This window comes from Lactuca virosa, chromosome 7 (assembly GCF_052849685.1).
Source record: "Lactuca virosa cultivar CGN04683 chromosome 7, Lactuca_virosa_CGN04683_v6, whole genome shotgun sequence".
Taxonomy (NCBI): domain Eukaryota; kingdom Viridiplantae; phylum Streptophyta; class Magnoliopsida; order Asterales; family Asteraceae; genus Lactuca; species Lactuca virosa.
In genome coordinates this window covers 85714708-85786796 of record NC_136432.1, presented here as the reverse complement: position 1 = coordinate 85786796, position 72089 = coordinate 85714708, and the positions used below count along the sequence as shown (strand labels likewise).

Genomic DNA, 72089 nt, shown 5'->3' with positions numbered 1-72089 from the left:
CTCGAGCTTGGTCAGGCTCGGGCTCGGCTCGGCTCGTTTACACCCCTAAAAGCTACAGATGAATGGAAAGGTTGGAATACGAGTCAAATAGTTACATCTAATACATTTTTAACACTTCATCTCACTTAAACAAAGCAACAACATAACATGAAGCCATCAATTTGCTTTGTCCAACATCCAACAGTCCGAGAAAAAGTATACACTCAAGCCATACCCATGCAAGTACTGAAACCATAAGTCAAACCAATCATGAACGCGTTTAAGTGTGTATGGTTAAGTTAGATACCATGTTTCTAATAAAGAATAAGACATCATCTTGGTGGTCCTTAGACTCCCTAATGAAATGTCAAAATTTAGATATATCAAAACATTATAAACAAATGAAATCATCTATATATATATATATATATATATATATATATATATATATATATATATATATATATATATATATATATAGGGAAGGGTTATTTGGAAAACAAAAAAACCCTAAAAAAACCTTAAAAATCATAAAAATGCATAAAAAAATACCTAGAGATCACAAAACTTTTTTTTGACTTTTTTTATGAAAAAATCGCAGGTTTGTAAAGAAATTCGCTGAAAAAATTTGAAATTTTTTTTTATATATAAAAAACAAACTTTATTTTTTATTTTTTTTCAGCGATTTTTAATAAAAAGCTGCGATTTTTTATAAAAAAATTCAAAAAAAAAGTTTTGTGATCTCTAAATATTTTTTTATGCATTTTTTTGATTTTTAGGGTTTTTTGTTTTCCATAGAACCTAAACTTATATATATATATATATATATATATATATATATATATATATATATATATATATATATATATATATATACACACACATGATTCTTTCTTATAATACAAAGGAGAATATTCTTGCAATTCTATTACCAAAATCAAATATAATAAAATATAAACTCATTTAACACATGCCAATTTAAAAAAGAATTTATCAAAAGGGAACTCACCAGTAACAATATTTAACATTTGTACCACTCTAACAGACAATGTTACTTACAGGATGAAAAATAAAGAACATCCCATCCCTTTATCTTACTTTGGATAACATGTTGGACTTGTGATCTGGGTCATCTCTTTCAAGGATTGAGAAGGGAAATATTGAAGCTTCCACCGAACTTAAAGAATATAAATAGATTGATGTAAGTATGACATAGATCTGAAGACCTTAAGACCTCTTTTGTGACACAAGGCATGACTGTGACTCTGAAAGAATGGGTAATTTATTTGTGCGACCAAAAAATTAGAAACAATTACCTAAAATTAATCAGAAGATCAAGTCTACCTGGGGTGAAATTGGTTCCATGTCTAGTAATTTCTCATTACGTGTAAAGAGTTGGTCATTTTACATATACACATACACATTAATGTTCATTAACGGTATCACAAGTAGATTTTCATTTCAAACAAACTGATATACTACTTATCTGAATTAATCACTATATTTTGTAAGAAACTAATAGAATTTAATATATATATATATATATATATATATATATATATATATATATATATATATTAGGGGTGTATATGCAAAAAGAACCCACCCAAAGGCAAGTTGTCGTCCGACATATAAGAAAAATCTCATTTTTTAAAGAACATAAATACTAATTCATTAAATTAATTATCATCGTACAACGAGTGTGTGACAACCGGCAAGCTTCTGGTCAAGTCAAAGTCAAGTCAAGGTCAACTAGTCAATCTGGTCAACTCAACTAGTGTTTATATGTTAGGGATTACTTTATGTTTACTAATGTATGACTCTAAATCTTAATGCGAAGTATCACTTGAAAGTTAAAATGTTCAAATATTCTAGATCCTAATCAGGATAAGGGAAGTAACAACTCTATAAAACATTATTGCGTGCCCTTCGGGGGTGTATGACACTCAAAATAGGGTGTAACTAAGTCTAAGGTCCTTGCTCTACAAAGAAAAACGTTAATAAAGGCCCCCGACAAAGTCTCTCTCAATCTCTCCCACTGTATTTCACTCTCTCCCAAATCTCTCCAAGTATGTGAAATATCTCCCAAATCTCTCCAAGTATGTGAAATCTCTCCCAAATATCTCCAAGTGTGTGAAATCTCTCCCAAATCTCTCTATGTACCTTCCTCAATCAAAAACAACTCAAAACCGAAGGAGAAAACCCAAAAAGGACCCACTTGGTCCGGAACCCTCTTGGACCGGAACCCTCTTCGTCCTGAACCCTCTTGGTCCTGAACCCTCTTGGTCCGAAACCCTCTTGATCTTGAACCCCTTGGTCCGGAACCCCTCTCTACTTCGGAGCTTCTAATGGATTTCGGAATGCCTTAGTTTGCTTCGGACAATCTCGCATGCTCCGGAAGGTTTAAGCTCCGGAAAGATCTCGCTTCAGGCTTGCTTCGGAAACTCCTAGCCTGCTTCGCACCTCGGTCCGGATCTGCTGGCCTCGCATCCGAAGGAAGTACTCCGGAATTTAGTAGACAACTTCAGAACTCGCATGCTGGCTCCGGAACTTAGGAAATTGACTTCGGACCCTCGCAAGCTCCAGACTCCACTCCGGATTTTTGTCTATTTCGGACTTTTTCTTCATTTTAACGCATTTTGACATCAGGAATTCCTCCAAACTCGTATTTTTCATATCTTAGACCCCTTAAACCCCTATTTTATGCCAAAATTGATTATTTTAAACCTATTTATATGAAATAATACCCAAGATTTTTAAGGAGATTCTTAGTAGATAAAGGGTTTGACTTTCTGATGTGATGTAAATCCTTCATTCCCCATGCAAATCTCAGTAAAACACACATTATCTATAGATAATAAGGTTTATCCACCATCCCTCCAAGCAAATGTCAAGTCACCCCTTATCCCCTCCTCTTGATACGTGAACTCCTCTTTTTCTCCCCATATTCCACTTCTCACTTTCACATCCAGTAAACTTCTAAGAGTACTCTCAACTCATTCAAACTTCAAGCCTCATTTCTTCAAGGAAAATTCCCAGAATTTTGTAAGTACTTCATCTTCTTTGACTAGTGATTCTCCACATTATTCCTAAGAATTTATTATATTTACACATAAAATTGTTATTAGGATATTTCTAAAGTTCAAAGAACCTTTCAAGTGTGGAACTTGGAAACTCCTTACACCTCTTCAAATCACCCAGCAAGCCAACCAAGGTGAGCTTCATACCCACCTTCTTCTAAATTTTTATTGTTTTTGGGGGAGAATACAAGTCAAATCTTGTCTAAATCCTTGAATATTTGCATGTATTTGTATGTTTAGTGTGTGTGTTGAAATATTATTATTTTATTATAACTTTTCATGAACGTGAGATTTCACAAATCTCATGAAAATCAGAAAATATTTTAAGCACCACATAAAGAATACATTGTTTACAAAAGAGCCTCCCAAGGTTTTTGGGTGCGTCCAGTATACTCCCTTATTCCATGTCTCCATGTCTAGAAATAAAAGTTGCTGAAACAGACCTTTATAAGTTGACACTATTTCTATAATCTTCAAAGTTTGAAACTTTATGCCCTGTTAATGACTTTTTGCGAACTATCAGGGAGTATTTTATAAATATTTGATATAAATAATTCCATCAAGAAAATGTACAAATAGAACCTCTATGACATAAATATTTGCATGTCATAAAGTCGTTGTCATAAATTCACACCAGTCAAAATTGCATACAAATCATAACTTGGCACTTTCCGACAAATTGAGTCTCACTTAGTATTTTATAAAGGAAAAGGGTTGTTTGCCGGCTTCGATAATATTGGGTCATTTTGATAAATATTCAAAGTGGATTGATTCCAACAAACGAAACGAAATATCTAGTTAACGAATACAACTATTATTATTTATTTAGTAAACAATGGACTTCAACGATTTGCTCAGAAAACTGTTAGTATTCTAGTCAGACAAATCTTCACAGTACATATATTTCTATATAATAGTGTACGCCTAAAGTTCTGTAGGAGTTATAACCAGAGTCTCCTGGAGGGGGAGCGGGAATTTGTGTATAGATCTATACGGGGTTGACACCCCACACCTTCGTTGTTCGCTACAGCTAGACCGGCCAGTCTAGGGTGATTTCCTCAATGAGACCTTTTCCACACAAATGTTATGTTTTTATTAAAGCTACTATTTTTATGCATCAGAAAATATAGGATTTTCTAGGGGAAACGATTTTATACGACGAACTAAGACACACATGCAACTATACTCGATTTGAAACAAGACTTACAATTATGTTGAATTTATACACACACTTGTTCAAATAGGTGATTCTGCCGAAATAGGTGGTGCCAATTAGAAATGTCACAAAATCCCTCGCGCTTTGTTATAGTAATTTTCTGTGAAACTAAGCTTCTAATAGTAACAGGAGATGTGAGGGCAAATTGGTCCATGTATCCTTCATATGCGCTTCTCCTCCTAACCCGCCCAATTTTGGACGGATAAAATTATAGCTTCTTACCCAACCCTTCCCAAAAAATCTAAAGAACCCGTTTTTTATCTAAATTACATCCCTCCCCTTCCATTCCATCCCAAAATTAAACTCAAGAACAATGTGGTAAAAAACAATAACGATATATATAAAAAGGGGAATAGGAAGAAAACATACCGCAATCCATGTTGATGAAGCGGAAGAATGACTTGCGGAAGAAGGACTTGAAGGAGAAGGAGTTGATCGGTGCAATAAATCGAAGGACTTGGATTGATTTTGACTTTGAATTTGAATTTGAGCCACCGTATAGACTTGGATTGATTTTGATTTGAATTTGAACCGCCGTAGAAATAATATTTTTTGCTTGGATCCTTAAATTATTTATCGATGAGTCATTGAAGGTTAGGATAAACACTATTAGAAGCTTAGTTTCACAGAAAATTACTATGAAGATGGTGTTGTTGCTCTTTTTTTAAATTGTTACTTGTGATTCTGCCGAAATAGGTGGTGCCAATTAGAAATGTCACAAAATCCCCCGCGCTTTTTTATAGTAATTTTCTGTGAAACTAAGCTTCTAATAGTAATTTAAAAAAAGAGCAACAACACCATCTTCATAGTAATTATCGTTGTGTTAGGAGGAGGCCAGACCGATGATTCGAGTTCGAGATTATCCGAGTTCCTACGAGGTGAGTCTTCTCACTATACTTACCTTGAGTGGTAACCTATGTGTGACTGGAGGGTCTTATATACATATATTGAGTGTTGAGATATCCTGCTTATTGTTTTTGTGACATGTATATTGTGATTATTTGAGTTACTGAGTTGAGGGACCGGAGGGTCCCACTGAGACACATTGACCAGAGGGTCTTATCTGAGTACAGCCATGAGAGGCTGATGAGATATGAGATCAGGAGTTTTCTAGGATTGGACGGGTACTATCGGAGATTTATCAGAGTTTTCTCTAAGATTGACGTCCCCCTCACCAGGTTGACCCGGAAGGGCGTTACTTTTACTTGGGGTCCCGAGCAGCAACCTTCATTTGATACTCTTCGCCAGAGATTTGTTGGATTAGTGTCTAAGTCCGTAACTATATTTGGTATGTACTTGACCCGATTGTGCATGGTCCTTTTGGGTTGCCTTCACCAAAGCAACTTGATAAGGTAATTTAAGGAGAAAGAGAGAGAGAGAGAGGATATTATGGTTTATTAATATATTATAAGAATAATATATTAAAGGGGAAATCATATTTGTTTAATTAGTATTAGTCATAAATTAATTAAGAATTAATTTGGTCACTAAAAGAGATTAATTAAATAAAGGGGCTTAAACTGTCAAATGTGTGATAGTTGAGTTTTGGGCTGAGAAACCTAATGGGCTAAGGGGGAACGAAATTATGATGAAGGATCATCATATTTTCGTCCAAGGGCCTTATTCCAGAAGGTTCCTTGGGCTGCTTGGTGGCTAAGTTGTCCATTAGGGTTTAAGATGAAACCCTAGCAGCTTGCACTATAAATAAAGCCTCTAGCCTTCAATTTTCGACCACTTGCTTCTAAGAGAAACCCTAGGGCCGAAAATTAGCATCCTCCCTCCTCTCTCATAATTGCCTTCTTGCTTCTTGGTGTTTGTGAGCCATTAGAGGTACTACATTTGTGGTACTTGCTTTCAAGAGTCTAAGAGATCAAGGAAATTAGTTGTTATTGCAATATAACAACAAAGGTATGTGTTCTACTCTTCTATATGATTTTCGAAAATAGTAGAAGCATGCTAGGGTTCCTTGTGTGTTCATAAAGTTGTATGTCTTATAGTGAAAACATAGATCCAATTAGGGTTGCATGCACACATAAGATTGTTTGTATAAAACCTATCAGTGGTATCAGAGCCTTTGGTTTTGTTTTCAATTGGATTTGATACATAATATGAACTTGAAAAATTAGGGTTTATATCTAGTAAACCCTAAGGCTTGGTAATTTTTGCAATTAGGGTTGCAAAACCCTAGTTGGCGATTTTTTGATAGGGTTCTTAAACCCTTTTTCCTTTGCCTCTATATTTTCGAAATTAGGGTTGAGTAACCCTAGGGTTTTCGAAAATCACATGTCCCCAAGATAAGATCCCAAAATTTTAGGGATTTGGATAATGCCATCTTTGTAATTATCAATTTAATTGTTTAAACTAGATAATTAAAGATTTTGAATTATCCATTTCCATAATTTTCGAAATCTAGGGGATAAAGGGATTAGGATAAATTAATTGTTTAATTTAAAGATAATCCTTCAAGATTTAATAGTTTAAATTAATTGTTTAATTTTGGATAATTATTAAATCAAAGTTTTGGTGTTTAAAATTTTAAAATTAAATAGTTTTAATTTTCGAAAATTTTAAATATGATTAAAACACTAGTATTTTGAAATGTTTAAAATACACCCTTATACAATTATGATATTATAAGATTAATTATTATATATGTATAAGAATAAGCTAGTCTTATCGCTAGTAGGCCTTATTCACGAAGCCGGTCTATAAGGTGGGTATAAGGTTGCTGCCTATAAAATGGCGCTTAATGGGTGTACACTCACACCCACCGCTTGCTTGACTGGTGGAGAGTCGTTAGCCGAACGGATTGGATAGGGCACTTAATTCCTCATTATAAGTATAATGGAAATAATAAAGTAACTACAATGTTTTATAAATTCCCAATCTTAGTTACTTTAGGGTAAAATGTGAAAAATGATGCTATTCCATGGAATTACACTTTGTACTCTTGTCAAACGTTAGTGGAGCGTGCGTGGCTAACCGGCACACTAATTTGGGATTGACATTGGTGGCGAAGGGTGACTCGATGTTTATCATAGATCAATGGAGCGTGCGTGGCTAACCGGCACATTGATTAGGTGATAGAGACATTGAGTGCACCATGTTGATTCGCATGGTTATTCACAACTTGTTTGCGATCCTCGGCATCCCAGTCGCAAATTTGAAGTGTATATCGAGATTTAAACATGCCATTGAAATGTTCAATGAATCTCAAAAGAAATCTAGGAATTTTCAAATACATTTAAAACTTAATCTCTTTTCGTTTTTCATGGTGAAAATTAGTGAATCGTCATTCACTTACCTTCAAATTATTTACTTTTAGATTACGGCATCCCTTTTCTAAGTTGTAAATAATGTTGTTGGATCCTAGCCCTAATTTCTCATTTGGGTGTTTAATTGGGGATTCATTTCTAATCAAACTTTGTTCCTTTCTATTTCAGATGTCTAACGCAGACGCAAACAACAACGCTTCTGGGTCATTCTCGCTGATGAACCTATGTCAAAAGGTGACATTTGATGGGTCGAATTTCAACGAGTGGATGAGGTACATTCGCATGATAACTCGCTACGAGGACAAAGAATATGTCCTCGATGAGAAACTAGAAAATATCAACCCAGAAGTTGCTACTCCTGAAGAAATGTCCGCCTTTGAGGCCCACGAGCATGATGCTACGAAAGTTCATTGCATCATGCTGGCCACCATGAACCTCGAACTCCAAAAGTCCTATGAGGACATGTATCCATATGAGATGCATCAAGATTTGTTGGACAGGTACCACCAAAGCGCGAGGCAAAAGCGCTATGAGATCATTACCAACATGATCACCGCTAGGATGGGGAGTGGAGAATCCCTAACCGCTCATTTACAGAGGATGCAAAGGTATGTTGATCGTCTTCTCAAACTTAATGTTAAGTTTGATGAGGATTTGGCTATCGACATCATCCTCCACTCCTTGCCTTCCTGCTACAACCAGTTCAGAATGACCTACCACATGAACAAGGAAGAGGTCACCCTGAGTAAACTTCAAGGGCTTCTGAGGACTGCTAAGAGCAACCTCGAGGACAAATCTATTGCATCATCCTCTACTGTGGCTGCTCCTGTGTTGACAATTGGTCAAGGAAAAGGTAAAAAGAGGAAGGCTCCTTCTAAGAGCCACCAAAAGGGTAAGACCCATGATGGTTCCTCTTCTAGTGGGACCAAAGCAGGTTCTGTTAAGCCATCTTCTGACCCCAAGGAAGCAGAGTGCTTCTACTGCCACCAGAAGGGCCACTGGAAACGAAGCTACCCTAAATATTTGCAAGATATTAAGGACGGGAAGATAAAGCCCACCTTTGCAGGTATGTATTTAATTAAATCTAATAACTCATCACTTGCTACTTCATGGGTCCTTGATACTGGATGTGGTTACCACATTTGTTCCAATTTGCAGGGGCTAAGAGAAAGTAGGGAAGTGGAGCATGGAAGAATAAACTTGATCATGGGAAACAAGAGGTCCTCACCAGTCACCAAGATCAAAGTTTATTCCTTAGTGTTGAGTAATGGGTTAGGGCTAGATTTAAATAATTGTTGCTATTCGCCAGATATGGCAAGGAACATCATTTCTTTTCATGGATTATTTAGACAAGGTTTCAGATATTCATTTGATAATAGCAATGGTTCTATTAATGCTTATTTGAATGGTGTTTTTTATTTCAATGCATTACCTTGTAATGGGATTTATGAATCTGTGTTAATTGTAGATAATTTAGGAAATGATGTCTTGAATATTGATTCGTCCACAAGTTTGGACAAAGCATGCTTGTGGCATTGTCGCCTTGGCCATGTTAACAAGAAACACATAGCCCAACTCCAAAAGGATGGAGTCTTGGAGTCATTCGACCTTAGGGACGATGACGTGTGTGAGTCTTGTTTACTTAGGAAGATGACCAAGTCACCCTTTACTGGCACATGTGAAAAGGGTGAGGGTGTATTGGATCTCATACATACTGATGTATGTGGACCCTTTAGATCCACCAGAAGGGATGCTTGTCGCTTCTACGTGACTTTTACATATGATTATAGCAGATATGGATATATCTACTTAATCAAGCAGAAGTCAGAAACCTTTGAAAAGTTCAAAGAGTTCAAGAATGAAGTAAAGAATCAGTTGTGCAGAAAAATCAAGATGCTTCGATCTGATCGAGGAGGAGAGTACCTAAGTCTTGAGTTTCACGACTATCTAAAAGAATGCGGAATAGTTTCGCAATTGACGCCTCCTAGAACGCCACAATTGAATGGTGTGGCTGAGATACGTAATCGAACCTTGTTGGACATGGTTCGTTCTATGATGAGTCGTGCTTCGTTACCAATCTCATTCTGGGGGTATGCCTTAGAGACTGCCGCCCGTATCCTTAACTTAGTTCCCACCAAGAAGGTTGCCAAAACACCTCACGAGATGTGGACATGGAAAGCTCCCTCGTTAGCACATATCAAGGTTTGGGGTTGTGAAGCTTTCGTAAGACGAAAGACTCACGACAAGCTAGAACCTCGTAGTGAGAAGTGTTATTTCATCGGCTATCCACAGAAGTATTTTGGCTATCTCTTCTATAGACCAAGTGACAATGTTGTCTTTGTTGCTAGGAGAGGGGTTTTCAGAGAGAGAGAACTCATAAGTCAAGGAGACAGTGGGAGTCAGATTGACCTTGAAGAGCTTCAAGAGTCAGGAGATGAAGGAACCTCTGACACTGGCGTTCAACCTGAGGAAGAAACTCCTGTTGAACCAATTGACCAGTCCTTACCTCTTAGACGTTCAAGTAGAGTTATTGTTCCACCCCAGTTTTATGGTTTCCATATTACTACTGACGGGGATACGTTTATTAGTGATAGTACACTAATAAATCTGGATGAACCTAATAGCTACAAGGAAGCCATGGCAGGCCCAGAGTCTGCAAAATGGAAAGAGGCGATGGACAGCGAGATTCAGTCCATGTATGACAATCAAGTTTGGAATTTGGTTGATAATGTACCAGGTCGCAAGACAGTCGGGTGCAAGTGGATCTTCAGGAAGAAGACAGACATGGATGGGAAAGTGCACACTTATAAAGCGCGATTGGTCGTGAAGGGCTTTACTCAAACTCCTGGAGTTGACTATGATGAGACCTTCTCGCAAGTTGCTAAGATAAAGTTGCTAAGATAAAGTCTATTAGGATAATGCTCGCAATAGCTGCGTTTCATGACTATGAAATATGGCAGATGGACGTTAAAACCGCTTTCCTTAATGGGAAGTTGGCTGAGGATGTTTACATGAATCAGCCAGAGGGTTTTGTCGATGCGAAGCATCCCAATAGAGTGTGCAAGCTTGAAAAATCCATTTATGGATTAAAGCAAGCATCTCGCAGATGGAATCTTTGTTTTGACGAGAAGGTCAAAGAGTTTGGTTTTCTGCGAAGCGAAGATGAGTCATGTGTGTATGTCAAGGCTAGTGGGAGTATAGTGAGCTTCCTCGTATTGTATGTCGATGACATACTACTCATAGGAAACGACATCCCAACCTTGCAGGAGGTCAAGTCCTGGCTTGGGAAATGTTTCGCTATGAAGGACCTCAGAGAGGCTGCGTATATTCTGGGAATAAGGATAGTGAGAGACTGATAGGACTCAGTCAGGATACATACTTGGAAAAGGTACTAAAGTGTTTTAGTATGGAAAATTCCAAGAAAGGGGAGTTGCCAATTCAATGCAATACCAAAATGAGTAAGACTCAGAGCCCGAGTACAGAGGCAGAGATAGCTGATATGAGCCGAGTACCTTACGCTTCCGCAGTTGGCTCGATTATGTACGCTATGACCTGTACTCGCCCTGATGTGGCCTTCGCTTTGAGCATGGTCAACAGATATCAAGGGAACCCTGGTAGAGCACATTGGATTGCTGTCAAGAATATTCTTAAGTACCTACGAAGGACCAAGGAATGGTTTCTAGTCCTCGGTGGGAGTGATGACTTAAGGGTACGAGGGTACAGTGATACTAGTTTTCAGACGGATCGGGATAATTACCGATCGCAGTCGGGCCGGGTCTTTACCCTGAACGGAGGAGCAGTAACTTGGAAAAGTTCCAAGCAGTAGACCATAGCTAATTCAACTTGCAAATCAGAGTACATTGCGGCTAGCGAGGCGTCAAAGGAGGCCATATGGTTGAAGAACTTCATAGGAGACCTTGGAGTTGTGCCATCCATAAAGGAGCCCATGGAAATTTTCTGTGATAATGAAGGAGCGGTTGCCTTGACCAAGGAACCAAGGGATCTGGGCAGATCTCGACATATCGACAGGAAATACCATTTTATTAGACATCGGGTAGAAGAGGGACTCCTCATTGTGAAGAGGGTATCGTCAGAAGATAACCCAGCAGATCCCCTTACGAAGGGACTGAGTAGGGTCAAGCATTTGCAGCACGCTAGGAGCGTTGGGCTAAAGGACGATATTAGTTTAGATTAGATAGATAGGAAACTTGTAATGGATAATTTTGTATTCAACATTTGATGATTAAATAAAGGTGTGTTATTTATAAGAAAGGTTACTATCTTGTGTTGATTATTTATCTATTGTTTCGATTTTGCATGTTTTGACTTCCTGAATAATAAGATTATTCGAACGGTCCACAATCGCTCATATGTTGGAAGTAGATATGAAAGAAGATTGTCATAAATTTGTTTGTAGATTGTCTAAAAGGTTTTAGACATAGCAAAGGTTTGCTACAAAGTCTATGAGTGCTTATGAAATATGTTTTGAGCATTGGAATAAACCCACACTTGCTAGTATCACTTCATGAAAGTTATCACGAGTGATCGCAAGATGATAATATCATATAATCTTTAAACCTAGAGATATGGTTATTGTTTGCTCGTTGATTATGCATAGATAATACGAAAACGCATCAGTAACTTGATGTTATAAAACGTATTATTATGTGTAACTTAGCTAGTAGATAATAAAAGCATATAAGTCGAAGTTTATTTGTTCCTTTTATTCTACGAGGATAAAAGCGATATCTTGGCCACTCGATGATTTGGTTTGACTTATGTGCCGGTCCCGGTCAGGATGAAGTTGATGTGTTCAACTGAGTTCTATGTCGAACAAATCAGAGATCGAGGAACAAATGCTGAACAACTAGTATTGTCAACATGATATCTAGAACAGAGGATTGTACGATCCCTTATCTGAAGGACAGATTACTGATCAGAGTTGACAGCGGCTATTAAAAGCTACGATTGCTAATCGGATCCTGAAGTCATATGTGAGATATAGTTACTAGACTTATCCAAGTGGGAGACTGTTGGATTAGTGTCTAAGTCCGTAACTATATTTGGTATGTACTTGACCCGATTGTGCATGGTCCTTTTGGGTTGCCTTTACCAAAGCAACTTGATAAGGTAATTTAAGGAGAGAGAGAGAGAGAGAGAGGATATTATGGTTTATTAATATATTATAAGAATAATATATTAAAGGAGAAATCATATTTGTTTAATTAGTATTAGTCATAAATTAATTAAGAATTAATTTGGTCACTAAAAGAGATTAATTAAATAAAGGGGCTTAAACTGTCAAATGTGTGATAGTTGAGTTTTGGGCTGAGAAACCTAATGGGCTAAGGGGGAACGAAATTATGATGAAGGATCATCATATTTTCGTCCAAGGGCCTTATTCCAGAAGGTTCCTTGGGCTGCTTGGTGGCTAAGTTGTCCATTAGGGTTTAAGATGAAACCCTAGCAGCTTGCACTATAAATAAAGCCTCTAGCCTTCAATTTTCGACCACTTGCTTCTAAGAGAAACCCTAGGGCCGAAAATTAGCATCCTCCCTCCTCTCTCATAATTGCCTTCTTGCTTCTTGGTGTTTGTGAGCCATTAGAGGTACTACATTTGTGGTACTTGCTTTCAAGAGTCTAAGAGATCAAGGAAATTAGTTGTTATTGCAATATAACAACAAAGGTATGTGTTCTACTCTTCTATATGATTTTCGAAAATAGTAGAAGCATGCTAGGGTTCCTTGTGTGTTCATAAAGTTGTATGTCTTATAGTGAAAACATAGATCCAATTAGGGTTGCATGCACACATAGGATTGTTTGTATAAAACTTATCAAGATTGTGCGAAGCCCCGGTGTTAGCCCTTATTGATAACCGGTAGCTGAACAAGTTAACGGTCAAAAACTGTTACCCACTTCCGAGGATCGATGATATGTTCGATCAGTTGCAGGGGGCATCTTGGTTCTCCAAGATTGATCTGAGGTTCGGATATCATCAGATGAGAGTTTATGAGGAGGATACTCCGAAGACGGCCTTTAGAACTCGTTATGGGCACTATAAGTTTGTGGTGATGCCCTTCGGGCTCACCAACGCACCGGCGGCGTTCAAGGACCTCATGAACCGGGTGTGCAGGCCCATGTTGGATCGATCGGTGATCGTGTTCATCGACGATATTCTTGTGTACTCGAGGTCCAGGGAACAACATAAGGAGCATCTTAGAGAGGTTTTGGGAGTTTTGAGATCGGAGAGGCTATATGCCAAATTCTCCGGAGATGAGGCGTGTGGCTGCGTATATTTACAAGAAGGCTGGCAGATGGAAGCAGTTGATTGTATTGTCTAAGAAAGACAAGGTTTACATGAAGATCTTTTGTCCCTCTTTATCATCATACTTTAGATTAATGTTGTTGCATGAACAATTCAAACAATGTAACACGTTTAATGTGGTTGTATGATGAATGATTGATTACTATGTTCATTTTTAGTGGCGAATGTTGAGCTCTATTGTAACTCCCCGATTCCAGGTATGGATTTAAATAAAAGGTTAATTGGTTTAATGACCTACTCGACGAGTTACGGGCTAAGGGAGACTCGTACGGTGGGCTCGGGAGCATTCCAGTTACGGGCTAAAGGAGACTCGTACTGTGGGCTCGGGAGCATTCCAGTTACGGGCTAAGGGAGACTCGTACTGCGGGCTCGTGGGTATTTCTGTATGTAGGGCTGTGGACCCGTTATGTGCTGTTCTGTTCAGTTTGTTATGATATGTTATTGCTGACATGGTTATGTGGACTGTATGTGTATCGGTATTTTGGGGGTAACTCACTAAGCTTTCGGGCTTACAGTTTCAGTTTATTGTTTCAGGTACATCAGGGGATCGCGGCAAGGCGAAGGCATGATCGTACAGCTCCTCCTGTTATGTTTATGTTTCTGGGAATACTCTGATAGAATGTATTTTGAAAACAAAGTTGTAATGTTTTGATGAACTTGACATGTTTTGAAAGTTTAAATTTGTTCGAAATTTTTTGGGTGTTACAAGTTGGTATCAGAGCCTTGGTTTGAGTGAATTGGAGGAACATGCGTGTAACTCCAGTCTCAAATCAAGGAAAGGATTTTCAAAACGATTTTTCAAAAAGGTTTTGAAAATAAGTAAAGGAGAATGTAGGGTGTACGATCAGCCAAAGCCAGTAAGTAGACCCCAAAATACCATACAAGTTATTTGATTATGAGATATGTTAGAACAGCATGCTAGTAATAAGATAGGGATCCTCAGGACTCGTATGATAGAATTGCCTGATCTTTGATGCCTTATCTTATGTAGAGTACCTCAATTGATTATTTGTGACTCTTTAGCGTGTGAACTAACTATTGGGTGAATACTCTAAGTCACATGCTACATGGGTTAAATGGTCTTAGGGTAAGGGATTTGGTCCTGCTGCGTAGCTCTTGTCTGAGTCCAACCGTTGTGGGGTTAAATCTTTTAGTCTAAGATTGTTTAAGTCATGTGGTATGTGATTGTATTCATGCAATAGTTAACTGGCACCAATGGAGGGTCGTGTGGCAGTTGGTGGATGGGTGGATAGTGAGAGGCCGGGAGGCCAGTTATGAGATATTTAGCATTCCTCTAGGGGTGAGAATTGAGCGCTCGCCATGTTGTGTAGGGCATTGTGATGATGCTTGAGACAAATATGGGTAGGTGTGGAAGGTAGTATGGGCCCGTACTACTGAAAGCACAAGACCCATACGCGTGTCAAGTAAGTCACAATCCCTAGGGTTAGTAGGGAGTTGGCTCCCAGTTATTTATATGGATTATCTGATATCTTGTGGTATGTTTCAGAATGGTGATGACGAGGTGCTTTGTGGCTGGATCCGGTTCGGGATCAGGATCAGGGGACAGAGGCCGGGAGGGGCCGAAAGCACCCGAGCCGGTGGTGCAGATGGGTACAGAGGAGTTGGATGCCAGGATTCGAGGGATCCTGCATGATGAGGTTGCTGCTGCATTCCGGGCTCAGTTACCGGAGATGTTCGGGTTGATTAAGACCGCCATGGTGGAGTATTTTGATGAGCGCTATGCAGCCCTTGCAGAGACAGCCGCCGCAGCAGCTGCATCAGCTGTATCAGCGGCAGGAGGAGGAGTTGGTAGAGGTTTTCAGTACAGGGACTTCGATAACACGAAGCCCCCTACTTTTGATGGGACGCAGGATCCCATCAAGGCTATGAGATGGATTTCAGATGTGGAGGGGTGTTTCTTCACCTGCTCGTGTCCTGCTGACCAGAAGGTCAGGTGTGCTCTGAACCTGCTTAGGTCTGGGGCCAAGGACTGGTGGAGACTTGCAACTGGGTCGTACACTGATGATCAGAGAGCTGCTGTTACTTGGGAGCAGTTCAGGGATATGTTCAGCACCCGTTACATTCCACGGGTTGAGCGGGAGCGATTGGCACAGGAGTTTTTGAGTTTGAGACAAGATGGGGAGTCGGTGATGGAGATCACCCGGATATTCACTGAGAGGGCGATGTTTTGCCCGGAGTTTGCTTCAGAGCAGGCTCAAATGACCCGTTATCTGAGCATGCTCAAGACGGATATCCGCCAGTTTGTGTCTACCCAGCGATGTGATACTCTTCTAGAGTTGCAAGAGGCCGCCAGACGGCGTGAGTTGGAGATTGAGCAGCAGTTGAGAGAACAGCGGCAGGCCCCGACACATTCTCAGCCGGCGCCGAAGCGGTCTAAGAGCGCTGATACTAGGACTGGGGGTCAGTAGAGCCGCACTTGTGGGAAGTGTGGCAAGGGTCATTCTGGTGTTTGTCGAGCCAGCAGTGGGTGCCACAGGTGTGGCAAGGAGGGGCACTATGCGAAGGATTGTCGCCAGGCCGTTCCGATACCGAGTATGAAGTTATGTTACCATTGTGATCAGGTTGGCCATTTGAAGGCCAACTGCCCTTTACTCGCCGCCAAACCGGCGCAGGCTCCAGCGCCGGCTACTTTGAGGATCACGGATGGGAGACCAGTCAGGGCAGAGCCTCGAAGGCTCAGGGTCGTGCCTTCCAGCTTACAGCGGAGGAGGCCAGAGCAGCACCAGATGTGGTTGCTGGTATGTTTCTATCCTTTATCTTGTTTCCTATATCTGATGTATGCTTATCTGTTGTACCTGTGGTTAGGTACGTTTTTAGTGAACTCCTTGCCTGCTTTGGTCTTATTTGACTCGGGGGCGAGTCGGTCCTTCGTATCTCAGTTGTTTAGTAGGGAGTTCAGTGCGCCTGTGGGCGAGCTAGAGTGTCCGTTGCGAGTGTCTATCGCCAACGAGCACGGGGTTTCTGCTTCTTCAGTTTATAGAGGGTGTGACTTGAAGATTTTCGGGGTATCCTTTCCAATAGATTTGATTCCGATCCCCATGGGGGAGGTGTGGGTGATTGTGGGCATGGATTGGCTCAGTCGGTTCGGTGCTATGATTGATTGCGAGGGCCAGCGAGTGGTAGTTCGAACCCCAAGAGGGGAGAACTGATTGTATATGGCGAGGGCACCAGAGTAGGATCAGGGTTTTGTTCAGCTGCCAGGACTCGACAGTACATTCAGCATGGGTGTGCGGGTTATCTAGCGTATGTGGTAGATACGCGAGTCAGGGATCAGATTTCGGTTTCCGATGTACCGGTAGTCAGGGAGTTCGCAGATGTGTTTCCAGAGGAGTTGCCAGGGATACCTCCGGAGAGGCAGGTCGAGTTCAGGATCGACCTGGTGCCAGGTGCGGCCCCTATCGCTAAGGTGTCGTACCGATTGGCACCACCAGAGATGCAGGAACTGTCGTCACAGTTACAGGAACTGTTGGGCAAGCAGTTCATTCGACCTAGCAGTTCTCCATGGGGAGCACCGATACTTTTTGTCCGGAAGAAGGACGGTTCGCACCGGATGTGTATTAATTACCGGGAGTTGAATAAGTTGACGGTGAAGAACCGTTACCCACTCCCGAGGATAGACGATCTCTTCGATCAGTTACAGGGCGCATCTTGGTTTTCCAAGATAGATTTGAGGTCTGGGTATCATCAGGTCAGGGTCAGAGAGGAGGACGTGGAGAATACCGCGTTCCGAACTCGTTATGGACATTACGAGTTCGTGGTGATGCCGTGTGGGCTCACCAACGCGCCAGCGGTGTTCATGGACCTGATGAATCGGGTCTGCAGACCGATGCTTGATCGCTCGGTCATAGTGTTTATAGATGATATCTTGGTGTATTCCAAGACCCGAGAGCAGCACGAGGAGCATCTGCGAGAGCTGTTGGGAGTTCTGAGATGAGAACGGATGTACGCCAAGTTCTTGAAGTGTGAGTTTTGGTTACGAGAGGTCCAGTTCCTCGGACATCTCGTTAACCAGGAGGGGATTTTGGTCGATCCGGCCAAAATCGAGGCGGTTATGCAGTGGGAGATTCTGAAATCTCCCTCAGATATTAGGAGCTTTCTGGGATTGGCAAGGTACTACCGGAGATTCATACGGAATTTCTCCAAGATTGCAGTGCCCCTCACTCGTCTGACGAGGAAGGGGGTGGATTTCCGGTGGGGTCCCGAGCAGCAGAGGGCGTTTGAGACCCTCCGTCAGCGTTTATGTGAGGCACCAGTATTGACACTCCCGGAGGGAGTTGAGGATTTTGTGGTGTTCTGTGATGCATCCATCACAGGTTTAGGGGCGGTCCTCATGCAGAGAGGACGAGTGATAGCCTACGTATCGCGGCAGCTGAAGCCGCATGAGACGAGATACCCTACGCATGACTTGGAGCTGGGGGCGGTAGTGTTCGCCCTCAAGATATGGAGACATTACCTCTATGGGGTCCGCTGTACCATTTACACGGATCACAAGAGCTTGAGACATATCATGGATCAGCCGAACCTGAACATGATGCAGCGCAGGTGGCTGGATGTAGTCAAGGACTAGATTGTGAGATCCTTTACCACCCCGGAAAAGCGAATGTGGTTGCGGATGCTTTGAGCCGCAAGTCAGCTGGGTCTTCCACCCCCGCGGTATGTATGAGGATAGCGGTGGATACTCGCCATGGGGTTCCTGTTTCCATTGTCTCTGATCAGGATGTCAGGTTTACCTCCCGCTTCTGGCAAAAGTTTCACGAGGAGCTGGGCACGCGGTTGCACTTCAGCACAACATTCCACCCGCAAACAGACGGCCAGAGCGAACGGACTATTCAGACCCTCGAGGACATGTTGAGGGTGTGTGTCATTGATTTCGGTGGGAGTTGGGATTCTCACCTACCGCTTGCGGAGTTCGCCTACAACAACAGCTATCATTCTAGCCTTGGCGCCCCGCCATTCGAGCTGTTGTACGGGCGGAGATGTCGCACCCCGGTCTGTTGGGGTGAAGTTGGACATAGAGTGATGGGTAGTACGGAGGTAGTCTTGCAGACTACCGAAAAGATCCAGCAGGTTAGACAGCGTTTGCAGACCGCTCAAAGTCGGCAGAAGAATTATGCCGACAGACGCCGATCTGAGTTGGAATTTCAGGTGGGTGACATGGTACTCCTAAAGGTCTCGCCCTGGAAAGGCGTGATTCGCATCAGGAAGAGGGGAAAATTGGGCCCCCAATATATTGGGCCGTTCAGGATCATTGTCAGGGTTGGCAAGGTGCCTTACAGGCTAGAGCTGCCGGAGGAGCTTAGTCGGATACACAGCACTTTCCACGTTTCGCAGCTGCGAAAGTGCATCATGGACCAGGAGGCAGTAGTATCGCTGGATGATATTCAGGTCGATGAGCGCCTAAACTATGTGGAGAGACCTGTGGCCATTTTGGAGAAGAAGATGAAGATTCTGAGGAATAAGGAGATATCTTTGGTGAAAGTACAGTGGGAGCATCGAAGGGGGTCCGAGTGGACGTGGGAGACGGAGGCCGAAATGCGGGAGCATTACCCGGAGTTATTCGCTGCAGCAGACTTCGAGGACGAAATCTAGTTCAAGTGGGGGAGAATTGTAACTCCCCGATTCCAGGTATGGATTTAAATAAAAGGTTAATTGGTTTAATGACCTACTCGACGAGTTGGTTGCCCTACTCGTCGAGTAGCAGCGAGGTTGGAACGCGTGTTTAGTGACCTACTCGACGAGTCCACTAAGGGACTCGACGAGTAGGAGCTGGCAGATGAAACCTTATTTAAGGAATGATAAGCCTCCTATGGCCTCCTTGCAGTCTTTGAGAGCCCCTTAAAACCCTAATACGTGTGTGTGTGTGTGCCCATTGTGTGTTTGAAGCTTGAAGAGAGGATCCTTGGAGGGAGAAGGCTTATAGGAGAAGGAGATTGGAGCAAGTAGAGTGTGGGAATCAACTCTTATCTCAGTTATCATCTTCTGGAGGTAACCAAATCGCCTTTTCTTTGTGAACAGATATTGGTTGAGTTTTAGGGTTTTTAGTGAGATATTAAGTTGGAAAGATGAGCTATGGGCTAGATCTGAGGTTGTAACTTCATATTTGGACCCTCCTTGGATTCTATAAGCATAAAGTTTCAGTTTTGGTCATGATTAAGGTCCCTCTTGAGCATGAAGTTCCATTAAGAACTTAAAATAGGCATTTAGAGCCTTTATAGACATGCATGCACGTAAAGTTTGCAACTTTACGTGATAAGCATGCCCTAGAAGCTTGGATCTGTGATTTGGAGCCGTTGCATGGCTCAAAACAAGTCTGTATGGAAAAAGGACTGAATGGACTCGGCGAGTCGCAAGGTTGACTCGGCGAGTCACATGAAGATGGCCGTGAACTCGACGAGTTGGATGAACAACTCGGCGAGTCGGATGAGTTTTCCCCAAGTTATGAATGTGTGTGTGTCCGTCGTGTGCAAAAAGGAAAACTCGACAGGTGGCCTTAGAGTTGGTCGAGAATCGGAGAAACTCGACGAGTCACCTCGATGACTCGGCGAGTGGGATAGTGCTTCAAGGAACTCGACGAGTAGTTGAGGGTACTCGGCGAGTAAGGTCAACATGGACTGTTGACCTTGACTGAGGACTTTGACTTTGACCAGGGGTTGACTAGTGGGTTATGGAGTACCTTATAAGGTTAAGGACTTATGAGTATATTGTGCTATGGTATTAGGTGGTGGAGCCTGTGCCAAGTGATTCGAGAGTTGGGTTTTATCTTCTGGGTCGACATTTGCGAGGTGAGTTATCCTCACTATACTAAGGGGTCTAAGGCACCAAGGTCGGCCCATTGGATATGTTATCCTAGCAGTGTTAGATGTTGAGTATGAGTTAGTTTTGCATGATAGTGGTTATGCCAGTTAGGTAGACCTGTAGGACTACCTGTGATGTTATGTGATTATTGCATGCTCAGTGGTTATGATATGTGTTTGTTATATGGGATGGGTTGAGGTTGTACTGCTTCGTGCGGTAGCCAACAAACCCTAGGAGCAATCCAGTTACGGGCTAAGGGAGACTCGTACGGTGGGCTCGGCAGCATTCCAGTTACGGGCTAAAGGAGACTCGTACTGTGGGCTCGGGAGCATTCCAGTTACGGGCTAAAGGAGACTCGTACTGCGGGCTCGTGGGTATTTCAGTCTGTAGGGCTGTGGACCCGTTATGTGCTGTTCTGTTCAGTTTGTTATGATATGTTATTGCTGACATGGTTATGTGGACTGTATGTGTATCGGTATTTTGGGGGTAACTCACTAAGCTTTCGGGCTTACAGTTTCAGTTTATTGTTTCAGGTACATCAGGGGATCGCAGCCAGGCGAAGGCATGATCGTACAGCTCCTCCTGTTATGTTTATGTTTATGGGAATACTCTAATAGAATGTATTTTGAAAACAAAGTTGTAATGTTTTGATGAACTTGACATGTTTTGAAAGTTTAAATTTGTCCGAAATTTTTGGGTGTTACATTTATTACAAATCTGTTCATTTATCCGGATCTTATCAACGATGTTCTTAATGTACTTGCTCTTCGTGTTGACCATACCCATGTCGTCGACATCATGCGAAAGGACTTGACTTCATTTTTCAAAAACAAATTATGCAATCAAACTCACCTTCTGTGCAAGGCCAATCTCGTCAAAGTTATCGTGCAAGTCAATAGACTCGCGCAGCCTGTCATAGTCTTCCTCCTCCACAAATTGTTGCTCTGAATTGCAACCATATACAGTTTCACAAGTGGAAGGTACCCTGCCTGTACATATGTAATTAGTATTTGGTAGTTACCACAAAAATCAATACAAGTATAAAAAACACGTTTTTATATAAATAAAAGGAGCAAACCTTTCGCATGATGTCGACGACACGGGTATGGTCAACGCGAAGAGCAAGTACATTAAGAAAATCGTTGATAAAATCTGGTTGCTCTTGCAAGTAAAAATGAATAGCTTTGTAATAAAGCTCAACATTCGCCACTTTAACTACAATATCCTTAAACTGCATGTGATCCCACGCGTCTGGAGAATGATTCATCACAGTCGATGCAGCGTTATCAAACTCATCATACTGAATATACAAATAAGTAAGCTCCTTCCAGTGTTGTTGCTCATCACAAGCCCTAATCAGCTTCGGAATATTAAGCCGTGTTGAAAACAGATTAATATGCTCCATAAGCTTTTCACGACGGTATCTCGCGTAAAGAACACCAGCTCGGTGAAAATCCACATGTGGGCCCGTTCCAACCCTAGACCGCTTTCCATCAGAGAGATCAGCTCGTTGAAGAATCCTCTGTTTTGGTAAAACTCGCTCACTTCTTCTAAGCTTAGCAGGGGTGGCAATGCTTAGTATTTCTTTATTATTAGTTAACTACTGAAAGATTACAACCAAAGTGGAAAAATTCTTCGACTTCGTCAATCCTGGAGATCTGTGTTTCAAATTGTTGGAAAAGATGTTGAAGTCTGTTGGATTTTCCAAAACTTAGTTGTTTTTCCAAAAGTAATTATTTATTTAATCAACTTTCATTAAGGGCATTTAGGTCTTTTCAATTATTATTATAATTTAAACTTTTCTTTTAAATTATAATACCCTTTTCATTAAGGGTAGTAATGTCTTTTCAAATATAATTATAATTTAAACATTTCTTTTCATTATAATACCCTTAAATTATAATTTAAACATTTCTTTTCATTAAGGGTAGTAAGGCATTTAGGTCTTTTCATTATAATACCCTTAAATTATGGAACATTTCTTTTAAATTATAATACCCTTCATTAAGGGCAACTTAGTCATTTCAAAACAAGTTAAGACATTTAATATTGTAAGATAAAATAGAATGTTCCATCATGGGTTTCTTTCCAACTATTTTTCTCCAAACAATGTTCATCGTGTGATATCTCCATAACCCACACACATCTCATCATAACTAAACATGATCTTATCTTTCAAAGTTTACAACTATCATTGGATGTATAACATGATCTTATCTTTCAAAGTTTACAACTATCATTGGATGTATAACATGATCTTATCTTTCAAAGTTTTCAACTATCATTGGATGTATATGAGCATCAAATGACATTTTCTTGTTAAATGTTCTATCTTTATTTAATACTCAACCACTTGATTGTATCTACATGTTAGGAATGACATGTTTAGTGTCATACCCCCAAACCAAGGATGGCAGAAACGTCCGGGGGTGGAGGACTTCATGTATAGTATCACAACAACGAGTATAATAGTGCTCAAAGTAAATACAACCATCATAAATATAATTGAAAAGGTTACACCATAGTATATGTTTACATGTTTCAAAATCAATTAAATTATGATGACAAAATGAACTGTTTGACGATTTACGTCCCATCCTCAAAATGTTGTTGGTTTCCTGTTTCACTGATTTCCTGGGAATACAAGTAGTTTTGAAAGAGTGTCAACGATTAAGTTGGTGAGTTCATAAGAGTTTTGTTTGAGGAAAAAGTTGTTTTCCTTGTAAAAGCGATAGAGTATGATTCCAGAAAATCCAATATTTTCTTTGTTAAGTGTGAAATATATGCTCCTATGTTATGCGATAATGAACCCTAGAAAGACCCATAGATTCCTTTTATAATCACCCAGTGTATATAAGTTATATAAAATTTAAGTTAAATAAACCGTCGAATATAATGGGTCTGCCCTAGGTCCACAACCAAACAAGGAACAGGAAGTAAGGTGGGCCCACCAATTCTAAGTCAACTGTGACTCGATTCTTATATAACTCTAGCATATACACTTAGCAATTATAGCCGAAGTCTAACAATTCTAGATGAAATGTAGTTTTAATAGAAATATGTTTCCCAGGAAAATCCAATATTTTCCTTATAAAAGTCATGTAGTCTTAAATGTGAAGACCGAAATGTACAAGTATTTTTCCATACTTAAAGTAATTCATGCAAGTTTAAATCGACATAAACTCGTTTAATTTAGAAGTAATACCTCTTTTCAAAGTAGAATTTTCCCTGTAAACTTGAAAGATTGTTAACTCCCTATGTGAGTCACTATAACCATACTATGATGAGAAATAACCTACAACAACGTTTTTCAGACGTTAAGATCCTATGACTCTTGTCACCCGCAGACCTGCCGGTCCGGCTGTAGCTAGCAGCGAGGTGTGGGGTGTCAATCCCAATATAGATCTATACACAATTATCACGCTCTCCCTACAAGAGACTCTGGTTATAACTTACATGAATTGGAATCTCGTACTCGAACCTACGGGGAGAGAATTGTCTCACAACTTACGTTAACTAGTTTACACATAGTTTGATTATAAAACATCTTCCATGGTGGAAGTAAAATCACCTTTTATGAATAAATTAGTGATATAAAATCCTTACACTATTACTATTATAGTTTATCATGTAGTATATGAAAAACCCATTTGTCTTGAGAGTAAAACCTTTTTCATGTAGTAAAAATCCATAAACTATGCTTATTGTAGTTTATTATATGTGTTCGAAATGAATGAAGAAACCTTATCATGAATGACTAAATTTCAGTTTATGATGATAAACTAACAAGAAAATACATTCAATATTTAGAACTTATTGTTATACACTTTGCTCAACATACTATAAAGTGTTATGAAAGTTGTAAGTTGTTAACTAGTTTTAACCTTTCTACACTGTTTTAGAAAAATCATACGAAGTCGGAAACTGAATCCGTAAATTCTGAGAGTTCATAAAATGTGTCTAGTTTATTCATAATTTTTATTATGATTTTTAGAAGTCTTTAAATTGTGTTAAAATGTTCATATTCACAGACTGGTTCGAATTCGTTTCTGAAATGATAGGCAGTTTTGTAAAAATTACCATAAATCGTAGAAAAATCGTATGGAGATGTGCAAGTAGTCATTTTAAAGGTATGAACCTGAACTATTTTCATATTAAACAGTTTTGAAGGATATTAATTTTAAGATAGTCAAAACAGTCTGTGAATAAGACTCAACGTTTCTGATGAAAGTTGTTGTTTGAGTTTAATTAAGTTTTTGGTGTTTTAACTTGTATCCCCCCCCCCTAAAACTTGAAGAAAACATGAAAATGTAGGGGTATGAACTCAACTTGAGTGATTTCAGAAGATGGATGATGAAGAAGAGAAGTGTTCAACTCAAGAACACTTAGAAGATGTTTGATGATTCGAAGATCTAACAACAAATATGACGATATTTGTGTAAGGAACTCATGATTTGAGTGAAGAAGTGTAAGGAAATCAAGCGTGGGAAGAGATTTACTTACCAAGGTGTATGAGAAGCCTTAGAACTCCTGGAGAATTCGAGAATTTGGAGAGGAGAGTGAGAGAGAAAAGTGTTTGCTCTTTGGTGAGAGAGTGAGTAAAGTGGAAGGAGAAGGGAGATTTTCAGCTTTTGATGAACCTTTACAGCTGGAGGAGGGGTGTCAAAGGACCAATAGTTGACTAGGTAGGGGTGAATAGTGACTGGGAATAGTCAAGGAGTGGGTATGGGAGGTAACTTGTGTCCTTGCCCAAAGGATAAGTCAACACTCCACCTAAATATCTCACCAACTAGATTTTATTCTTAGGAAATGATTTTCCTCAAAATATGATTAAAATATGAATATTTAGGGTTTTATATGTCAAAATATAAGTTTGGGTGAAAATCCCACGTTAAAATCACGAAAAACGAGCTTAAAATGAAGATTGGGTCAAAAACCGGGAAGAAAATGGTAATCAGCGAGCCTTCTCGGATTTGGGCCGAAGGTTCGGTCCCAGCAGCCAGAGCCGAAGGTGATGGTTCGGTCCGAAGGGACCTTCGGTCTTCCGAGGTTCGGTTTCGGTTCTTCATCAGTTTCGGTTCAGCAGAGTTTGGTTCTAGGAGGCTTCTTAGGGTTTCGCTTCTTAGGGTTTCGCCTCTAAGAGGTTCGGCTCTAAGAGGTTTCGGTTCATTAAGGGAGATTCGGTTCCTAAGAAGGTTCGACTCCTTAAGAGGGTTCGACTCCTTAAGAGGTTTCGGCTCCTTAAGAGGGTTCGGCTCCTTAAAGCTGTTTTTCGCGTAAACTTCCGTTTTCGAGCGGTTTTCGACTAAATTAAGGGTCGGGATGCTCCGAGTGATTATAAAAAGTTGAGAGAGATTTTGAGAGAGATTTGGGAGAGATTTCACACACTTTGAGAGATTTCCCATACAGAGAGAGATTTGGGAGAGATTTCACATACTTTGAGAGATTTCTCATACAGAGAGAGATTTGAGAGAGATTTCACACATTTGGAGAGATTTCTCATATAGAGAGAGATTTGGGAGAGATTTCACACACTTGGAGAGATTTCTCATACAGAGAGAGATTTGGGAGAGATTTCACATACTTGGAGAGATTTCTCATACAGAGAGAGATTTGGGAGAGATTTCACATACTTGGAGAGATTTATCATACAGAGAGAGATTTGGGAGAGATTTCACACACTTGGAGAGATTTCTCATACAGAGAGAGATTTGGGAGAGATTTCACACACTTGGAGAGATTTCTCATACAGAGAGAGATTTGGGAGAGATTTCAAATAGAGAGAGATAGAGTGAAAGAGATTGAGAGGGACTTCGGTTGCGACCTTGTTAAGTGTTTGGCTTCGTAACGCAAGGTTTGTACATCCCGTTAAGTCTCGTTATGATTGTTATATGCCCCCGAGGGTTAGGGAATAATGTTTTATCGAATAGTTTCATCACTTGCCCTGATTAGGGTTTAGAATTTCCGAACACGTGAAAACCCTAAGTGATACTTTGTATTAAGATTGCGAGTTGTACAATAAGAAACGTAATGGAAACCCTAACATACAAGGGTTAGATGAGTTGACCGGTTTGACTTGTTGACTTTGACTTGACCAAAAATTGACGGTTGTCACATTTAGCCATACATAGTTGTATGGTTATCTTATTTGATACATACTAGGCATATAGAGTTAACCTAGGAAGGGTTAAGAAATGGGATAATTCAAAGTGGGAAATCAAGGAAAAAGGACTCATCAGGTTTAAGTTGGGACACAGATCGTTACTATGGATTGATTCAATTAGATCTGTTGTCAGGATTCGGCAACCCTCACCAAGCGTTGTTAGCTCCAACCTTGACCGACGGGTCTCGTGGTGTAAAATTGTCTTCAACTTAAAGTTAAGCCATGGCTAATTAAAAATGAACACCCTTAGGGTTAATTATTCCTTAAAGAGTCCGATCTTAGTACATTAAACACCCTTAAGTGAGTGATATTAAGAAATCTTAGGATCATATCATGGTTTTCAAATGGTGTAACTTCTCAAGTAATTGGGGATCATATCTCATTGGAGCTAAAACTTGCTATATCTTCCATACAAAGGAATTTTCAAAGGATTGGATTTCAATTAATGCGTTTTTTACAAATGATATGGTTTTCAAACATCGTATGATTCACTGTTTGGAATGAGTAGTTTGGGGAAGGGTAAAACCGTAAAAGTAGTTTGTTTGAAATTGCAGACATGGCATTGACTTGAGACATGAAGAAGAAATGTTTTTTGCTGCTAGACAACTTTTTACAGTTAGAAATGCTCTTCAGAAAAGCAGACACAACACGGACAAAGACAAAGGTTCTATTACTTTTTTGTTGTTATGATTAATGTTTGAGTATATTACATGTTTGGTCCCTGAGTAACACTAATTTATTATCAGTTATGGTCACTAAAAGTTTTCTTTTACATTTTTGGTTCTTGTTTGAGGGTTTACAATAAATGTGGTCCCTATTGCAAGTAAAATAACTATGTTTCGGGGAAAAATTGCCAAAGTTAGCTATTACTTGGGACTAAATTAGTCATTTTACTTAAAAAAAAAGGATCAAAATTATTACAATAATCTCATCAAAGGACCAATCTTGAAAAAGAACTTTTTGGAACCAAAATTGCATAAGTTAGCTATACATAGGGACCACTAATTCAGTCTAATATTATAAAGAGTTTAGAGTAGTTTATACTTTTGGTCCTTGAGCTTAGTTGATTTTTGTTGTTTTAGTCCCAAAAGTTTCTCTTGCACGTTTATTTTTTAATTTTTTTTTAAATTTTGTAATGGTTTTGGTCCTTAGATTGTTAAAGTTGTTAGTTTATTCAAAGTGACCATTTTGCCCCTGGACCAAAATTGCGAAAGCAATATAAATTGTATTAAGCGTTATTTAAAAATAAGTGGAAAGTTACCAATTTGGTCCTTGTGGGTATGCTATTTTTTTATATTTTAGTCCAAGGGCAAAATGGTCATTTTGAAAAAAAATCAAAATCTCAGAGTTAGATTTAACAGCTCAAGGACCAAAGTTGTTAGCAAACATCATAATAAAGACCAAAATTGCAAAAACCAACTAACTTTTTGGATAAAAAATATAATTTACATCAGAAATGTTATGATTATTATTGTTGTTATTTTTTCAGAAACAAGCAGTGCAAGAGTCGTGGATGATTGCTCTGAATCTAAAAAAGATGTATTTATGTCATAGTGGTGGTAAAAGACGATATTGTCCTTAAAGATTCAGTTGCCATAGAATTGTTGTCAAGGTACTTACTTTTAATCAACATGTTTATATTTTGGTATTTCCATATATACCCGTTTGATCACATAGTATTTAATTACAATAAGTTCTTATAATTATTCAGTCTGTTTACAAAGTGTTCAATTATTATTTCATCATGAATCTTCAACTGTATTTATTTATTTATTTTGGGTGTATTTACATTTTTACAGTTGATTGGAGGTGTCTAAAAATCTAAAAAATCTTACATGCTTCTTGTTTTAATATTTTATACAGGTATGAGCTGTATTGAAGCCTGGATTCTTGGCAAAAGGTATTTTACTACATTTGGAAATAGAAGAAGCATAACAATAAGAAGTAGAAACAAGAAGGTGTTCCTTAATAACAATGTAGTATTAGGTTATATAGTTAGGGAAAACTTCTTAATAGCAATGTACAATCATATCCCCTTAATACCAATGTATTACAATTTTTTAACATGATGCTATTGAACGAAATTGATTGTTTTGGTATATATTTGTTTCTGTATTTTTGTATTATGTGTAAATGAGTATCGTAAAGACGTGTCGTAAATGTATATCGTAAATGGTTGTTGAAGTTTATGACACGCAAATGCGTGTCATCTTTTTTTCTGACAGGGGCTTTTTGTAGTGTACAAATAGATCATGTTGTTTCTAAAATGTTGAAATTGGAAAAAAAAAAAAAATGGAACCGTGACAGGGGCTTTTTGTAGTGTACAAATAGATCATGTTGTTTTTAAAATGTTGAAATTGTAAAAAAAACAAAAAAACAAAATGGAACCGTAAAACCAACAGTCATATCCTATTCTTTTGAGTATTTTTAACCAAACCCAATTATATGATCATATGATTTATGACTAGTGACCCCATGAAAAAATTTCCTAGATCACCACTGTATGGGCATCAACACATTTGGCTGCACACAACCACACTTCCACACTGCCAAATCGAGTCTATTAGCACCAACAGTAAAGAAATATTTATACAAATCCAAGTATTGTTTCATGATACAAAAAGCATAAGTTGTGGTAAAATAGTCACTTCTTTTTTACAGGAGAAAATAATTATATGCTTTATTAATCACATCATCTTTATTAAGTTGGCCTAATTTAATTATATGCTTTATTTAAGCCTATTTTGGAGAAAATATGGCAGCCCAAAATAAGCCACTTAACAAGCCAAAATAATCGAATTTGGCAGCCCGTTATCAATTCCAATATCTGTTCGGCCCACGCACAAATCGTGCAGCCTGAAGTCCTGAACACCAGTTAGGGCCTAGCGGCGCCAAGGTTCCTGCTACAGTAGAAGAAAATGCTAGAACCCCGATTATTTTGTCTGTACCCTAGCGGCGCCAGGCACAGGGAGTGCCTAGGGGCGCCAAGACTTGTCAGTATGGTATTCTTGGTCTTATATAACTCTCGTCTCTTCTACTTGCAGGATGATCATCATTCATATTCTACACCGCCAGAAGATGGACAAGTTGAACTTGCAGGATCTCTTCTTCCTGTGGTGCTTCGTCAATGGTCGACCGTTGAACCTACCGCGGGTCCTCACACTTCAGTTCTGCCGCCGTGGCGCACTAGCTCGTCCTTCCAATCCCATACTCAGCGGCCATATCATCACGGTGCTTGCTCATTATTACGGGATAGACCTTTCGGATCTTCACTCTGAGGCTGCTAAGCTTCTCGGTCACTCGGGTTTGTCGAACAGCAAGCTCATCCATCAGGTAATTTGTTTTCCCTAAAACATTGGTAATCTGGGTTGTATTCTGATTTGCGTGTTTGTTTTCAGGTGGATGGGAGATGGGTCCTTCGTGAGGGTCTGATTGCCACCGCTGGTGGTGCTGCAGTAGCTGCGGAGCCTAGACAGCGAGCTCCTCGTATCCGTGCATGGCCTGCTACTGCGTCCCAGTCATACATTGATCAGCTCTCCACACAGCTTGCCCAGATCGATACCCGCTTGATAGATGTCCAGGGAGGTATGCGCGACTTACGCTACCGCCACGACGTCAACCAGCAGTGGAACGAGCGCATGTTCACCGGTGTGTACGAGTCACAGCACATCCCTATTCCTGAGGATTGCCAGTATCCTTTCCAGTACTACCCTCCCCCTCCCTTCTACCAGCCACGAGGGTATGATCCCAATGCTCCAGGGCCATCATACTATCCCCCTCCTCACTCCCATATCACTCAGTCTCTCAATCTTTGCATACGCATATATAAGCTCGCTATCAACTTTGGTTTTCTGTGAGGTTACAACAGTTTCAAGGAGCAGTTGATGCTTCCAGGAAAGCAAACAACTCAAAGACATGGAAGGAGGTTTGTTTCGCGTGTGTGGATGTTGAGGAGTTTTTGTTGGCTCAGATATGCGGGCTCCACATAATCGTCCAGGTGGATTATTTAGAAGAAGTAAGCGAGTTCTACCAAAACAGAGGATGCTTCAACGAGCCGATCTCTCTGATGGAAAGCGGACTAGGGTTGGAACGGGCCCACATGGGGATTTTCACCGAGCTGGGTGTTCTTTATGCGAGATACCGTCATGAAAAGCTTATGGAGCATATTAAGCTGTTTTTAACACGGCTTAATATTCCGAAGTTGATTAGGGCTTGTGATGACCAACAACATTGGAAGGAGCTTACTTATTTGTATATTCAGTATGATGAGTTTAATAATGCTGCATCGACTGTGATGAATCATACTCCAGATGCGTGGGACCACATGCTCACCTTCTGTTCATTTTTAGTGGCGAATGTTGAGCTTTATGACAAATCTGTTCATTTTTACTTGCAAGAGCAACCAAATCTTATGAACGATTTTCTTAATGTACGTAGTATTTGGTAGTTACCACAAAAATCAATACAAGTATAAAAAACACATTTTTATATAAATAAAAGGAGCAAACCTTTCGCATGATGTCGACGACACGGGTATGGTTAACGCGAAGAGCAAGTACATTAAGAAAATCGTTGATAAGATTTGGTTGCTCTTGCAAGTAAAAATGAACAGATTTGTAATAAAGCTCAACATTCGCCACTTTAACTACAATATCCTTAAACTGCATGTGGTCCCACGCGTCTGGAGAATGATTCATTACAGTCGATGCAGCGTTATCAAACTCATCATACTGAATATACAAATAAGTAAGCTCCTTCCAGTGTTGTTGCTCATCACAAGCCCTAATCAGCTTCGGAATATTAAGCCGTGTTGAAAAGAGAATAATATGCTCCATAAGCCCACTTGCTTGTTGGTGTGGTCCCGGATTATGCAGGGGACACTGGTTGTAGAGTACTGTTGTTTCATTACCTTGCATGTTATTTGTTGTGCTGTTAGAGACCTATATTGATATTATCTATCTGTTAAATGGGTACATTATGGATTACATGTCTTTAATAGAAGTTCTGACACCTGATTTTGGTATCAGAGCGATGGTTTGAGAGAATCAAATTCACGCAAGTGAATTTGGACTCACTTGCATATTTCGAATACATATTGTATCTGTCACCATCGCATATGTACTCTTTTCTACGATAGGTGGCGAACCAATCTCAATATCTTTTTTTTATTTCCTCTCCCTTCACTTTCTACGATATGTACTCAACACTTCTTTCGGGACCTTGCTGAAGACAATGTAGTTGGTCATCTCATTCATGACCAACTGCATGACATCCCTATTGTAATCCATCTTTAGGATTTTGCTATCACGAATCAAAAATTCATCACCTAAACGAGCACGGTCCTATCGGGTCATCTTCATCTCTTCTGTAGCCGGATACTCCGTATAGAACAAGGCCCGCTCCTTGAACTTCCGGGTAATCTTTCCAACAGTATTCGTGGATTGCTTAAGGTACATGTATTCCATATCCAACCACTCAACCTCCAACGCGGGTACGAACTCCCGCCTAAATCTCTCCAAAAACCGCTCCCAAGTAAGAGCATCACGCACTGGTAAAGTCAAAGAGTCGCTCAATGCAGTCCACCAGTCCCTGATGTATAAACCAATGTATTATAGAATTAACCATCTAAGGTTCTCTAAGTTATACTGGTTTAATAAAATGGATTAAACCCTTTTACTGGTAAGTTTCTAGTTTTGTCTACCAAATGTTCTATTTGAAAAGTATGTTTTGTACTAGAAAACGGTGTATTGAATTTGTATACTATGACCTGGCCCATACCATGTCTAGTATGTTTTACTCATAATAGGAACCCGTATATGGTACAAAACTTTTTCATTTTAAACATGAGGAAAGAGGATGGGTATTTTGAGTGTAATCTTATAGAATAGTAAAGTTCCTTTGTTTTAGACATTTGCTACAAAACTTTTTCATTTTAAACATGAGGAAAGAGGATGAGTGTTTTGAGTGTTTGTGACCTAATCAGCCATACAAAGGCTTAAAGTCACTGACTTTATGGATTAAAAGACATTAGGGAGTCCAGATCTATGATATGAGCCAATGTCTTAACTGATTAAGACAAAAAACGTGAGGATAATGAAACTAAGACGTATGCTGGGAGTAATCCCAGTACGCGCAGCGTAGGGGTCGAGCATCCCCGATGACTTGCATTGCAGCCGAGTACGCCCAGCGTAGAGAGCTGGTACGTGCAGCATACTCCTTGCCGTTGACTTTCGGTTGACTTTTAGGGTTGGGTCAACTTGTGAACTATAAGACCACGGGAGGGTAAAATGGTCTTTTTCCCTTCTGTGAGTTTGAGGAAGGGTTAGTTAGTGAGAGCCTTATTAATTACGGATTATTATCGTTGTGTTAGGAGGAGGCCAGACCGGTGATTCGAGTTCGAGATTATCCGAGTTCCTACGAGGTGAGTCTTCTCACTATACTTACCTTGAGTGGTAACCTATGTGTGACCGGAGGGTCTTATGTACATATACTAAGTGTTGAGATATCCTGCTTATTGTTGTTGTGACATGTATATTATAATTATTTGAGTTACTGAGTTGAGGGACCGGAGGGTCCCACTAAGACACATTGACCAGAGGGTCTTATCTGAATACAGCCATGAGAGGCTGATGAGATATGAGATCAGGAGTTTTCTAGGATTGGACGGGTACTATCGGAGATTTACCAGAGATTTCTCCAAGATTGTCGTCCCCCTAACTAGGTTGACCCGGAAGGGCGTTACTTTTACTTGGGGTCCCAAGCAGCAGGCTTCATTTGATACTCTTCGCCAGAGATTATGCGAAGCCCCGGTGTTAGCCCTTATTGATAACCGGTAGCTGAACAAGTTAACGGTTAAAAACTGTTACCCACTTCCGAGGATCGATGATCTGTTCGATCAGTTGCAGGGGGCATCTTGGTTCTCCAAGATTGATTTGAGGTCTGGATATCATCAGATGAGAGTTTATGAGGAGGATATTCCGAAGATGGCCTTTAGAACTCGTTATGGGCACTATAAGTTTGTGGTGATGCCTTTCGGGCTCACCAAAGCACCGACGACGTTCAAGGACCTCATGAACCGAGTGTGCAGGCCCATGTTGGATCGATCGGTGATCGTGTTCATCGACGATATTCTTATGTACTCGAGGTCCAGGGAATAGCATAAGGAGCATCTTAGAGAGGTTTTGGGAGTTTTGAGATCGGAGAGGCTATATGCCAAATTCTCCGGAGATGAGGCGTGTGGCTGCGTATATTTACAAGAAGGTTGGCAGATGGAAGCGGTCGATTGTATTGTCTAAGAAAGACAAGGTTTACATGAAGAACTTTTGTCCCTCTTTGTCATCATACTTTAGATTAATGTTGTTGCATGAACAATTCAAACAATGTAACACGTTTAATGTGGTTGTATGATGAATGATTGATTACTATGTTCATTTTTAGTGGCGAATGTTGAGCTTTATTACAAATCTGTTCATTTATCCGGATCTTATCAACGATGTTCTTAATGTACTTGCTCTTCGTGTTGACCATACCCATGTCGTCGACATCATGCGAAAGGACTTGACTTCATTTTTCAAAAACAAATTATGCAATCAAACTCACCTTCTGTGCAAGGCCAATCTCGTCAAAGTTATCGTGCAAGTCAATAGACTCGCGCAGCCTGTCATAGTCTTCCTCCTCCACAAATTGTTGCTCTGAATTGCAACCATATACAGTTTCACAAGTGGAAGGTACCCTGCATGTACGTATGTAATTAGTATTTGGTAGTTACCACAAAAATCAATACAAGTATAAAAAACACTTTTTTATATAAATAAAAGGAGCAAACCTTTCGCATGATGTCGACGACACGGGTATGGTCAACGCGAAGAGCAAGTACATTAAGAAAATCGTTGATAAGATCTGGTTGCTCTTGAAAGTAAAAATGAACAACTTTGTAATAAAGCTCAACATTCGCCACTTTAACTGCAATATCCTTAAACTGCATGTGGTCCCACGCGTCTGGAGAATGATTCATCACAGTCAATTCAGCGTTATCAAACTCATCATACTGAATATACAAATAAGTAAGCTCCTTCCAGTGTTGTTGCTCATCACAAGCCCTAATCAGCTTCGGAATATTAAGCCGTGTTGAAAACAGGTTAATATGATCCATAAGCTTTTCACGACGGAATCTCGTGTAAAGAACACCAGCTCGGTGAAAGTCCACATGTGGGCCCGTTCCAACCCTAGACCGCTTTCCATCAGAGAGATCAGCTCGTTGAAGAATCCTTTGTTTTGGTAAAACTCGCTCACTTCTTCTAAGCTTAGCAGGGGTGGCAATGCTTAGTATTTCTTTATTATTAGTTAACTACTGAACGATTACAACCAAAGTGGAAAAATTCTTCGACTTCGTCAATCCCGGAGATCTGTGTTTCAAATTGTTGGAAAAGATGTTGAAGTCTGTTAGATTTTCCAAAACTTAGTTGTTTTTCCAAAAGTAATTATTTATTTAATTGGTCAACTTTCATTAAGGGCATTTAGGTCTTTTCAATTATTATTATAATTTAAGCTTTTCTTTTAAATTATAATACCCTTTTCATTAAGGGTAGTAATGTCTTTTCAAATATAATTATAATTTAAACATTTCTTTTCATTATAATACCCTTAAATTATAATTTAAACATTTCTTTTCATTAAGGGTAGTAAGGCATTTAGGTCTTTTCATTATAATACCCTTAAATTATGGAACATTTCTTTTAAATTATAATACCCTTCATTAAGGGCAACTTAGTCATTTCAAAACAAGTTAAGACATTTAATATTGTAAGATAAAATAGAATGTTCCATCATGGGTTTCTTTCCAACTATTTTTCTCCAAACAATGTTCATCGTGTGATATCTCCATAACCCACACACATCTCATCATAACTAAACATGATCTTATCTTTCAAAGTTTACAACTATCATTGGATGTATAACATGATCTTATCTTTCAAAGTTTACAACTATCATTGGATGTATAACATGATCTTATCTTTCAAAGTTTTCAACTATCATTGGATGTATATGAGCGTGAAATGACATTTTCTTGTCAATGTGGGAAATCAAGGAAAAAGGACTCATCAGGTTTAAGTTGGGACACGGATCGTTACTATGGATTGATTCAATTAGATCTGTTGTCAGGATTCGACAACCCTCACCAAGCGTTGTTAGCTCCAACCTTGACCGACGGGTCTCGTGGTGTAAATTTGTCTTCAACTTAAAGGTAGGCCATGGCTAATTAAAAATGAACACCCTTAGGGTTAATTATTCCTTAAAGAGTCCGATCTTAGTACATTAAACACCCTTAAGTGAGTGGGATTAAGAAATCTTAGGATCATATCATGGTTTTCAAATGGTGTAACTTCTCAAGTAATTCTGGATCATATCTCATTGGAGCTAAAACTTACTATATCTTTCATACAATGGAATTTTCAAAGGATTGGATTTCAATTAATGTGTTTTTTAGAAATGATATGGTTTTCAAACATCGTATGATTCACTGTTTGGAATGAGTAGTTTGGGGAAGGGTAAAACCGTAAAAGTAGTTTGTTTGAAATTGCAGACATGGCATTGACTTGAGACATGAAGAAGAAATGTTTTTTGCTGCTAGACAACTTTTTACAGTTAGAAATGCTCTTCAGAAAAGCAGACACAACACGGACAAAGACAAAGGTTCTATTACTTTTTTGTTGTTATGATTAATGTTTGAGTATATTACATGTTTGGTCCCTGAGTAACAATAATTTATTATCAGTTATGGTCACTAAAAGTTTTCTTTTACATTTATGGTTCTTGTTTGAGGGTTTACAACAAATGTCGTCCCTATTGTAAGTAAAATAACTATGTTTCGAGGAAAAATTGCCAAAGTTAGCTATTACTTGGGACTAAATTAGTCATTTTACTTAAAAAAAGGATCAAAATTATTACAATAATCTCATCAAAGGACCAATCTTGCAAAAGTACTTTTTGGAACCAAAATTGCATAAGTCAGCTATATACAGGGACCACTAATTCACTCTAATATTATAAAGAGTTTAGAGTAGTTTATACTTTTGGTCCTTGAGCTTAGTTGATTTTTTTTGTTTTAGTCCCAAAAGTTTCTCTTGCATGTTCATTTTTTAATTTTTTTTTTAATTTTGTAATGTTTTTGGTCCTTAGATTGTTAAAGTTGTTAGTTTATTCAAAGTGACCATTTTGCCCCTGGACCAAAATTGAGAAAGCAATATAAATTGTATTAAGCGTTATTTAAAAATAAGTGAAAAGTTACCAATTTGGTCCTTGTGGGTATGCTATTTTTTTATATTTTAGTCCAAGGGCAAAATGGTCATTTTGAAAAAAAAATCAAAATCTCAGAGTTAGATTTAACAGTTCAAGGACCAAAGTTGTTAGCAAACATCATAATAAAGACCAAAATTGCAAAAACCAACTAACTTTTTGGATAAAAAATATAATTTACATCAGAAATGTTATGATTATTATTGTTGTTATTTTTTCAGAAACAAGCAGTGCAAGAGTCGTGGATGATTGCTCTGAATCTAAAAAAGATGTATTTATGTCATAGTGGTGGTAAAAGACGATATTGTCCTTAAAGATTCAGCTGCCATAGAATTGTTGTCAAGGTACTTACTTTTAATCAACATGTTTATATTTTGGTATTTCCATATATACCCGTTTGATCACATAGTAGTTAATTACAATAAGTTTTTATAATTATTCGGTCTGTTTACAAAGTGTTCAATTATTATTTCATCATGAATCTTCAACTGTCTTTATTTATTTATTTATTTATTTTGGGTGTATCTACATTTTTACAGTTGATTGGAGGTGTCTAAAAATCTAAAAAATCTTACATGCTTCTTGTTTTAATATTTTATACAGGTATGAGCTGTATTGAAGCCTGGATTCTTGGCAAAAGGTATTTTACTACATTTGGAAATAGAAGAAGCATAACAATAAGAAGTAGAAACAAGAAGGTGTTCCTTAATAACAATGTAGTATTAGGTTATATAGTTAGGGAAAACTTCTTAATAGCAATGTACAATCATATCCCCTTAATACCAATGTATTACAATTTTTTAACATGATGTTATTGAACGAAATTGATTGTTTTGGTATATATTTGTTTCTGTATTTTTGTATTATGTGTAAATGTGTATCGTAAAGACGTGTCGTAAATGTATATCGTAAATGGTTGTTGAAGTTTATGACACGCAAATGCGTGTCATCTTTTTTTCTGACAGGGGCTTTTTGTAGTGTACAAATAGATCATGTTGTCCTACTTCGTGTCATCTTTTTTTCTGACAGGGGCTTATGTTACTGCAGATGGATGGACCATGTCGCTGTGGGAACGGTCTTATGGTTCGAAGGATAGCAAATTCTTTAAAAAACAAGAATAAAGTTTATTATGCTTGTCCTACTTCAAAGGTATTTATATATTAATTAATCTATTTCCTAATGTGGTTGTGTGTCACGAAAAGACAACTCTTATGATTTCCTTACTTTGTGACAGCCATTGGAGCAAAATCATGGATGTGGTTTCTTTCGGTGGGAACACGATGTGATACCAGGAGCAAGTTGGTCAAGTGCTTCAAGTTGGTCAAGTGCTTCTTCTCCAGGACTTTCCTCTGGAGGAATAGGTTCTTCTTCTACAGCAGGAGCAAGTTCTTCTTCTCCAGGACCTTCCTCTAGAGGAAAGGTTCTTCTTCTACAGGACCTTCCTCTGCAGGAAAAGGTTCTGGTGGGCTTGAAGCAAACTGCCCACATTACAGACATTTGTTGGTGAAAATAAAGATACTGGAAGCAAAACTAGATTTGGCAAGGCATAATGAGGATCCTTCTCAATCTGCAGCACTTCAGGAGCTTTTAGCGCAACTTTATGGAATTTTACTTGATGAATCATAGTTTTGGTTGTATGTTTTGTGGTGAACTTGTTGGGTGAACTTGTATGTTTTTGTGGTGAACTTGTTGGGTGAACTTGTTGGATGAATCATACTTTTAAAAGATTCAAACGAACTTGTTGATCATACTTTTGACTGTAATCACTGTATGTTTATGTTTATTGCTAATCATACTTTTGACTGTATGTTTATGTTTATTGCTGATCATACTTTATGTTTTCATCTGGCACTTGTAGTGTGATGAATAATCACGTCATCTTTATTAAGTTGGCCCAATTTAAAAGAAGGAGGAAGACTATGACAGGCTGCGCGAGTCTATTGACTTGCACGATAACTTTGACCAGATTGGCCTTACACAGAAGGTGAGTTTGATTGCATAATTTGTTATTGAAAAATGAAGTGGAGGAGGTAGACTATGACAGGCTGCGCGAGTCTATTGACTTGCACGATAACTTTGACCAGATTGGCCTTGCACAGAAGGTGAGTTTGATTGCATAATTTGTTATTGAAAAATGAAGTCAAGTCTACAATTTGAATTCAAATCCCAAAATTCCCTTATCTCTCCAGTCGCCCTCTGCCGAATGTGGCTAACCTTCATAATTTCGGTGACCGGTTGTTAGATGAAGATTTACATGAAGCTGCGAAAATAATATACGCGTTTAATGCCTCGTGTGTGGATCTTTCAGGCCTCCATCTGCTTCCTGCTAAGCTCTTACGAACTCGGGATGGTCGAATGGCAAGCTCGTTCATCGGGTATCCATTTCCTTTCCTTGAACTATCATAATTGGGTTTTTCTTATACTTAGCTTCGAATGTTTGTGTTTTTGCTTACAGGTGGACGGGAGGTGGGTCCTCTGCGAGGGTTTGATAGGTGGTGGTGCTGACGATGTTGTGGCGCCCATGCAGCGTGCTCCCCGTCGCAGTCGTGCTCGTCCTGATCCCGCGTCCCAATCGTCCATCGACCAGCTCTCTGCTCAGATCGCTCGGATGGACACTCGTATGGTGGACGTTCAGGGAGGTCTATGTGACATCCGCTACCGTCAGGATGTCAACCAGCAGTGGAGCGAGCGTATGTTCACGGGGATATATGCTCAGCAACAGATTTCGATTCCCGAGGATTTCCAGTTCCCCTTTCAGTACTACCCTCCTCCTCCTTTCCACCATCCACGCGACTACGATCCTAGTGCTCCCGGACCCTCCTACTTTCCCCCCGGATACGATTCATATGCTCCAGGGCCCTCTCATTATCCCCCTCCTCAGTGATGCGCACTGAGTTGACTTATTTAGACACTGTTCCTTATGATACTTTTATATTTCTGTACTTGGTTACATGATATTTGATCTTTTATTTATTAGCTCTTTTTTGTGTGTTTTACATAAATTCTCTATTATGGTTGTCACACGCACACACAACACCATGAAGTTTGCAACCCCAATAAAACACAGGTTTGGTACTTCAATCCTACTATTCCTCCGACGCGGAAACAGGTGTTGCCGCCTCACTTCCCACTACATTCCATCCAGATCGAGAGCGGGGCGTTCCGGTATCATCTGCTGCACCACTGGAGTCGTGCTTCTTCCATCATTGTGAACGAGTCGGCCTGGTTTTATCACCGGAATCACGTTTCCTTCATTCTTCTTCTTCTTCGGCAATGTTTTCCTCTTCCTCATTGCCTAATGAAAATCTTGCAGACAATCTTCGAGCGAGATTCAACGAATCTGCATGAGGATCGACACTGTATTCCAGGGCGTTGGATTTTGGCGACATAAGGTCTTCCGGCACTCAAAATCAAGTCCCTACTCGTATGGATCTTGATGAGACTCCTACCAATGGCAGGATCTCAAGAGTGCAAGACCCCAATGAAACCACTCCATCGCCCGATCACGGTAACATTTTACATAACGCTTTTACTACTAATCCCTCAGGTTTCAGTGCAGGACTTGATCCGACCATGGCAAGGGAGCTTCAAAAGATCAAGGACTAGATCTCCGGAGTACCTGGGATAATTCAGCCAATCCCAGAGGCTTCTCCCGACGTGTATAATCTCTCGAGGTTTGCACGACCAATCGCACACACCGAAGTCCCCAGGAAGTTCCAACCTCCCAACATGAAGTCCTACAACGGCAAAACGGATCCTGAAGAGCACATAGCCCAATATCGCGAGAGGATGGAAGTTATCCCCATTCCAGCACACCTAAAGGAAGCATGCTTGTGCAAGGGTTTTGGTTCAACCCTCACAGGCTCAGCCTTAAAATGGCTGCTCAATCTCCCTCCTTATTCAATTACTTCCTTTGCGCATTTAATTAATTTATTTAACAGTCAATTTTCTTGTAGCGGGACATTCGAGAAGATCACAAGTGATCTATACCGAGTAGTCCAAGGTGCCAACTCTCCTATAGTACCCGTCCAATCCCAGAAAACTCCGATCTCGGAGGGGGATCTCGGCACCTCCCATCGCATAACTGCTTCAATCTTGGCCGGGTCGACCAATATCCCATTCTGATTAACAAGATTCCCTAAGAACTGAACCTCCCGTAACCAGAAATCACACTTGGAGAATTTGGCATATAGCCTCTTCGATTACATTGTGAACGAGTCGGCCTGGTTTTATCACCAGAATCACGTTTCCTTCATTCTTCTTCTTCTTCGGAAATGTTTTCCTCTTCCTCATTGCCTAATGAAAATCTTGCAGACAATCTTCAAGCGAGATTCAACGAATCTGCAAGAGGATCGACACTGCATTCCAGGGCGTTAGATTTTGGCGACATAAGGTCTTCCGACACTCAAAATCAAGTCCCTACTCGTATGGATCTTGATGAGACTCCTACCAATGGCAGGACCTCAAGAGTGCCAGACCCCAATGAAACCACTCCATCGCCCGATCACGGTAACATTTTACATAACGCTTTTACTACTAATCCTTCAGGTTTCACGGTAACACACGTCATAGCGGCACACAACCACACTTCCACACTGCTAAGCTTCTCGGTCACTCTACAACCAGTGTCCCCTGTATAATCCGGGACCACACCAACAAGTAAGTGGGCCCCATGCTCAACAGGATTGGGTTCCGAGCCCAACAAGAATCCAAGTCTAGCTACAACGGAACAATCAATATGATATACGGTATACACGCGAAAGTCGGCAAACACGCGAAACCAAAGAGCCGAAAGTTGATAGCGAGCTTATATATGTGTATGCAAAGATTGAGAGACTGAGTGATATTGAAGAGTTCATTTTGATGCCGAATGTGGCTAACCTTCATAATGTCGGTGCCCGGTTGTTTGATGAAGCGTTATAGGAAACTGCAAAAATAATATACGCGTTTATATCGAACTGGGCCAAGCTGGCGGTTACACTTGTGAGGTTACAACAGTTTCAAGGAGCAGTTCAAAGACATGGAAGGAGGTTTGTTTCGCGTGTGTGGATGTTGATGAGTTTCGGTTGGCTCAGATATGCGGGCTCCATATTATCGTCCAGGTGGATGATTTAGAAGAAGTGGGCGAGTTTTGGAGTTAGTTAAAGAGTCTTGGAGTTTAGGTGATGAATTTTTGATTCGTGATAGCAAAATCCTAAAGATGGATTACAATAGGGATGTCATGCAGTTGGTCATGAATGAGATGACCAGCTACATTTTCTTCAGCAAGGTCCCGAAAGAAGTGTTGAGTACATATCGTAGAAACTGAAGGGAGAGGAAATAAAAAAAAGATATTGAGATTGGTTCGCCACCTATCGTAGAAAAGAGTACATATGCGATGGTGACAGATACAATATGTATTTGAAACTCCAAGACTTTTCATATTATATTACTTAATTGATATATTAATTGAAATGTTACGCCTATATAAGAGCATTATTTTTCATCCTTGGTTACTCATCCTTGGCTCTCTTCTCTTTATGATTTTGAAATGTAGAGCACATGAAATTGAAAAGAATCTATGTAGGTATGTTTGGGTGTTAACTTCTTATATGTGTATGGGAATGTAAACATTTTATAAGATTATAAATGAAAAGGGATACATTTCTGCCAGCCTTCTTGTAAATATACGCAGCCACACGCCTCATCTCTAGTAGCTCATGTTTCTCATTCTGCAACACCATTAACAGTGAACGATGACATCGTACTTGACTTCATTTTTAAATAACAAATTTTGCAATCAAACTCACCTTATGTGCAAGGGCAGTCTGGTCAAAGTTATCGTGCAAGTCAATAGACTCGTGCAGCCTGTCATAGTCTTCCTCCTCCACATATATCTCGTTCAATGCCTCGTTTACAGCAGACACGTTGTATCTCTGAACTGCAACCATATACGGTTTCACAAGTGGAAGGTACCCTGTATGTACGTATGTAATTAGTAGACTACTTTAACATTTCAAGAATTTCAAACCTAAGTCGAAAATGTATTCCAGAATCTCAACTTTTCAAATACGAAAAACCTAGGGTTTTAGAAGTTACCTCCCAATTTGACCACCTGACTGAAATTGGAGAAGACGGGTATGTTCCTTCGATCTCCTTCTGTTTCTTGATATCTATCGATTTGTATCCCTTTCGATTTCTCTACTTCTCAATTTCTCACTCTTGCTCTCTGATCCTTTTGTTTCTAATTTAATTGAAACAAAGGAAAAGGAAAATTAGGAAAAACCTTTACGGAAGGGGAAGGTGGAGTTGTGGTTGCGTGAACGCCGGAGAGAAGCGGAAGAAAGCTTCGAGCTATGGAGACGATATGCTTCAAATGAGTGAAAAGTAGGTGTAAGATTGTTGCTTTTTGGGTACATCCTTAATTTTTTGAGCTGATTTATGTATCGGGCTTAATTATGTTTTGGGCTAATTTAAATTAAAGTCAAAAGGTACAAGTTACAAGTTACATTGTTGGATAGTTGCAATTCAGAGCAACAATGTGTGGAGGAGGAAGATTATGACAGGCTGCGAGTCTATTGACTTGCACGATAACTTTGACGAGATTGGCCTTGCACAGAAGGTGAGTTTGATTGCATAATTTGTTATTGAAAAATGAATTCAAGTCCTTTCGCATGATGTCGACGACACGGGTATGGTCAACGCAAAGAGCAAGTACATTAAGAACATCGTTGATAAGATCCGGATAAATGAACAGATTTGTAATAAAGCTCAACATTCGCCACTAAAAATGAACATAGTAATCAATCATTCATCATACAACCACATTAAACGTGTTACATTGTTTGAATTGTCCATGCAACAACATTAATCTAAAGTATGATGACAAAGAGGGACAAAAGTTCTTTATGTAAACATTGTCTTTCTTAAGCAATACAATCGACTGCTTCCATCTGCCAGCCTTCTTGTAAATATATGCAGCCACACGCCTCATCTCCGGAGAATTTGGCATATAGCCTCTCCGATCTCAAAACTCCCAAAACCTCTCTAAGATGCTCCTTATGATGTTCCCCGGTTCATGAGGTCCTTGAACGCTGTCGGTGTGTTGGTGAGCCCGAAGGGCATCACCACAAACTTATAGTGCCCATAACGAGTTCTAAAGGCCGTCTTCGGAATATCCTCCTCATAAACTCTCATCTGATGATATCCGGACCTTAGATCAATCTTGGAGAACCAAGATGCCCCCTGCAACTGATCGAACAGATCATCGATCCTCGGAAGTGGGTAACAGTTTTTGACCGTTAGCTTGTTCAGCTACCGGTTATCAATAAGGGCTAACACCGGGGATTCGCATAATCTCTGGCGGAGAGTATCAAATGAAGCCTGTTGCTGGGGACCCCAAGTAAAAGTAATGCCCTTCCGGGTCAACCTGGTGAGGGGGGCGACAATCTTGGAGAAATCTCTGATAAATCTTCGATAGTACCCGTCCAATCCTAGAAAACTCCTGATCTCATATCTCATCAACCTCTCATGGCTGTATTCAGATAACACCCTCTGGTCAATGTGTCTCAGTGGGACCTCCGATCCCTCAACTCAGTAACTCAAATAATCACAATATACATGTCACAACAACAATAAGCAGGATATCTCAACACTCAGTATATGTACATAAGACCCTCCGGTCACACATAGTAAACAACAATAAGCAGGATATCTCAACACTCAGTATATGTACATAAGACCCTCCGGTCACACATAGTATAATAATAATAATAAGTAATAAATACAATTAATAAAAGATATAGAAACAGGTACGTATAGAATCTCTGGTGTCTCTGCCACCACCGACTCTAGGGTCGGAATCCCCCTGATCCTGCTCCTCAGTCTCAACCCCATCATGTGACCCAGGTCCTCCCTGAGGTGAGACCTGCTGGTCATCCCCACCTACTCTCAACATCGGGCACTGAGCCCTGGCATGACCAATCCATGTGCAGTAGCAGCACATTATCTGTCCTCCACTCATTATGTATCCCAACTCCACTCTTCCCAGTATCATAAGGAACGGGTTCTGATCCGCTCCCATCATCAGCGTCGGACACTCTCGAAGGGAATGTCCACCATGACCACACCCATAACAAAACTCCTGTCTACTCGACCTCCTAGACGGGCCAACGTATCTCATCCTCGAACGAAAATCTGCACCGGGGTCCGGTCCGCGCACTGCTCCTTGAGCATATTAAGCCTTTTTTCAACACGGCTTAATATTCTGAAGCTGATTAGGGCTTATGATGAGCAACAACACTGGAAGGAGCTTACTTATTTGTATATTCAGTATGATGAGTTTGATAACGCTGCATCGACTGTGATCATTTTCCAGATGTGTGGGACCACATGCAGTTTATGGATATTGCAGTTAAAGTGGAGTGTCACACCCCAGAACCGGAACGAAGGAACGTCCTGGGTTGGAGGACGTCATGCGTAGTATCACAACATTTGTATCATAGCAAGCATAGTAAACGCAACCAGACATTGAATACATATAAGAAAAAGGTTTACATTTTTTAATACATAGTTTTGTTCATCTCAAAAGTAAAATAGAAAGACATGACTCTAACGCTCCGACTTCTCCGAACTCCTGTAAGTATCTGTCTACTAATTTCCTGAGAATACAAGCAGTTTGAAAAATATCAGCATAAAGCTGGTGAGTTCATAAGCATTTAGTTTTGGTGGAAAAATGTTCTTTGATCCTTTTGAAAAGTGTTCCTCAAGAAAATCCTATATTTTCTTATGAAAAGCGTGTTTGAAAACCCGTTCCTCCCATGATTTCCAGATTCACACAAGTTATGTACAATCCATGGTGTCGTGGAATGAATGTGAATATCTGTGAGTTACATGTTAACAATTCGTTTTGAAAAGCCGAGTTCTCCCGGGAAAATCCGATATCTTCCCAAAAAGTTGATGATTGGTTATCCGTTCTGAACTGAGGTGTACAAGTATGTACCATACTTATATTGATAAACGTAGTTTTCTTTTAAAAACCCTGGTTACTCCCAGTGGGGCATATTAGACTTATTACATAAATAAAACTAAATAAAAGAAAACGTGATGAACTAAATCCTGAAGGTATTATTAACACCCTCTAGTAATTAAATCAGTTATTACTTTGAGATTAGTTCACTTGATTCATTATTACCAAAGTAAATCTGTGTTATCTACGTTGCGAGTGTCATGACCATAACTGACTGGATATGGCACGTATCGGGGCCGGTATCCTTTATGACTTTGTCACCCGTAGACCTGCCGGTCCTACTGTAGCTAGCAGTAAGGTGCGGGATTGTCAGTCCCATATACATCTATACACAATAGTCACGCTCTCCCTACAAGAGATTCTGGTCACGAGTACTATTCCTCCACTCTGTTTTTCGGTGGTGAGTATTACCAAGGACTTGTCTCCAACTAGGCTAACAAATTTACAGGTAATAATACTGAAAACCCTTTTTGTGAATAACATGAATTCTTTACAAAATGATACATTTTACTTTATGATTCATAAGTTCATTGCCTTGGTTCTGAAAACTGTTTCTGCGATTTGATTTCATAACCGTTTGATAAAACTGTATTCAATGTTCAAAGTATACTAAAAATGTATTTATCTTAAACAAAATAATGTATTTTGAGCACAAGATTCCTTATGCTTTTGCTTGTATTCCCCCCTGAAAACATGAAAACTCGGAAAAGCGTAGGGGTATGAACTCACCTCGGGTGATTTGAATGATGGGTTGACACAAAATGCTGGATGTTCAAGTGAAGCCTTGAACACGATTTGATCCTAGTTAACATGTAATGACACATAAAGGAGTCAAATGAAGGTATTTCACCACTAAATGTGATGGAGAACCACTCTAAGAACTTGGAACTACTTGCACTAAGTGTTAGGACCTTAAAGGATTGCAGGAGTGAGGTGTATGGCCACCTTAATGGTGTGTGCGGCCATGGGTGTGCGGCCCAAGGGGTGTGCGGCCGTAAACACATGTTGGAAAGTGTTCTTGGGGTGTTTCAAGGTTCATACTTGCAATCCATGAAGTGTCCTAGGTCTATACTCAATTGTAGTGCAAGTTAGGGGTCCTAGAAGTGGGTTTGTGGCCCTAGGATGAGTGTGTGGTCGCACACTTGAGTGTGTGGTCGCACACTAGGGTGTGTGCGGCTGTACACAGGTGTGTACGGTCGTACACCCCACCATATGATGTCCAAAATGTATTTTCCAAGGTGCAACAAGGCTAGGGTCATATCTATCTCGAATATGGAAGTCAAACTCTCACTTTGGAGGGTCTTTTAGGAGTGTGTGGCCACCATATGTGGGTGTGCGGCCGCACTCCTTCAAGTAGATGAAGAACATGACGGGACTTGATGATTAAAGGCTTAGATCAAGTGGTTCTTCAAGCACAATAAGTTAAGGGATGCATTACTCACGTTTTTGAAGCCTTGGAGGGTTTGTAGTTGAAGAAGCTTGAGAGAAATGGTGTTGTGTGCTGCCAAGGTGTTAAAGGAATGAAAGGAAAAGAGATCTACCCTTTATATAGGAGTGAGTATGTTGTCCAAAGGTGAGTGTGCTGCCAGGAGGTGTGTGTGCGGCCAGGAGGTGTGTGTGCGGCCGCACACCCATGTGTACGGCCGTACACTCCCTATAAGGGTGTGTATGGCCTTGATTTGACAGTATACGACTTGCCGACTCATTCCTACACTCAACCTTGGTCATACCCAAGCTTAGAATCACTTAAACGGACCCTCAAACAGTGCAAGAAGTCAACAAAATAAGTTTAACTTTGATTGGATTGACTAAGTGTGCGAGATAGAAGTTCCAGGTTGTCACATGGAGAATGTTGAGCTTTATTACAAAGCTGTTCATTTTTACTTGCAAGAGCATCCGGATCTTATCAACGATGTTGTGGAGAATGTTGAGCTTTATTACAAAGCTGTTCATTTTTACTTGCAAGAGCATCCGGATCTTATCAACGATGTTCTTAATGTACTTGCTCTTCGCGTTAACCATACCCGTGTCGTCGACATCATGCGAAAGTTTTGCTCCTGCTATTTATATAAAAACGTGTTTTTTATACTTTTATTGATTTTTATGGTAATTACCAAATACTAATTACATACGCACAGGCAGGGTACCTTCCACTTGTGAAACCGTATATGGTTGCAGTTCAGAGCAACAACATGTCTGCTGTAAACGTGGCATTGAACGAGATATATGTGGAGGAGGAAGATTATGACAGGCTGCGTGAGTCTATTGACTTGCACGCCATGGAGACCGCCGCAGTCCGACGACCGTGAGCTGACAGAAGAATTGCTTCTTTATTTCATCGACCAGGTACATGTTTGATATTTTTGTTTTTTATTGGGGTTATGTTTGGTTATAGTTGTAATTTTTCTTTAAGTACGTTGTTATAAAAGAAAAATTACTATTCACTATAACTAGGGCTCTGATACCAATCTGTCACACCCCCAAACCACGTTGGCGGAAACGTCGGAGGTGAAACGTAATAGTGTATCACAACCATGGCAATAATAAACATAGTAATCAATGCGAAAGGTTGCCTCCTTCTATTTATATAAAAACATGTTTTTTATACTTGTATTGATTTTTATGGTAATTACCAAATACTAATTACATACGTACAGGCAGGGTACCTTCCACTTGTGATATACTATAACTAGGGCTCTGATACCAATCTGTCACACCCCCAAACCACGTTGGCGGAAACGTCGGAGGTGAAATGTAATAGTGTATCACAACCATGGCAATAATAAACATAGTAATCAATCATTCATCATACAACCACATATCGCTGCATCGACTGTGATGAATCATTCTCCAGACGCGTAGGACCACATGCAGTTTAAGGATATTGCAGTTAAGCTTTATTACAAAGCTGTTCATTTTTACTTGCAAGAGCAACCATATCTTATCAACGATTTTCTTAATGTACTTGCTCTTCGCGTTGACCATACCCGTGTCGTCGACATCATGCGAAAGGTTTGCTCCTTTTATTTATATAAAAAACGTGTTTTTTATACTTGTATTGATTTTTGTGGTAACTACCAAATACTAATTACATACGTACAGACAGGGTGCCTTCCACTTGTGAAACTGTATATGGTTGCAATTCAGAGCAACAATGTGTGGAGGAGGAAGACTATGAAAGGCTGGGAGTCTATTGACTTACACGATAACTTTGACGAGATTGGCCTTGCACAGAAGGTGAGTTTGATTGCATAATTTGTTATTGAAAAATGAAGTCAAGTCCTTTCGCATGATGTCGACGACACGGGTATGGTCAACGCGAAGAGCAAGCACATTAAGAACATCGTTGATAAGATCCAGATAAATGAACAGATTTGTAATAAAGCTCAACATTCGCCACTAAAAATGAACATAGTAATCAATCATTCATCATACAACCACATTAAACGTGTTACATTGTTTGAATTGTTCATGCAACAAAATTAATCTAAAGTATGATGACAAAGAGGGACAAAAGTTCTTCATGTAAACCTTGTCTTTCTTAGACAATACAATCGACTGCTTCCATCTGCCAGCCTTCTTGTAAATATACGCAGCCACATGCCTCATCTCCGGAGAATTTGGCATATAGCCTCTCCGATCTCAAAACTCCCAAAACCTCTCTAAGATGCTCCTTATGTTGTTCCCTGGAAGATTGGTGTGGTCCCTAATTAATAAGGCTCTCACTAACTAACCCTTCCTCAAACTCACAGAAGGGAAAAAGACCATGTTACCCTCCAACCCTAAAAGTCAACCGAAAGTCAACGGCAGAGAGTATGTTGCGCGTACCAGCTCTCTACGCTGGGTGTACTCGGCTGCCATGCAAGTCATCGGGGATGCTCGACCCCTACGCTGCGTGTACTGGGATTACGCCCATCGTACGTCCCAGTTTCACTCTCCTCACGTTTTTTGTCTTAATCAGTTAACACATTAGCTAATATCACAGATCCGGACTCCCCAATGTATTTTAATCCATAAAGTCAGTGACTTTAAGCCTTTGTATGGGTGATTAGGTCACAAACACTCAAAACACCCATCCTCTTTCCTCATGTTTAAAATGAAAAAGTTTTGTAGCAAATCTCTACAAAATCAATACAGGTATAAAAAACACATTTTTCTATAAATAAAAGGAGCAATCCTTTCGCATGATGTCGACGACACGTGTATGGTCAACGCGAAGAGCAAGTACATTAAGAACATTGTGATAAGATCCGAAAGTGTTGTAATTAGTATTTGGTAATTACCACAATAATCAATACAAGTATAAAAACACGTTTTTATATAAATAAAAGGAGCAAACCTTTCGCATGATGTCGAAGACATCGTTGATAAGATCTGAATGCTCTGACATCGTTGATAAGATCTGAATGCTCTTGCATTGAAGAGTTCATTTTGATGCCGAATGTGGCTAACCTTCATAATTTCGGTGACCGGTTGTTAGATGAAGATTTACACGAAGCTGCGAAAATAATATACGCGTTTATGCCGAACTGGGCCAAGCTGGCAGTTACACTCGTAAGGTTACAATAGTTTTAAGGAGCAGTTGATGCTGCAGGGAAAGCAAACAGCTCAAAGACATGGAAGGAGGTTTGTTTCGCATGTGTGGATGCTGATGAGTTTCGGTTGGCTCAGATATGCGGGCTCCACATTATCGTCCAGGTGGATGATTTAGAAGAAGTGAGCGAGTTCTACCAAAACGGAGGATGCTTCAACGAGCCGATCTCTCTGATGGAAAGTGGTCTAGGGTTGGAACGGGCCCACATGGGAATTTTCACCGAGATGGGTGTTCTTTACGCGAGATACCGTCATGAAAAGCTTCTTGAGCATATTAAGTTGTTTTCAACACGGCTTAATATTCCGAAGCTGATTAGGGCTTATGATGAGCAACAACACTGGAAGGAGCTTACTTATTTGTATATTCAGTATGATGAGTTTGATAACGCTGCATCGACTGTGATGAATCATTTTCCAGATGCGTGGGACCACATGCAGTTTAAGGATATTGCAGTTAAAGTGGAGAATGTTGAGCTTTATTACAAAGCTGTTCATTTTTACTTGCAAGAGCATCCGGATCTTATCAACGATGTTCTTAATGTACTTGCTCTTCGTGTTGACCATACCCGTGTCGTCGACATCATGCGAAAGGTTTGCTCCTTCTATTTATATAAAAACGTGTTTTTTATACTTGTATTGATTTTTATGGTAATTACCAAATACTAATTACATACGCACAGGCAAGGTACCTTCCACTTGTGAACCCGTATATGGTTGCAGTTCAGAGCAACAACGTGTCTGCTGTAAACGTGGCATTGAACGAGATATATGTGGAAGAGGAAGACTATGATAGGCTGCGTGAGTTTATTGACTTGCACGCCATGGAGACCGCCGCAGTCCGACGACCGTGAGCTGACAGAAGAATTGCTTCTTAATTTCATCGACCAGGTACCTGTTTGATATTTTTGTGTTTTATTGGGGTTATGTTTGGTTATAGTTGTAATTTTTCTTCAAGTACGTTGTTATAAAAGAAAAATTATTATTCACTATAACTAGGGCTCTGATACCAATCTGTCACACCCCCAAACCACGTTGGCTGAAACGTCGGAGGTGAAACGTAATAGTGTATCACAACCATGGCAATAATAAACATAGTAATCAATGTGAAAGGTTTGCTCCTTCTATTTATATAAAAACGTGTTTTTTATACTTGTATTGATTTTTATGGTAATTACCAAATACTAATTACATACGCACAGGCAGGGTACCTTCCACTTGTGATATACTATAACTAGGGCTCTGATACCAATCTGTCACACCCCCAAACCATGTTGGCGGAAACGTCGGAGGTGAAACATAATAATGTATCACAACCATGGCAATAATAAACATAGTAATCAATCATTCATCATACAACCACATAACGCTGCATCGACTATGATGAATCATTCTCCAGACGCGTAGGACCACATGCAGTTTAAGGATATTGCAGTTAAAGTGGCGAATGTTGAGCTTTATTATAAAGCTGTTCATTTTTTCTTGCAAGAGCAACCAGATCTTATCAACGATTTTCTTAATGTACTTGCTCTTCGCGTTGACCATACCTGTGTCGTCGACATCATGCGAAAGGTTTGCTCCTTTTATTTATATAAAAACGTGTTTTTTATACTTGTATTGATTTTTGTGGTAACTACCAAATACTAATTACATACGTACAGGCAGGGTACCTTCCACTTGTGAAACTGTATATGGTTTCAATTCAGAGCAACAATGTGTGGAGGAGGAAGACTATGAAAGGCTGGGAGTCTATTGACTTACACGATAACTTTGACGAGATTGGCCTTGCACAGAAGGTGAGTTTGATTGCATAATTTGTTATTGAAAAATGAAGTCAAGTCCTTCCGCATGATGTCGACGACACGGGTATGGTCAACGCGAAGAGCAAGCACATTAAGAACATCGTTGATAAGATCCAGATAAATGAACAGATTTGTAATAAAGCTCAACATTCGCCACTAAAAATGAACATAGTAATCAATCATTCATCATACAACCACATTAAACGTCTTACATTGTTTGAATTGTTCATGCAACAACATTAATCTAAAGTATGATGACAAAGAGGGACAAAAGTTCTTCATATAAAGGTTCGTGGCTTGGCGTTGGATTCAATTTTGACCTTGCACCCATCTAGACATCCGCAAATTTCAAAGACAGATTCAATTTTTTAAATCCACCTCTTTAGGGCTATGACACCTCCCGTTCCATTAAAGGTTCGTGGCTTGGCGTTGGAAAAATCTTTGTAAGAGCATGTCTTGGTAGGTCCTTGATTTATTTCGTTGATTAAACTTCTAGCCCCCTGCCCGTTTCCTCCGCCATTGTTCCCTTGGTGGATTTGCGCCATGGCTGCTGTGACTGCAGCAGATACAGCTGCTTGAAACGCAGCTGAGTCGACTTCCGGTGGTGTCGGTGGTTGGTTATTTCCGCGGTTTGGTCTCTGCGGCATCTTGCTGTTACGGAACAGAAAGATGTTGAGTATGTATTGTTTTTAAGTTGGGAATTTCGTGAATCGGTTTGCGCATCTAAGTGTTTCCATAATTTACACTAATAAATAAGAACATAAAACACATAACAGATAACAACATCACGAATAAACACATAATATTTTCCACTAATATTATCCGCACTTTGATACATGCAAATTTGCTCGAAAGAGCATACATAGAGGTACAAACTTCGACAGCATAACGAATCTATGAGTAGTGTAATCACTTAAACATGGAGTCGATAGTACATAGCAAACATAAGGGAACATAGCACTAGTAGGGTAGTCTACTGGTCCGAAGTGCTCTGAGATGCGTCGGGTGGTGGGGCTGATGATGTGGATGCGCCGTGAAGACGCGCCACCTGTCGTTCTGTGGCTCGTAGTTGATCCTCCCACATCGCTTGACGTACATGAAAGTTATGGATTACTTCTTGAGTTTCTCGTTCCGCCCGGGCCACTGCGTCTCGCATCTGATTTAGTTGCTCGGTCGTGTCCTGGGCAAGGTCGCCAGTGTTCCGTAACCGTCTCACCATGACAGGAAGTGCTCGGTCAGCCGGTCCTCCCTCCCTCAAGTCATAGAACTGGCGAGCCATGCCAAACGGGGGTCGAGGTCCCTGTTTTCTGCTCCATCTCCAAATGTCGATACCCCAGGGAGGCGTAGGGCCGTTAGGGCCCATTCGGTGAGCTGGCACCCTCACTGGGTATGGGGGTTGATGAAAACTTTCCATTTCATCCTTAAATAAGGCCATTTAACCCCTGAAATAGGTTTATTTACGTTTATAGCCCCTGTTTTGAGAAAACTTTCCATTTCAGCCCCTTAAATTTGATTTTTCGCATTTTTGGGCCTAAATAGCCGAAAAGCCCAAATTTTAGCCCATTAGGCTAAAATTTACATTTTTAGTCCTTTAAAAAGCCTAATATTTATAAAAACTCTTATTTTGGCTGTTTTGACCTTTTGATCCTTGTAGAAACCGTGAATGACATCTTTTTCCCCATCTTTTGTTTATTTATCAAAAATAGTCCAATAACAATTTTTTATGTTGTAGTGTGTTATTTTAAAGCTTGTATAGTAGTTTATCTTGACATGTTAAGTGAAATATGACCTAGATCACATATTTTTCCTTCTTGAACTATAGATCTCGAAATATCTTTCATTTTTAGCACATATTTACCATAAAAACACAAGAAATCACACATAACATACAAATACACATAGATCTTCACATTTTACTTGTATTCTCCCCCAAAAATCATATGAAAACCGAAAATAGAGGGGTATGAACTCACCTTAGGTTTGTGGGTTCGGTTTTGAAGAGAGAGATGGAAAGATGAAGTGATTTTTGGCCCTAGCAACTTCCTTGAGTAGATCTCGAACTCAAGAAGATTTCTAAGAGTATAAACACCAAAAACTTTGTTTAAAGGAATGATCTAACAAGAGAGTGAAGTTATGAAGCTTGGATGTGTAAAGACTTACCAAAGATTGACAACACTTGATGAAGACTCTTGAATCCAAGCCAAATTTTCGAGAATTCCTTGAAGGAAGGAAGGAGATGGCCTTAGAGAGAAATGGAGAGAATTTTTTTTTGTGTATTGTGTGTGTGTGTGGTGTGTCTTCGGCCGAAACAAGAAGAGAGGAGGGAAAAGAGAGAGTGTAAGGTGATAGGTGCATGGATGTATGTGATATTTGCATGGTTACATGGGGGATAATGTGGAGGTGGCACTCCAAGTCAACTTTCCCCTTAATCTCTTCTTTTATTGTTTTTTTTGTTATATGCTTGGGCCGAAATGGGCTAAGGAAGGAGAAAGGAATCACTTTGGCCCATTCTTGCCTTGGCTCGAGTTCATGAGGCCCATAAGGAAAACTTACGGCCCATTGGGCCCTTAGGGTAGCTCACGGCCCAATTTTTGTATAAAAGAATTGATTTATGGCCCATTAGGCTCATTGGATTTGTTATGGCCCAATAAGGCCCATTAAAGATAAACTAGTCCATTTTAGGCTTATAAAGCCCAAAAAGGTTAAGTCTCATGAGAGTGGGCCCAATGAGAGCCCATTTAAGAGTTCTAAGCCCAAAATAGTCAAGTTGGAAGTTATTGGCCCATTAGGCCCAGTAAAGAAATCCTAGTCCATAATGAGCTTAAACCGGGATTTTTAGGGTTTTTAACTTTACTTGATGAATCTAGGTTTGAATTTGTTTCCATAGGTTGAACTTCAAGCATAACATTAATTAGGGTTACGAGTTTCCAGTAGATAATGTTTACAAGAGTACAAAATTTCCTAGCTAGAATGCTAGTTGTGACATCATCCCCCTGTTAGAGGGAATTTCGTCCCGAAATTCTTTTTGAAGCTAGAGTTTAAGAATGCGAGAATAAGTGAGGGTACTTCTGTTTCATCTGTTCTTCGCGTTCCCAAGTGAATTTCGGTCCACGCTTTGCGTTCCATCGAACCTTCACTATTGGAATGCGACTTTGCTTAGTACGCTTCACCTCCCTGTCCATGATATCAACTCGTTCCTCGATGAACAGGAGATTCTCGTTGATTTCAATTTCTTCCAATGGAATGACGAGAGTTTCGTCGGATAGGCACTTATTCAAATTGGAAACATGGAACACGGGGTGTACACTGCTGAGTTCAGCAGGTAGTTGTAGTCTATAAGCCACTGGACCGATTCGGGCAAGGATCTCGAATGGTCCAATGTACCATGGGTTTAGTTTTCCCCGTTTCCCAAAACGAATCACCCCTTTCCAGGGAGAGACTTTCAACGACACCCGATCCCCGACTCGGAATTCCAAGGGCTTTCGCCGTTTATCAGCGTAGCTCTTCTGTCGGTCTCGTGATGCTTGAAGTCGAGCTTTGATTTGAACTATCTTCTCTGTCGTTTCGTATATGATTTCTGGTCCTGTTAATGCATTGCTTGGTGTCTGTTCTCTTGCTAGCTGAGTGTCACCTACCTCAGCCCAACACAATGGTGATCTACATTTACGCCCATATATGGCTTCAAAAGGAACGGCTTTTATGCTTGAGTGATAAATGTTGTTGTACGAAAACTCAATTAAAGGCAAGTGGGTATCCCACGACCTTCCAAAGTCTATCACACATGCGTGAAGCATATCTTCAAGCGTTTGAATGGTTCGCTCACTTTGACCATCGGTTTGTGGGTGGTAGGCAGTGCTCATATCGAGTTGTGTTCCCATAGCTTTCTGAAGCGATTGCCAAAAGCGTGAAGTAAATCTACTATCTCGATCTGAGATGATAGATATTGGTATTCCATGGAGTCTCACAATTTCCTTGATGTATATTATCATCAATCGCTCCATCTTGTATGACTCCTTTATTGGCAGGAAATGAGCGGATTTTGTCAACCTGTCGACTATTACCCATATGGTATCCAATCCATCTGTTGTCTTGGGTAATTTGGTCACAAAGTCCATAGAAATCCTTTCCCATTTCCACTCGGGTATTACCGGTTGTTGTAATAGTCCCGAGGGCTTCTGATATTCTACCTTCACTTTAGCACAAGTGAGGCACTTGCTAACGTAAGTGGCAATTTCTGCCTTCATGTTAGGCCACCAATACTGCTGCTTGATATCCAAGTACATTTTATCTGAACCCGGATGGATGGAGTATCGTGTCTTATGGGCTTCATTCATGACTACTTCTCTGAATCCCCCAAGTTTAGGGATCCAAATTCGGTTCATGAAGTAATAAGCTCCGTCCTTCTTGACTTCAAAGTTCTTTTCCATTCCACGTAACGCTTCGCTTGTTCTGTTTTCTATCTTCATGGCATCGAACTGGGCTGCTTTGATTTGCAAGGACAGATGGGATTGAACGGTTATCGAAAGGGTCTTCACACGAAGATTTGAGTATTCTTTCCGACTTAAGGCATCAGCTACCACGTTAGCCTTGCCTGGGTGGTACTTGATTTCGCACTCATAATCGTTTAGCAACTCAACCCAACTTCGTTGCCTCATGTTTAACTCCTTTTGATTTAAAATGTGCTGGAGACTCTTGTGGTCGGTGAAAATGGTGCACTTGGTACCATAAAGGTAGTGCCTCCAAATTTTCAAGGCGAAGACCACAGCTCCCAATTCGAGATCATGGGTGGTATAATTCACCTCATGTGTCTTTAGTTGTCGGGATGCATAAGCTATCACCTTTCCACGCTGCATGAGTACACAGCCTAAACCCTGATTCGAAGCATCGTAGTAAACTACGAATGCCTCTGTTCCCTCTGGTAGTGATAGTACTGGTGCACTATAGAGAGCTCGCTTCAGAGTTCGGAAGGCAACCTCCTGCTTTTCTGTCCATTCAAATGGCACGCCCTTTTGTGTAAGCATGGTAAGTGGCTTGGCTGTTTTGGAGAAGTTCTGAATGAATCTCCTGTAATAGCCTGCGAGACCTAAAAATTGGCGAATTTATGTGGGTGTCGTTGGGACCGCCCATCCTTCTATGGCTTTGACCTTAGAAGGGTCTATATGTATCCCTTCTTGACTGACAACATGACCCAAAAAGTTCACGCTATGGAGCCAGAACTCACACTTAGAGAGTTTTGCGTATAACTTTTCAGTTTGTAGGGTTTCCAAGATTTGCCGGAGATTTCGGCCATGCTCCTCTTCGCTTCGAGAATAGACTAGGATATCGTCGATGAAAACAATTACAAAATTGTCGAGGAATGGTCGGTAGATTCGATTCATCAGGTCCATGAATGCGGCAGGGGCATTTGTTAGACCGAAGGGCATTACAACAAATTCGTAATGTCCATAGCGAGTTCGGAAAGCGGTTTTGGGGATATCCTCTTCCCGGACTTTGAGTTGGTGGTATCCGGATCGCAGATCTATCTTAGAGAAGTAACTTGCTACTTGGAGCTGGTCGAATAGATCTTCGATTCGCGGAAGTGGGTAGCGAATTTAGATAGTGAGCTTGTTTAGTTCTCTGTAATCAATACACATCCCAAAAAAACCCGTCCTTTTTCTTAACAAAGAGGACCGGAGCTCCCCAGGGTGAGAAGTTAGGTCGGATGAATCCTTTGCTCAAGAGTTCGCTAAGTTGGCTTGACAGTTCTTGCATCTCCGCAGGAGCCAACCTATAGGGTGATTTGGCAATGGGCGTGGCTCCCGGCACCAGCTCAATTCAGAACTCGACTTGTCTTTCTGGGGGTATCCCCGGAAGATCTTCAGGAAAGACATCCGGGAAGTCGAAAGCCACTGGGATGTCTCGAATATTGACCTCTTCCTTGGACTTATCCACTATGTGTGCCAGAAACGCCAAGTCCTTATTTTGTAGATACTTTTGTGCCTTAATGCACGAGATAAGATGAAGGTTCGTACTGGGTTTGTCCCCGTATATAATTAGGGTTTTGTGGTTAGGGAGATGAAGGCGAACAGCCTTCTCGCAACACATAATTTCGGCATGATGGGGGCTCAACCAGTCCATGCCGAAAATCACATCAAAACTCATAATAGTTACAGGCATCAAGTTTATTTGAAAGGCGTGATGATTTAAAGTTAGGGTACATCCTACATAGATTTCCCCAGCTGCTCCTGTTTTCCCATTAGCCATTTCCACCGTAAAGGTTTCATTAAGCTTTTGGGGTTGTTGTTTTAGCAAGTGTTTGAATTTATTACTCACAAAGCTTCGCTCTGCCCCGGTATCAAACAGGATGCATGTATATGAGTGGTTAAGGAGAAACGTACCGACGACGACAGCGGGATCCTGAACCGCTTCTCCTTGACCCATAGTCAGCACTCTTCCTGCTGCTCCTGTCGCCTGGTTGTTTGTATTGGGACAATTCCGCCTGAAATGTCTGGTCTTTCCGCACCCATAACAGGTATAACTGGCTCCATCCTTTGAGTTGTTGTTGTTGTTGTTGTTGTTGGGCATCTGGTTTTGTGGAAGCTGGGTCCTTCAATACTTTGTTGTATGGCCCTTCCGGTTGCATCTTGTGCACATCATCTCTCTGCATTCCCCGTGGTGATGGTAGTTACATTTGTTACACTTGGGAAGATTCCCTATGTACTGTTTCGGAGCATTTGGCGTGGATGAGGCTGGAGCATGTGGTGCTGTGGTAGCTTGGGTTGCTGCATGGACAGTCACTGTCTGTTTCTTCTTAGATGATTCTGAGTTCTGTTTACCTCTTCTCTTGTTGTTCTTCCATTTCTTATTCTCTTCTTCCTTCTTAACATCCGCCTCCACAATCTTAACACTCTTCTTGCTGCCATGATCATACAGTTTCTTGGCCAATCTTTTGGCGCAATCAAACGTCTCAGGGTTTGCCGCAATGACATTCCCTTGGATAGGTGCAGTCAATCCCCAGATGAACCTCTCAATCTTTTTCCCTTCTGAGGTGATCATACCCAGACACAGAAGGGATAGCTCGCTAAACCTGGATATGTATGCGTCGATATTGGAGTTCTGAACGGTCAAGTTCCCAATTCATGTTCCATCTTTTGTACCTCGCCTCTAGGGCAGTACTCTGCCAACATCATTTCCTTCAGTTCTTCCCAGGGCATCGCGTTTGCCACTGGAAGGGTCATGGCTTCGATGTAACCGTTCCACCATGAAAGAGCTTGATCAAAAAAGGTACATGCTGCGAACTTGACCTTGCACCCATCTGGACATCCGCAAATTTCAAAGACGGATTCAATTTTTTCAATCCACCTCTTTAGGGCTATGACACCTCCCGTTCCATTAAAGGTTCGTGGCTTGGCGTTGGAAAAATCTTTGTAAGAGCATGTCTTGGTAGGTCCTTGATTTATTCCGTTGATTGAACTTCCAGCCCCCTGCCCGTTTCCTCCGCCATTGTTCCCTTGGTGGATTTGCGCCATGGCTGTTGTGACTGCAGCAGATACAGCTGCTTGAAACGCAGCTGAGTCGACTTCCGGTGGTGTCGGTGGTTGGTTATTTCCGCGGTTTGGTCTCTGCGGCATCTTGCTGTTACGGAACAGAAAGATGTTGAGTATGTATTGTTTTTAAGTTGGGAATTTCTTGAATCGGTTTGCGCATCTAAGTGTTTCCATAATTTACACTAAGAAATAAGAACATAAAACACATAACAGATAACAACATCACGAATAAACACATAATATTTTCCACTAATATTATCCGCACTTTGATACATGCAAATTTGCTCGAAAGAGCATACATAGAGGTACAAAGTTCGACAGCATAACGACTCTATGTAATCACTTAAACATGGAGTCGATAGTACATAGCAAACATAAGAGAACATAGCACTAGTAGGGTAGTCTACTGGTCCGAAGTGCTCTGAGATGCGTCGGGTGGTGGGGCTGATGATGTGGATGCGCCCTGAAGACGCGCCACCTGTCGTTTTGTGGCTCGTAGTCGATCCTCCCACATCGCTTGACGTACATGAAAGTTATGGATTACTTCTTGAGTTTCTCGTTCCGCCCGGGCCACTGCGGTTCGCATCTGATTTAGTTGCTCGGTCGTGTCCTGGGAAAGGTCGTCAGTGTTCCGTAACCGTCTCACCATGACAGGAAGTGCTCGGTCAGCCGGTCCTCCCTCCCTCAAGTCATAGAACTGGCGATCCATGCCAAACGGGGGTCGCTGTCCCTGTTGTCTGCTCCATCTCCAAATGTCGATACCCCAGGGAGGCGTAGGGCCGTTAGGGCCCATTCGGTGAGCTGGCACACTCACTGGGTATGGGGGTTGATGAAAACTTTCCATTTCACCCTTAAATAAGGCCATTTAACCCCTGAAATAGGTTTATTCACGTTTATATCCCCTGTTTTGAGAAAACTTTCCATTTCAGCCCCTTAAATTTGATTTTTCGCATTTTTGGGCCTAAATAGCCGAAAAGCCCAAATTTTAGCCCATTAGGCTAAATTTTACATTTTTAGTCTTTTAAAAAGCCTAATATTTATAAAAACTCTTATTTTGGCTGTTTTGACCTTTTGATCCTTGTAGAAACCGTGAATGACATCTTTTTCCCCATCTTTTGTTTATTTATCAAAAATAGTCCAATAACAAAATTTTATGTTGTAGTGTGTTATTTTAAAGCTTATATAGTAGTTTATCTTGACATGTTAAGTGAAATATGACCTAGATCACATATTTTTCCTTCTTGAACTATAGATCTCGAAATATCTTTCATTTTTAGCACATATTTACCACAAAAACACAAGAAATCACACATAACATACAAATACACATAGATCTTCACATTTTACTTGTATTCTCCCCCAAAAATCATATGAAAACCGAAAATAGAGGGGTATGAACTCACCTTAGGTTTGTGGGTTCGGTTTTGAAGAGAGAGATGGAAAGATGAAGTGATTTTTGGCCCTAGCAACTTCCTTGAGTAGATCTCGAACTCAAGAAGATTTCTAAGAGTATAAACACCAAAAACTTTGTTTAAAGGAATGATCTAACAAGAGAGTGAAGTTATGAAGCTTGGATGTGTAAAGACTTACCAAAGATTGACAACACTTGATGAAGACTCTTGAATCCAAGCCAAATTTTCGAGAATTCCTTGAAGGAAGGAAGGAGATGGCCTTAGAGAGAAATGGAGAGAATTTTTTTTTGTGTATTGTGTGTGTGTGTGTGGTGTGTCTTCGGCCGAAACAAGAAGAGAAGAGGGAGAAGAGAGAGTGTGAGGTGATAGGTGCATGGATGTATGTATGCATGATTACATGGGGGATAATGTGGAGGTGGCACTCCAAGTCAACTCTCCCCTTAATCTCTTCTTTTATTGTTTTTTTTTTGTTATATGCTTGGGCCGAAATGGGCTAAGGAAGGAGAAAGGAATCACTTTGGCCCATTCTTGCCTTGGCTCGAGTTCATGAGGCCCATAAGGAAAACTTACGGCCCATTGGGCCCTTAGGGTAGCTCACGGCCCAATTTTTGTATAAAAGAATTGATTTGTGGCCCATTAGGCTCATTGGATTTGTTATGGCCCAATAAGGCCCATTAAAGATAAACTAGTCCATTTTAGGCTTATAAGGCCCAAAAAGGTTAAGTCTCATGAGAGTGGGTCCAATGAGAGCCCATTTAAGAGTTCTAAGCCCAAAATAGTCAAGTTGGAAGTTTATTGGCCCATTAGGCCCAATAAAGAAATCCTAGTCCATAATGAGCTTAAACCGGGATTTTTAGGGTTTTCAACTTTACTTGATGAATCTAGGTTTGAATTTGTTTCCATAGGTTGAACTTCAAGCATAACATGAATTAGGGTTACGAGTTTCCAGTAGATAATGTTTACAAGAGTACAGAATTTCCTAGCTAGAATGCTAGTTGTGACACTCTGATACCAATCTGTCACACCCCCAAACCACGTTGGCGGAAACGTCGGAGGTGAAACGTAATAGTGTATCACAACCATGGCAATAATAAACATAGTAATCAATGCGAAAGGTTTGCTCCTTCTATTTATATAAAAACGTGTTTTTTATACTTGTATTGATTTTTATGGTAATTACCAAATACTAATTACATACGCACAGGCAGGGTACCTTCCACTTGTGATATACTATAACTAGGGCTCTTATACCAATCTGTCACACCCCCAAACCACGTTGGCGGAAACGTCGGAGGTGAAACGTAATAGTGTATCACAACCATGGCAATAATAAACATAGTAATCAATCATTCATCATACAACCACATAACGCTGCATCGACTGTGATGAATCATTCTCTAGACGCATGGGACCAAATGCAGTTTAAGGATATTGCAGTTGAGCTTTATTACAAAGCTGTTCATTTTTACTTGCAAGAGCAACCATATCTTATCAACGATTTTCTTAATGTACTTGCTCTTTGTGTTGACCATACCTTGGTGATTCAATTAGATCTGGTTGGCTCTAATTCCCATTTTTCTGTTTTTGCTTTGCAGATGGCTGGTACGAGCAGATCTCGGAATGTCCGACCAAGACACGACTCACCACCTAGTAGTCTCGACCATTCGGACGATCCCTAGAAGTCTGACTCGGGGATGATGTTCGGTCGACTGCATCCGATGGAGGATCGGTCGTTCGGTATCATCGGCTCGCTCGATCAGAGTGATGAGACGACGGTGGCTCTACTCCAGTGCGTCGCTGACTACCATACCTTCGTCGTTCGCGACGGTGCTGGTAACCCACGCCTCTCGGATCCCAGCTTCGGGAACCTGATCAGGATTGTCCAGCCTGTCTTCCCGGTCCTTACTTACGAGTTCTTTTCCACTCTGGAGGTGGACAAGAACTCCATGGACTTTGCTGCGGACGACTACGTCTCCTTCCGGCTGGGAGGTCAGCGCAGGCGATGTAGCCTGTTGGAGTTTGGACGTTTGATCGGTCTCAACTCCCGAGCGACCAACACGCTTGCTTTTCAAACCCATCTGGACGACAGCCTGGACGTGGGCAGTGACGACTTCGACGCTGCTACCTTTTGGCCTGTCGTAGGCACTAGGCCATACCGTTCTGGTGTCTCGCCTACGGACGCTCTCCCTCCGCATGCTCGCGAAGTAAGTCCTGTTAATTTTCTTATTCTCGTTTATAATTATGCTTAATTTAATTGCTAACCTCTTTTTCCTTCTTATTTCAGGCTCATCATTACCCACCTTCTGCATCGTGTGGAGACAGACAAGCTGAACAAGAAGGAACTTTTCTTCCTGTGGTGCTTCGTCACCGGCCTGCCTCTGAACCTACTGCGGGTGCATGTCTTGCAGCTCTGTCGTCGTGGTGCACTCTCCCGTGCTGCCAGTCCTATCCTTAGCGGGCACCTGATCACTGCGCTTGCTCGTTCATATAACGTGGATCTTCCAGGCCTCCACCTGCTTCCTGCTAAGCTCTTACGAACTCGGGCTGGTCGAATGGCAAGCTCATTCATCAGGTATCCATTTCCTTTCCTTGAACTATCATAATTGGGTTTTTCTTATACTTAGCTTCGAATGTTTGTGTTTTTGCTTACAGGTGGACGGGAGGTGGGTCCTCCACGAGGGTTTGATAGGTGGTGGTGCTGACGATGATGCGGCGCCCGTGCAGCATGCTCCCCGTCGCAGTCGTGCTCGTCATGATCCCCGTGTCCCAGTCGTCCATCGACCAGCTCTCTGCTCAGATCGCTCGGATGAACACTCATACGGTGGACGTTCAGGGAGGTCTACGTGACATCCGCTACCGTCAGGATGTCAACCAGCAGTGGAGCGAGCGTATGTTCGCGGGGATATATGCTCAGCAGCAGATTCCGATTCCCGAGGATTGCCAGTTCCCCTTTCAGTATTACCCTCCTCCTCCTTTCCACCAGCCACGCGACTACGATCCTAGTGCTCCCGGACCCTCCTACTTTCCCCCCGGATACGATCCATATGCTCCAGGGCCCTCTCATTATCCCCCTCCTCAGTGATGCGCACTGAGTTGACTTATTTAGACACTGTTCCATTTGATACTTTTATATTTCTGTACTTGGTTAAATGATATTTGATCCTTTTACGTATTAGCTTTTGTTGTGTGTTTTACATAAATTCTCTATTATGGTTGTCACACGCACACACAACACCATGAAGTTTGCAACCCCAATCATGACAGTGGTTGTAACATGAAGGGTACAAATGAGCTACTCTTCAATATCTTTGAAGCTTGTAACATGTACTTCCCACAAAATTCTGGTTCAATGCCCGGTCGAAAGGCTACCATAGTTGTAATGTTTAATCTTTAATATTGCAGCAAAAGTGTAATGCTATAATGGTATGATAGATTCAAGTATAATGTTGTAATGATAAATGACATAATTTCATAAAGAAAGGGGGGTATGCATTACGCTGACTGCATATTCTTTTTCAGATCTTTGATCTTTTTTTCTAATTCTTTGAGCCTACGTTCACGATTACCAGCATGATCTTTGATTGAGTTTTCAAGAGTTGTGACTTCTTTAATACATTTTTTTATAAAGTTCTTGCTTTTCATTAACACCAGATTTTGCTTCTGCAAGCTCTTGCTCAATTCTTTTTATTGTTTCACTTAACTAGAAGAAAAAAAAAGTAAAGAAACACTATCGTTTTAATTATCACTGAACATTTGTTTCAACATGACTAAGCTTCTGGTCCAAGTGTATCTTGTCTTTACCACGAACAAATTTCCTTGGTTAACAATAATTGTAGTTTTACCAAAACATAGAATATGAAAAGGGGGGATACGAAAAAAATATCTTCTGCTTTATATGATTATCAAACAAAAGTCACACACTCTTTTTTCCCTTTAAAAAATTTTAGAATAAGGGAGGAAAGAGAAAGAATAAAAGTGCATTCAACAGCTGCGAGACTCGGGTTCAGGTTGGAATTAAATTAATATGAAATTTCTATGTATTCAATTTCTATGGAAGTAGAATACAAACTGTGGTTCTAGGGAAAGAGTATTATATAAGATACTTATATGAAATCTTGTACTGTGATTTGAAATCTAGTTTAGAAATCTTTCTATCTTATTTGCTATATTGATTGTAGTGCATTCTTGCATAAGAGGATAGTAAGTTACAAATTTTATTTTGTTTTTTCCTTCCTTTCTTCTTTTTCGTTTCGGATTGAAAGAGGAAGAGTTGAGTAAATGAAAAATCTAAAGGAGGTTCATGGCCAAGGGTAAAGATGTGCGAATACCGGTTCTTTTGCAATGTACCGCTTGTGTTCGAAACGGTGTTAATGTTAATAAGGCATCAACGGGCATTTCCAGATATATTACTCAAAAGAACCGGCACAATACGCCTAATCGATTGGAGTTGCGAAAATTATGTCCATATTGTTACAAACATACGATTCACGGGGAGGTAAAGAAATAGATCGAACCGAGCACCTGCGCCCTTATCTATCTTACAAGGAAAAGGAAAAAATGACATTATATATATAACATATTTAACATAGTTAAAGATAATTATAAACAAACCAAATCCTATTTTTTTATTCTAATTAGAGATACGGCTGAAATAGGATTTTAGGGATAAAAATAAACTAACCAAACCATGGATAAATCCAAGCGAACTTTTCTTAAATCCAAGCGATCTTTTCGTAGGCGTTTGCCCCCGATCCAATCGGGGGATTGAATTGATTATAAAAACATATATTATCTAGACGAGTGAATAGATTGACCTTGAAACAACAACGATTAATTACTATTGCTATAAAACAAGCTCGTATTTTATCTTTGTTACCTTTTCTTAATAATGAGAAACAATTTGAAAGAACCGAGTCGACCACTAGAACCGAGTCGACCATGGCTCTCTGAAGTACCTGAAACCAAAACTGAAACTGTAAACACGAAGCTTATTACAAAATTTTGTAATAAGGGACACAATTTTTTGTAATAAGCTTCGTGCTTACAGTTTCAGTTTTGGTTTCAGGTACTTCAGCTAGCAAAATAATATGGGTAAACGAAATACACACCCTATGAAACACTAATAAGCCATAAAAATAGGGTTTTATAATATTTAATACATTCGATTACTAAATATATAAAAATACTATACGTTATTAGTTTTTAAAACCGTATGAAACAACCCTAAAGATAGAAAACCAAACTATTAGTCAGCTATGGTTTCCTCGATTAAACAAAATACACACCCTAGGAAACACAAACCCTAAAAATAGGAAAATCAAACTCATAGTTTCCCGAGAACCCGAGAACCAAAAGTGGAGCGTTGGATCAAAAAAAGGGATGGTCAAGATGCATTGTAAATAAGTGGAAAAATAAAGTGACGGGGGCAACAAAATTAAATGAATTAGTGTAACATCCCAAAATTCAAGGCCAAAAATTTCATTTTAATTAAGTTATTGCATAAAACCGATCTAATTAAAGACATTCATAATAATGTCTCGTGTCAAAACCAAAGTGTTAATGATGGGGTTGAGACTGAGGAGCAGGATCAGGGGGATTCCGACCGAGACATTATATATATATATATATATATATATATATATATATATATATATATATATATATATATATATATATATATATATATATATAGAGAGAGAGAGAGAGAGAGAAAGAGAGAGAGAGAGAGAGCTAGGTTCAGGTATTAAAAGTAATTATTGTGTTATTGTATGCATTAATATGAGCCAATCATTTCAAAAACTTAAATTAGGATATGTAATCTTACCTATTAATTAATTTTGTTAACTAAATAAAAATCTAATTAATCCCTAAAATATTGGATTGCTTTCCTATAAATCCCTTCAAATTCGTTCAAGACGCAGACCCTAAAATCCTTTGAAGGCTCCTGCTTCACTCACCTGTCCATCCAACCGACGACTTAGCATTACCGTTGTACCACTAGAAGTTGTTGTCGCTCCTCCGCCGGTGTCGCACACCATCTGCCGACCATTCTTGCATCTCCATTTGACCCTATTCTCCTCATCGCTGCTCCTGCTTCACACCCCATCCCACCCAAATCTGGTAACATATCGCCGCCCTCGCAACACCGGAAGTTGCCTTCTCTCCTCCTCAGCGGTGTTGGGACCATCGTTTGGGTTCAGAGGCGGAATGGGTCGTGGTAGCCGGGTAAGATCCTGGGCCCCGATGAGCTATCTGCTTCTCCTCTCATGTTTCCCCGATCTGGAACTCCTGTCAAACTTCGTGGGAGGGAAGATGTCACTGTGTAAGTCCTCTAATTCACTTCCTCAATTTCATTCTTATGCTTTCTGTATCTCGTGTATATTTGCTGGAATGCTGAAAGAACAAAGACAATTGGTACGGTTTTCATTTGTTGAGGAAGTAAAAAAAATGATTGGGTTAAGAAATCTTAAAGAACACAAAAATAATTCTATGAGAATATTGCACACCAGTGTTTGTAGAAATGTCTGAAAGAGAAATTGATGTTCAAATTATTGAAGAACACAAAAAAAAAATTATGAGTTCGTTATTTGTGTTACTTGATTTTAACATGTAGTATGAGTTCTCTAAGAATTACTAAAATTTGTTTTATTTTTGTCGTATAAAAACATTCTCACATAGTTTTATTCTTACATAATTCAATTTCATGACAGTTATTTAAGCCCTATTTGTTTTACAAACATAAAATATTCATTTAAATTACAGTAAGGTGTATTCGGGATTTTGCATTTTCAGAATAGATTATGAGTTTTGATTTGCAACTATAATAATAACTAATAAGCATTCTTCATAAGGCCTAATTGTCAAATTAGATACGTTGCTATTTTATTATTTAAAACAAATATATTCATCATTTTGGAAGTTTTTGCTTGTAATTTGTGAATTTGGTTTTAATGATTGTCACACGATTTCATGGTAGTTATTCTTATAAAATGCTCAATTTCATAGCAGTTATTCTCATAGAATGCGTGAATGAGATATGCTGATCAAGGGCGTGAACATTGGATGATGGCGCGTGAGATGAAGATGAATAATGCTCAATGGTCTTCACAAAAGCAAGCATTATTCATCGTTATATTCTGGCAGAATAGTCCATAATAAAATGATCAAGTGCATTCGTTCAAGAATTCTATATTTAAGAATTCTATGCTTTTTAAAATCTTTATTTATTTTTTATGACATTCTGTTAGAATATGTGTAATTGTATTAAAATGTACAAGACTATTACTCTATAAGAATATGTATGAATCTATATTTACATTCAATGTCTATGAATATATATAAGAATCATGTTATTTTTAAACTGATGGTTCAAAACTATTGTTTGTCTTCAAAATATTCATTCATTCAAAATATTTATTTTGTCAGAATAGATAATCTGACATTCTCATAGAATATCATTCTAACAGAATTATCTTAGAATTATAATCTAATTAGTTAAAAAAATCAAAATTCAAAATCAAGAAAATCAAATATCTCTGAAAATTCGAAACTTTTTATTAATTAAAATTGTGTTTCCTAATTAGTAATTTTTTGGTAAATTAAGAAAGTGAATGTTACCTATTTATTAAATGGAAAGCTTTTTCTTTTTCTTTTTTAATTATTTTAACAACAATAATCACTTTCTTAATTTAACAAAGTGATTGGCACACATTTATGCATACAATAACACAATAATTACGTTGAATAGAATAATATATATATATATATATATATATATATATATATATATATATATATATATATATATATAAGTAATGGTAAAATGATCTTTTTAAATAAACTAAGGATGTGCCGTACAATTTCGTTAAACCACAATGTTACATCTTGTCAAATTTTCAAAGGTTGGACTGAAAATGCGAATATAACCAAATCAAGAACCAGAACTATAATTTAGTCTACATGTTTAGAATATATTATACGGGTCTCGGAATATGTTTCGATAAATGATCATAAAGATTGTCATTTTTTTGAAAAACGGATGTTTTTCATTTCGTAAAAGCAAAAGTAAGAATAATTCAAATATTATTTATTCAAATAAAAGATTTAGATTTAATATTTGTGGTATAAGTGGTCAATTAGTTTTTATGTTTATATGCTTATATATAATGTATTATATTTTATTATACTATATTAATAAATACAAATTTATCTTATGGTACAATTTTCAATTACTTAATTGGCATGACCAAGTTGACTAATGTAGCGAACTTTGTTGACTGCACGTACCCAACTGCCCAAAACGACAAAACTTTATTCCACAATCTCCCTGTGTTTTCATCAGAAACACCAGCGATTGTTTCTGTGGATTTCTGGTTAGGTCCAAGGCTAATGTTCTAGGGCAAAATCAGTTCACAAATGGAGGATCAATTGATTCAAGTGATGATCGCGGTGCTAATCTCATCCCTAATCGCCCTTAGAGCTTACAGGAAAAACTCTCTCGATGTTTCAGGCGCATTCGCCGGTTTCTTTGTCATGGCTGTTCATCTCTCCGTCAATTACAGGTTAATTTGATTTCAAATTTGTGTATAGTAGTCTGTGCGCGTCCGTAATTTTGTTGTCTTGGTAGATTTGGAGCGATGTTGTTGGCTTTCTTCTTCACATCGTCGAAGCTTACTAAAATGGGGGAGGATAGAAAGCGGACTCTGGATGCTGATTTCAAGGAAGGAGGTCAACGAAATTGGTACTGTTTCTATGTTTAATTATCATTTTCGTCAAGTTTTGCCCTAACGATTGTATGCTTGTTATCGTTATTCCAAATGTATTTATCGTTACCTCCGATTATGCCAAAGGATAAAGATTACTTTAGTTTGTTAAGTGAGTTTCTGTTCGAGATTGACTTCTTAACTAGTAGCAAGTAGAGCCCTAATTTCAGAAATCAGAAATTGCAGAATTATGCTTCGCAAATTGTTTCCCAATGCATTACTCCACAATTACACATCCTCAGTTTCCAAATTACTTGAGATGTTTCTTATCTCAAGCATTCTTGTTGATTGTGTATCTACTTGAGGTTCATGCTTATGTCTGTGGCCCTTGTTTCTATACAGGATACAAGTTCTATCCAATGGTGGAATTGCTTCAGTTTTGGTTATAGCATTTTGGGGGTTGACAACATCACAGGATACCTGTTTGGACTCAAAAGAATCAAAGATTATAACAGCTCTTGTTGGTGGCCTGATTGGTCATTACTCATGCTGCAATGGAGACACTTGGTCCTCTGAGCTTGGAGTACTCAGTGATGAACAGCCTCGGTTGATTACTACATTTAGGGTGAGAACTTTTTTTTCTTTCATGAATGTAAATCTCTCATGTTCTTACCAATTTATAGCAACAAATTGGTAACTTTTTGTTATAAATTGAAAATCTTCCCAAACTTTCCATGAATTGATCCATTTGAATGATTCTTGTTTAACAGCCTGTTCGTAGGGGTACAAATGGTGGAATAACAAAAGCCGGACTTGAAGCAGCTGCAGCAGCAGGAAGTGTGATTGGATTAGCATTTATTTTACCAGGATTTTTCACAAAAAGTTGCACCAATGATGCCTTCTTTAAGCAGCTATTTGTCATACCTCTTTCTGCTATAGCAGGACTTGCAGGAAGCTTAATCGATTCCATTTTAGGAGCAACTCTGCAATTTAGTGGTTTCTGCAGTGTTCGTAACAAGGTATTTACTTTTCTTGGTCCAAAGTACATAAAATGCAGTACAACCTGTTCTGTTCTGTTCTGTTCTGTCTGTCCTATACTGTACTTTCATCATTTTATTGATTTAGTCATTTATCCGTCTTATGTAGTGATTGGTTAAAGCATTATACTTTGTTTTGTCTTGTTAGGTTGTATCGAAACCGGGACCCACAGTGAAGAGGATCTCGGGGCTCAGTATACTTGACAACAATGGTGTGAATCTCGTATCGGTATTCTTAACTTCAGTGCTTACCTCTTTCATCTGCTTATATATCTTCTGAATGTACAATTTTACCCTTTTAATCTGCCAAATATTGCCATAATGCCATTATTCATGTTGCACCTTTCTTCATTCACATATCATGTTAATTTTTGCAACTCCGTTATGGCTTTTATGAGTTTATGTTTGTTACGTACAAACGGAAAATGAAATTTACACAATACTCAAGTTTGATGCTCGGAAAAAAAAAAGCCTATTTCATCCCCAAATAACTAGCAATGAATGTAAAACAATATTTTCACTAGATTTATTATGTAAAATTTAGAAACCGAGATGTTTAATAGATTGTTTGATTTATTAAGTTAAAACAATTAATCGGTTGTTTGAGTCATTGTTGTTAAGATCTGAATTGGGATCCTAGCTATGATCGTAAGATTAAAGATCGTTCCCTCTTTAGAATTTATTCTTTTAAAACCCTAGAAAAAATTTCATTTTTGTTCCAAAATCACATGCGTAGCCTAACGAAATGTACATTAAGCTAAAATCGAGCCTCAAAAATTTGTTCATTCAAATCGAAATCGTTGCAAATTGCATTAAACATTGTAGGGCATAGCAACTTTATCCATTCATCTTGAATTAAACAA

General features: G+C 39.8%; 3 protein-coding genes across 3 annotated transcripts; all 3 read left to right on the top strand.

Moving 5' to 3' along the window:
• Window positions 1-27439: 27439 nt before the first annotated feature.
• Window positions 27440-49412, top strand: LOC145126881 (clathrin heavy chain 1-like). Its single transcript, XM_079062163.1, has 12 exons — window positions 27440-27518; window positions 28344-28393; window positions 28654-28663; window positions 28718-28754; window positions 29899-30187; window positions 30253-30439; window positions 30685-31178; window positions 45521-45547; window positions 46445-46450; window positions 48081-48233; window positions 48296-48413; window positions 49339-49412. The coding sequence occupies exons 1-12, from the start codon at window positions 27440-27442 to the stop codon at window positions 49410-49412; spliced, it is 1524 nt and encodes a 507-aa protein (XP_078918289.1).
• Window positions 49413-49466: 54 nt separating this feature from the next.
• On the top strand, window positions 49467-52561 carry LOC145126880 (clathrin heavy chain 1-like). Its single transcript, XM_079062162.1, has 4 exons — window positions 49467-49533; window positions 50752-51341; window positions 51431-51548; window positions 52488-52561. The coding sequence occupies exons 1-4, from the start codon at window positions 49467-49469 to the stop codon at window positions 52559-52561; spliced, it is 849 nt and encodes a 282-aa protein (XP_078918288.1).
• A 17197-nt stretch (window positions 52562-69758) lies between these two features.
• On the top strand, window positions 69759-71581 carry LOC145127227 (integral membrane protein (Protein of unknown function DUF92, transmembrane)). Its single transcript, XM_079062454.1, has 5 exons — window positions 69759-70048; window positions 70114-70227; window positions 70592-70814; window positions 70960-71208; window positions 71375-71581. The coding sequence occupies exons 1-5, from the start codon at window positions 69903-69905 to the stop codon at window positions 71504-71506; spliced, it is 864 nt and encodes a 287-aa protein (XP_078918580.1). The 5' UTR covers window positions 69759-69902; the 3' UTR covers window positions 71507-71581.
• Window positions 71582-72089: the final 508 nt, after the last annotated feature.

Coding starts and splice junctions, on each gene's coding strand:
- LOC145127227 (XM_079062454.1), top strand. CDS start 69,903: ATGGAGGATCAATTGATTCAAGTGATGATCGCGGTGCTAATCTCATCC. Junction 70,228..70,591: donor GAAGGAGGTCAACGAAATTG/GTACTGTTTCTA, acceptor GTTTCTATACAG/GATACAAGTTCTATCCAATG. Junction 71,209..71,374: donor TCTGCAGTGTTCGTAACAAG/GTATTTACTTTT, acceptor TTGTCTTGTTAG/GTTGTATCGAAACCGGGACC.
- LOC145126881 (XM_079062163.1), top strand. CDS start 27,440: ATGTTTTTTGCTGCTAGACAACTTTTTACAGTTAGAAATGCTCTTCAG. Junction 27,519..28,343: donor CAACACGGACAAAGACAAAG/GTTCTATTACTT, acceptor TTATTTTTTCAG/AAACAAGCAGTGCAAGAGTC. Junction 30,188..30,252: donor ACAGCAAGCTCATCCATCAG/GTAATTTGTTTT, acceptor GTTTGTTTTCAG/GTGGATGGGAGATGGGTCCT.
- LOC145126880 (XM_079062162.1), top strand. CDS start 49,467: ATGGTCAACGCGAAGAGCAAGCACATTAAGAACATCGTTGATAAGATC. Junction 49,534..50,751: donor CCAGATAAATGAACAGATTT/GTAATAAAGCTC, acceptor TTGATGCTGCAG/GGAAAGCAAACAGCTCAAAG. Junction 51,549..52,487: donor GGAAGACTATGATAGGCTGC/GTGAGTTTATTG, acceptor AGACTATGAAAG/GCTGGGAGTCTATTGACTTA.